The 72089-nt window shown below is 45.5% G+C and overlaps 1 protein-coding gene and 1 long non-coding RNA gene across 2 annotated transcripts; both read left to right on the top strand.

The window, feature by feature from the left end:
* Window positions 1-5412: 5412 nt before the first annotated feature.
* LOC144694559 (uncharacterized) lies at window positions 5413-11132 on the top strand. The gene is made up of 4 exons (XR_013579774.1): window positions 5413-5498; window positions 7196-7239; window positions 8627-8647; window positions 9820-11132. It is a non-coding gene; the product is annotated as an uncharacterized LOC144694559 (long non-coding RNA).
* An 8523-nt stretch (window positions 11133-19655) lies between these two features.
* Window positions 19656-64415, top strand: as3mt (arsenite methyltransferase). The gene is made up of 11 exons (XM_078565126.1): window positions 19656-19715; window positions 23882-23933; window positions 26984-27111; window positions 33365-33515; window positions 35177-35313; window positions 36968-37037; window positions 38106-38187; window positions 39298-39429; window positions 50156-50298; window positions 52697-52831; window positions 63506-64415. Exons 1-11 carry the CDS (start codon window positions 19687-19689, stop codon window positions 63605-63607), a joined length of 1161 nt encoding a protein of 386 aa, XP_078421252.1. The 5' UTR covers window positions 19656-19686; the 3' UTR covers window positions 63608-64415.
* Window positions 64416-72089: the final 7674 nt, after the last annotated feature.

The following is a 72089-nucleotide window of genomic DNA, read 5'->3' as shown; positions in this document are numbered from 1 at the left end:
GGGAGGGAGGGAGGGAGGGGGGGATTGAGTGGGAGGGAGGGAGGGAGGGGGGGATTGAGTGGGAGGGAGGGAGGGAGGGGGGGATTGAGTGGGAGGGAGGGAGGGAGGGGGGGATTGAGTGGGAGGGAGGGAGGGGGGATTGAGTGGGAGGGAGGGAGGGGGGATTGAGTGGGAGGGAGGGAGGGGGGATTGAGTGGGAGGGAGGGAGGGGGGATTGAGTGGGAGGGAGGGAGGGGGGGATTGAGTGGGAGGGAGGGGGGGAGGGAGGGGGGTAGGGAGGGGGGGGAGGGAGGGGGGTAGGGAGGGGGGGAGGGAGGGGGGTAGGGAGGGGGGAGGGAGGGGGGGGATTGAGTGGGAGGGAGGGAGGGGGGGATTGAGTGGGAGTGAGGGAGGGGGGGGATTGAGTGGGAGTGAGGGAGGGGGGGGATTGAGTGGGAGGGAGGGAGGGGGCGATTGAGTGGGAGGGAGGGAGGGGGGATTGAGTGGGAGGGAGGGAGGGAGGGGGGGATTGAGTGGGAGGGGGGGATTGAGTGGGAGGGAGGGAGGGAGGGGGGGATTGAGTGGGAGGCAGGGAGGGAGGGGGGGATTGAGTGGGAGGGAGGGAGGGAGGGGGGATTGAGTGGGAGGGAGGGAGGGGGGATTGAGTGGGAGGGAGGGAGGGGGGATTGAGTGGGAGGGAGGGAGGGGGGATTGAGTGGGAGGGAGGGAGGGAGGGAGGGGGGGATTGAGTGGGAGGGAGGGAGGGGGGATTGAGTGGGAGGGAGGGAGGGAGGGAGGGGGGGATTGAGTGGGAAGGAGGGAGGGGGGGATTGAGTGGGAGGGAGGGAGGGGGGGGGGAGGGAGGGGGGGGATTGAGTGGGAGGGAGGGAGGGGGGGGATTGAGTGGGAGTGAGGGAGGGGGGGATTGAGTGGGAGTGAGGGAGGGGGGGGATTGAGTGGGAGTGAGGGAGGGGGGGATTGAGTGGGAGGGAGGGAGGGAGGGGGGGATTGAGTGGGAGGGAGGGAGGGAGGGAGGGGGGGATTGAGTGGGAGGGAGGGAGGGAGGGGGGGATTGAGTGGGAGGGAGGGGGGGATTGAGTGGGAGGGAGGGAGGGAGGGGGGGATTGAGTGGGAGGGAGGGAGGGGGGGGATTGAGTGGGAGGGAGGGGGGGGATTGAGTGGGAGGGAGGGAGGGGGGGGATTGAGTGGGAGGGAGGGAGGGGGGGGATTGAGTGGGAGGGAGGGGGGGGGATTGAGTGGGAGGGAGGGAGGGGGGGGATTGAGTGGGAGGGAGGGAGGGGGGGGATTGAGTGGGAGGGAGGGAGGGAGGGGGGGGATTGAGTGGGAGGGAGGGAGGGGGGGGATTGAGTGGGAGGGAGGGAGGGGGGGGATTGAGTGGGAGGGAGGGAGGGGGGGGATTGAGTGGGAGGGAGGGAGGGGGGGATTGAGTGGGAGGGAGGGAGGGGGGGATTGAGTGGGAGGAAGGGAGGGGGGGGATTGAGTGGGAGGGAGGGAGGGGGGGATTGAGTGGGAGGGAGGGAGGGGGGGATTGAGTGGGAGGGAGGGGGGGGATTGAGTGGGCGGGAGGGGGGGATTGAGTGGGAGGGAGGGGGATTGAGAGGGGGGGAGGGGGAATGACGGGGGAGGGGATTGAGGGGGGGAGGGGGATGAGGGGAGGGGGGGAGGGGGAATGAGTGGGGGGGAGGGGCGGCTGTGGTGGGGGAGGGAGGGGGGGGTGTGGTGGGGTGGCGATGGTGGGGGAGGGGGGGTGGAAAGGGGTAGTTGGGGGAGGGGGATAGGGGTGGGGGGATGAAGAGGTGGGGTGGAGGGGGGGAGGGAGTGGATGGGGGGGAGGGTGAGGGACGGGAGGAAGGAGGGTGGTGGGGGGGCCTCGTGACTGACTCTTCAACTAAGGGGAACAGCTGCTCCCTATCCACCCTGTCCATACCCCTCATAATCTTGTACACCTCGATCAGGTCACTCCTCAGTCTTCTCTGCTCCAACGAAAACAACCCAAGTCTATCCAACCTCTCTTCATAACTTAAATGTTTCATCCCAGGCAACATCCTGGTGAATCTCCTCTGCACCCCCTCCAGTGCAATCACATCCTTCCTATAATGCGGCGACCAGAACTGCACACTGTACTCCAACTGTGGCCTCACCAAGATTCTATACAACTCTAACATGAATTCCCTACTTTTGTAATCTATGCCTCGATTGATAAAGGCAAGTGTCCCATATGCCTTTTTCACCACCCCACTAACATGCCCCTCCGCCTTCAGAGATCTATGGACACACACACCAAGGTTCCTTTGTCCCTCAGAACTTCCTAGTGTCATGCCGTTTATTGAATACTTCCTTGTCAAATTACTCCTTCCAAAGTGTATCACCTCACACTTTTCAGGGTTAAATTCCATCTGCCACTTATCTGCCCATTTGACCATCCCGTCTATATCTTCCTGTAGCCTAAGACACTCAACCTCACTGTTAACCACCCGGCCTATATTTGTGTCAACCGCAAACTTACTAATCCTACTCCCCACATAGTCATCGATGATTAAGGATGAGATTTCAGAATATTTGGAAGTGCATGGTAAAATAGGGTAAAGTCAGCATGGTTTCATCAAGAGGAGGTCATGCCTGACAAACTTGTTAGAATTCTTTGAGGAGGTAACGAGTAGGTTAGACAAAGGAGAGCCAATGGATGTTATCTACTTGGGCTTCCAGAAGGCCTTTGACAAGGTGCCGCACAGGAGGCTGCTCAGTAAGATAAGAGCCCATGGTGTTAGAGGCAAGGTACTAGCATGGATAGAAGATTGGCTGTCTGGCAGGAGGCAGAGAGTGGGGATAAGGGGGTCCTTCTCAGGATGGCGGTGACAAGTGGAGTTCCGCAGGGGTCAGTGTTGGGACCACAACTTTTCACTTTATACGTTAATGATCTAGATGAAGGAATTGAGGGCATCCTGGCTAAGTTTGTAGATGATACAAAGATAGGTGGAGGGACAGGTAGTATTGAGGAGGCGGGGAGGCTGCAGAAGGATTTGGACAGGTTAGGAGAATGGGCAAAGAAGTGGCAGATGGAATACAACGTGGGGAAGTGTGAGGTCATGCACTTTGGTAGGAAGAATAGAGGCATAGACTATTTTCTAAATGGGGAGAGAATTCAGAAATCGGGAGTGCAAAGGGACTTGGGAGTCCTAGTCCAGGAATCTCTTGCAGGTTGAGTAAGTAGTTAGGAAGGCAAATGCAATGTTGGCATTTATTTCGAGAGGACTAGAATATAAAAGCAGGGATGTGCTGCTGAGGCTTTATAAGGCTCTGGTCAGACCACATTTAGAATATTGTGAGCAATTTTGGGCCCCGTATCTCAGGAAGGATGTTCTGGCCCTGGAGAGGGTCCAGAGGAGGTTCACGAGAATGATCCCAGGAATGAAAGGCTTAACATATGAGGAACGTTTGAGGACTCTGGGTCTATACTCGATGGAGTTTAGAAGGGTGAGGGGGTATCTGATTGAAACTTACAGAATACTGAAAGGCTTGGATAAAGTGGACGTGGGGAAGATGTTTCCATTAGTAGGAGAGACTAGGACCTGAGGGCACAGCCTGAGAGTAAAGGGAAGACCTTTTAAAACAGAGATGAGGAGAAACTTCTTTAGCCAGAAAGTGGTGAATCTATGGAATTCATTGCCACAGAAGGCTGTGGAGGCCAGGTCATTGAGTGTATTTAAGACCGAGATAGATAGGTTCTTGATTGGTAAGGGGATCAAAGGTTACGGGGAGAAGGCGGGATAATGGGGTTGAGAAACTTATCAGCCATGATTGAATGGCATAGCAGACTCGATGGGCCGAATGGCCTAATATCTGCTCCTATGTCTTATGGTCATTTATATAAATGATGAATCATAGGGGACCCAGCACAGATCCCTGTGGTACGCCACTGGACACTGGCTTTCAGTCACTAAAGCATCCTTCTGTTATCACCCTCTGTCTCCTACAACTAAGCCAATTTTGAATCCACCTTATCAAATTACCCTGTATCCCATGTGCATTTGCCTTCTTTCTAAGTCTCCCATGTGGGACCTTGTCAAAGGCTTTGCTGAAATCCATATAAACTGCACCATCTGTACTACCCTCACCTACACACCTGCTCACCTCCTCAAAAAATTCAATCAAATTTGTTATGACCTCCCTCTGACAAAGCCATGCTGACGATCTCTGATCAAACCTTGCCTCTCCAAGAGGAGATAGATTCTCTTCTTCAGAATTTTCTCCAATAGTTACCCTACCACTGACATGAGACTCACTGGTCTATAGTTCCCTGGCTTATCTCTACAACCCATCCTAAGTAGCAGAACCACATTAGCTGTTCTCCAGTTCTCTGGCACCTCCCCCGTGGCCAGAGAGGAATTAAAATTTTGGGTCAGAGCCCCTGCGATCTCCTCCCTTGCTTCCCTCGCCTCCCTCAGCAGTCTGGGACATAAATCATCTGGACCTGGAGATTTGTCCACTTTTAAGCCTGCCAACAATTCCAATACCTTGTCACTCCCGAAATCAATTTGCTTACAAACCTCGCAGTCTCTCTCCCCGAGTTCCATACCTTCATCCTCATTCTCTTGGGTGAAGACGGATGTGAAGTATTCGTTCAACACTCTACCGTTGTCCCCCTTGGTCCCTTAAGGGCCCTACTCTTACCCTGGTTATCAACTTCCCACTGATATACTTATAGAATATCTTGGGATTTTTCCCTACTTTTACCAGCCAGAGCTTTCTCATATTCCCTCTTTGCTCTCCTAATTGCTTTCTTAATCTCCACCCTGCACTTTCTGTACTCCACTAATGCCTCTGCTGATTTGCTCACTGGGCTGTAGGCTCAAACTCCACTCCTGAACTTTGTGTACGTAACCTGGGCAGACGCTTCACTGCAGTCCTGAGGGAACGCTATGCAGCCTGAGTCATTTTCTTTCAGATAAGATGCTAAACTGTGGCCCCGTTTGCCCTCTGGGGTGGATGTAAAATTCCTGTGGCATTATTCAAAGGAAGGTTATGTGTCTTGGCCTGCTGTTATCCTTCATCCTTCACTAAAACAGATTATCTCGTCACTTACCTTGTTCCTGTCTGTGGAACCTTGATGTGGACAATTTAGCTGCCATGTTTGCCTTCATACTGGCAGTGACTGCACCCCATGTGTTCCACAGCTGCAGGATTGCTTTTCAAGATGTCCTGAAGGTGTGAAAAGGCACGTCTCTCAAAGCGATTTTATTTAGCCCCTCTCTCTCATGACACAGAGCTCCACTTGGAGTCTCTACTTTCAAATCAACACAGTTAAAGTCACCACAAGTGGAAAGCTGCTGTAATGAAAGTATTCCCATTTGGCAATGCATATATGTTTGCTGTTGAAAAATTTCCCCACCGTCCAATATTTTGAGAAGTAAATTTTGATTTTGTTTCCACTTCAGCTCCTTGGTCAGGCAGCTCGAAACATGGTGATGCAGGAGGACTCTATACTACACTCTGAGGATGTGAGTTCTTCATTTCTGATACTGCATGTACCAAAGCATGTACCATTTTCCTCTCTGAAATGCTCCTGTAATAATTAAGACTGTCATTGCTGTCTACCTCACAGCTGGTCCTCACAGCAGGTTCTGCCTACGTAGTTGTCTGAAACCACAGCAGAAATATGTTTTAAAAATATAAATGTTAGCCATGTCTCAGTTGCTAGCATGATCTTGAGTCAGCAGGTGGTCAATTTCAAGTTTCGCTCCAGAGACCTGAACGCAAAACCTAGGCTGACTCTCCAGTACAGTACTGAGGGAGTGCAGCACTGCCGGAGGTGCTGTCTTTTGAATGAGATTTTAAACTGCCTTCTTAAGTGGGCATAAGTGAAAACGTGGCATTATTTCGAAGAAGAGGGGCGGTGTTCTCCCCAGTATTCTGAACAATATTTATCCCTCAGCCAACATCAATAAAACAGATCAATGAAATAAAAACAAAATACTGCGGATGTTGGAAATCTGAAATAAAAACATAAAATGCTGGGAAAACTCAACAGGTCTGGCAGCATCTGTGGAGAGAGAGAAACAGAGTCAACGTTTTGAGTCCGTATGAAGCCATGTGAACTCAGAAGGTTAACCCTGTTTTTCTCCTCAGATGCTGCCAGACCTGCTGAGTTTTTCCAGCATTTTATGTTTTGCTATTTCAGTAAAACAGATCATCTGATCATTAGCAAGTTGCTGTTTATGGGAGTTGGCTGTGTGCAAATTGGCTGCCAACATGACAATGGTGGCTACACTTCATTGACTGTAAGGTGGTTTGGTATCTCCTGATTTGTTATATAAATGTTCAGATTGTTGTTCATGAGAATTCACAGAAAACTTTAGTCATTTTGGTCATCGATTAATACAGGGCATTGAGTCAAATGGATTCATTACGCCTGCTGTTTAGAAACTTCAAACCATCCACTTGAAAACAGGACAGGTGACAATATTGGATCTCCACCATCTTGCCTGATAGTCAGCTTTTGGGATGGCGAAGATGGCATAAGGAATGGTAGGAGAGCAGGTAGTCAATAGTTGATCGTGGCAAGTCACCTGACCACCCTCTAGGCCTCCAAATAGCATGGACCATCAGGTTTCAAAGTGGGATCCATAAACCGATCAGATTTTTGAGGGCTTGCTTACTATGCGCTTGCAGCACACTTATGTGAAATCAGCAACTGAAAGAGTCCTGAGAGAGGTTGTCCACAATCCCCAAAGACTGTCCATGTGTAGATGGAGCCCCTGGAAGTGTCAATATTTGTGCACATGTGTGAAGAGATACAAGGATTGGTGGGTCTAAAATATAAAATAAACCATCTTGCTTGTAAAAATGCACCTCAGAGCAAAGTGGAATTTTTTATATTGTAGCTTGGAAATTGTGCAAGAAATAAAGAACTGCGCTAATATAGCCCCTTTCATAGCCTCAGGATTTCTCAAAGCACTTCTAGCCAATAAAGTACTTTTTAAAGTGTTGCAATCTAGGAAGCACAGCAGCCAGCTCGCACCCAGCATGTTCTCACAGGCAACAGCATGCTAATGATCAGGTAATCTGTTTTTAATGATGTTGGTTAAAGGATAAATATTGGCCGGGAGAAATAGTGCTGTCATTGTAGGTTCTTTGTTGATCACCTCATTACTTCATAATATTAATGTGTTCATCATTTTCCCCTTGTCTTCAACAGAGCCTACGTAAAATGTCAATTATAACAACGCATTTGCAGTACCAGTAAGTGTTACTTCTCTATCATCTTTCCCCTATCCAATATTAAGAATTTCTTTAATTGTTCAGTGTCAGGAATCACAGTCCTGAGCTCTGTCTGGCAAAAATGTTCAGAGCAATGTTTTGTTCCCAGACCCTGGGAGCCTGCCAGTCTATTGTGTGGTTGCAATGAGTGCTTAGCTCAGGAACAGTGGAGAAAATATAAAAGGGAAATGTATCTTTGCAAGAGAAATGGAATGTAAAAATGCTAATGGTAATAGAGATTAGGGAAGATGAAATCATTTAATCTGGAAACAGTACATATATTATTAATTTAAAGATATGCAGTGTTCCAGCTCTGCTTACCTTCATTCAGGCTGTGCAAGTATTACCATCTAACATTGACATTATGTTCTGAGTTTTTGCCAAGCACGGGCTAGTTGAGTACGGTCAGTACTCTCCTTGATGTCCTGGTTAAGAAATCCGCTAATGGGTTCTCTACTATTGTCTACCCCAAGCCTACCTTCACTGGTTAATATGTGGATTGGGATTCCTGTAGCTCCACGTGCTATAAGATTGGCCAAGCCATTTGCTCACTGCGCAAGCTTGATGCTGAAATAGGGTGCATCAAAACTATCCTGTGAGATAACCCCCCTCACACCTATGTAATTGGCTCTGTTTAAGATTCTTGTCACTTTCAAACTTAACTTGGAATTCTGTGGCATAATGGTCACTATTGGATCCACCAGTGGATCTTTATCTGCAGCTTTACTAATTAACCCTGCTTCATCACACAATACTAGATCTAAGATAGCTTTATCCCTAGTTGGTTCCACAATATATTGCTCCAAGAATTTGTCACAAAAACATTCTACAAACTCCATCTTCTAAATCACCCTTGCCAGTTTAAGTAAGCCACATTGCAAACCTGACATGGCTGTTAGATGCAAATATGTGGTTAACATGTTCATGTCAGATTTCTTCACCTATTATTTTAAACTGTTAAAAAGAACCCAGTTATTGTTCTACAAAAAAGAGGACAAGGGGAAGTAACCAGTAGGGCTTTTTACATTCATCTTTTAATTTGAACTTTGGGGTCTGGGATCAGCGTTATGTTGTTAAATCAGTTTTCTATAAGCAGACAGCAGATCTGTACATTACAGTAAAACCATGTCTACAAATCTGCAGATGCTGGATTTAACAGCATGAACATTGGTCCCTGCAATACAAGTTAAAAAAGGCCAGTGTAAAAGTCGCTCGCTCTTATAAAGAAAAATGGTTCACTTTAAATTCAGTTGTTATTCTGAATACTCCAAAGAAAACGCTGCTTTGGTAAAATATCTTTGATCTGTTTTATGTCGGTAGTGAAATTGAGTTTCTTTAAGTAATTCTAAGCTTCTTCCTCTTTTGACAGACAGGAAGCTATACAGAAAAAGTGAGTATTTGCTGTGTGGTCAATTGCATATGCCTAAACTTAATTTTGATTAAAATATGTATATATCTGTGCTTATTTTGGACCTAAAGAATGTTTTGATCTCTCCATCTCTGAGTGTATCATCAGGCTAGGGTCATATGAATGAGGGATCCAGAAGCAGGTGAGCTGTGGCAGGGGTAGAGATGGGCAGTGTTACAGAGGTACAATTAGGCAGTCCTGGCGATGGAGAAAATAAGAGGTTGGAAGCTCAGTTCAGGGTCAAAGACATGGCTTCAAACAGTCTGGTGCAGCCTCAGGCCGTGGCTGATACAAATGCTGGAAATTTAAATGAAAGACATAAAATATTGGAAACACACAGGTCAGTCAAAATCAGAAAAGATAAGGTAATCACTGCCCATCTATAATATTAACCCATTTTTGTTCACTTTCCAAATGTTGTTGCTGATTATTTCCAGACTATAATTTGAAGGAGCAGCATGCTTTAATGCAGGTCTCACCTCAGCTGTTCAAAAACCTCCAGTCCCTTTTCAATGTCCTCCCCATACCTTTCCATATTCCTTCCTACTTAGTGCTGGTGTTTTCTCGTCTTCCCTGTAAAATTGAGATATTTTTCTATACAGTAATAATGTATTTGCATTCCTGAAAAGTGCAACTTCACGAGAAACAATGTTAAGTAAGTTAGGTTTTCCCATTACAACCAATGTAAAAGCTGCAGTTAGGTTCTGTAGGGCGTATTTCATCAGAAAAAAAACATTCAACCCTGTAAGTTGAAATACTCTACATTCCTCACGCACTCACCTTTTCCGGAACCGCTTTATCCAATTCAGGGTCGGGAGTCGGAACATATCCCAGCAGGCAATGGTGCACCCAATGCTGTGTGAGGCTGGGGAACGGGGTGGCAAGATAAGGAAGTGAGCGAGGGAGTGAGAGGAGCTGTGAGTGAGATGGTTGGGGAGGGAAGCAGCAAGTGGGAGAGAGGCAGCCAGCTGGAGGGTCAGGAGCTGGAGAGAAGCAGAGGGTGGGAGGGGGTTGGTGAGTGGTAGGAATTCAGTGAGCGGGAGTGAGGCCTTTGTTATTTGTAACATCATTAACAAATGGTTCATATAAAACCAGATTATCAGAACAAGCTAACCATTTTCTTTTTGTTCCTTTTAATTAAATATTTTTTTCAGTGTTGAACTTTCTACAAATCTTCAGGACCAGCTGAAGCATCTCTTAAAATGAGACAGAGGATGGCAGGGTGATGAATCCCAGGAGGTGTAGCTCTTTGGTGGAATTTGCGGGGGAAGGAAAATGTTGTCTTAGCATCCAACCAGAAGCATGAACTTAAGCAAACCTTTAATTCCATTCAGTTTCCATGTGCAACATTCAGAACCTTTCCAACTGCTGCTTAGACCCTGGTGCTGATGGTGAACAAATGGCAGCTTCTGTTTGTGAGGAATACATAGTGTGCTTATTGTCAATTGACAAGGTGGCTTTGTACATATGCAGGTTGTTACCATAGCAGCAAAATTGACTATGGTCCTTTACATTGCTGCGATACCTTGGCGGGGAGGGGGCAGGTTTAGGGGATTCTTAAAACAGTTCTGGCAATGTTATACTACAATGCAGCTTTTGGTAGTCATTATGTATGTAGTACTGATGAGTTTCTAGGTTTTCTTCAACACCTTAATGCATTGTTATAGGTAGAGAATTGACATGCTCCAGGACAACAGTCCAAACAGTTAACACTGCTGTATCTAATATTTGATGTTTCTTACAAGGCTGATGCTCTAATGTTACATTGGTTCACCTGACGATGTTAAAACGTAGTCTTGAATGATAGAATTGGCTTGTCGTTAATTGCATGTTTTGCAAGTCCTATCATTAGTTCCTTGTTTAAACGTCAGTGCCACACTGTCATCATACTTGGTTAAAATCACAGTCAGGGAGTTACATATTAAGAAGGCTTTGGGGTGTGATTTACAGGTGTCTATTTTAAACTGAAAAGTTAAAATGTATTTAATATTTAATTGAATAACTCTGATGTCAACATTGTAAAACAGGCTTTCAAAGCCTCACAAATTCATGTTGTATAACGCTCACTGTTACTAAGTTATATTTGTTGCTTCACTGGAAGCGGCACTAACATTTTGTTACATCCCCCAATGTAAGAGCGCTCCCAGCTCTTTGAGATTTATCAGCAGCTTCTCTTTGTGATAACTCTATCTTTGTCTGTGTTCCTCCATTCTCCAAAGTTAATTTGGGCTCTTGCAGCCCATTTATGTTTGCAAACTGTGCCTCATCCTGCATACTAGTCTTAAACTTGTCCAGAAGTGAGTACATGTAAGAAGCATATAGTTAACAACATGTGGGGCTTAATGTTCTACTGTAGTGGAACCTTCTGTATAAGAGGTGCATTCGTGCACTCTGGTGTTAAAATGCATATCTCTTTTTTTTTATTTGTTACAAAGCTAAGTTTAATAACTAAAATTGAATTGTTAAAGCAAGTGTGTAAAGTGGATACTTTTAAATTTTTCATCTCTTCCTGCTCCTGAATTTCTTTATCATCTACTGTTTTTAACTGATATCATTTAATCAAGACCTTTGCCTCTCAACTCCAGCATTAAATTCCCCACTGCTTGTAGCTGGCACAATGGTGTTAATTCAATTTGCCTGCTATACCTGGTAGACAGTAAATCCCAAAAAAGTCCATTTGAAAACCAAACAGTAAATCATCATTTAGCAACTGCCTCTCCTAACTGTTGACAGTTGCATCCAGAATCTTATCATAAAATAACCGCACTTTAATGAACAGCTGATTGAAGCTCTGCCTCTGCCTGAAATCAGCAGAGCTTTATAAATTGGTAAATACTAGTTGAACTGCATGTATAATAAATTAGGGGTGCTTTTTATGATTGACTCCTATGGAAATTGCTCGCATTATTTGCCTGAGGAAAACAACGGTCTGTGATATACATGGGCAGCGTAAGTGGGTAGGGACTGTGTGGCAGGAGACTCCCAGGCAGACATCGGAAATGCTTTAGGGATGTCGCCAAAGCATTCCTGAAGAGGTTAAACATTCCTGCCGACTCATGGGAGACCCCTGGCTTGTGACTGACCAAAATGGAGAAGGTTCGTTAGGGAAAGCAGTGAATACATTGGGGGACTCCGGCAGGAACATTTAGAAGCAAAGCCAAGATGTCGGAGAGAGTGCACAAACCTCCAAACAACTTCTCTACCCAACCCTTCAAACACCACCTGCCCCACTTGTGGCAGCATTTGCAAGTTGTGCATTGGACTTATCAATCATCTCAGAACCCATTGAACCAGAGGGACTGCCTAAGAGCAAACTATTAAGTCTTATGGCATTTCAGCAGTTGTTACTGATAATCTAATAAGCTTCACAGCTGTATAGGTCACTAGCTTCTACTAAAAGGATAAAAAATCTCTTCCTGCCACTTTTTCCCTCCCCACTCTTTTGCCAAAGGCGTTGTATTGTTCCACAGATTGAGTAGTTGTTCTTCACAGCTAGAGTACTGCATACAATTCTGCTCACTGCATTACAGGAAAGATGTGACTGCCCTAGTGTGTGTTTCGGAGAGGTCTGACTTAGCCTACAAATTACCTGAGATAGGCGTTATAGTTTTACCAGGCATCATAGTGAGCAAATGGTTTCAGTGGCAGACTGTTCTGCACCTACTTTCTTGGAGCTCCTTGGTCATCTGATCCCTGATGTCACTGTTACATTATTAATATCATCATGGTCTAATTAACATATCCATTAACTCAATACATTCAGAGGAGGTTTATAAAGATGTTGCCGGGAATGGAGAATTTTAGCTACGAGGATAGATTTGATACGGTTGGGTTGTTTTCTTTTGGAACAGATGAAGCTGAGGGGAGATTTAATTGAGGTGTATGAAATGATGAGGGGCCCAGATAGAATGGATAAGGAGGAACTATTTCTGTTAGCAGAGAGGCCAATAATGAGGGGGAATACAGATTTAAAGTAATTGGTAGAAGGACTGGGAGCAGTTGAGAAATCATTTCACCACTCTCTGGGTGGTGAAGGTTTGGAACTCACTGCCTGAAAAGGTTGGAGATGCAGAAGCCCTCCTCACGTTTAAGAAAACACTTGAATGTGCGCTTGCTGTGCTGTAACCTTCAAGGCTCTAGATCAAGAGCTGGAAAATGGAATTAGGCTAGATAACTGTTTTTGGCTGGTATAGACACGTTGGGCCAAATGGCCTTTTTCTGTGCCGGCATTTTCAGTACTCATATGCGTTAACTCAGACAGTTCATTTTCAGCAATCTTTTCCTATGGAGGATGTCTACACGGAGGTCAATTATGCCCTTGCTAGCCATCCCATCTTGAACACTTTCCATCAGTAGCCACTGGACTGAAATCGGGTAGGAATTCTGGTACCTATTCCTTCGCTGAAAGGAGGAGGTCAGGGGTGTGAGAGGGACTGAGGATAATGTCATATGAAATGAGCTAACCCAATGCAGACTTGAATAGCAAATATGGGATCCCAATACAAAATACTGGGCCAGTGGAGAAACTTTAAGATTAAAAGCTTTGATATGCTTTATGCAACAAAATTTCCAATAAATTTTATCCTAAGAATGCTTAATACAGCCACTAGCCAAAACTCCAGGCATTGAAGCAATTAGTAAACTTGTTAGCAGCTCTTGGAGCCTCACTACATCTGAATATATGGACTCATCTGCCACACAGGACTGTTCATGTCTAGAAGATGTCATTTGTCTTTTTCACATATTCTAGCGTTGGAAAAATGCCAGACGTCATTCTGTCTTTGTTGTGATGTGGCAGATGATGTGTGCCAGACAGATCAAATCTCATGAGGGAAACTTGATCATGCAGTCACAGCTATTTTGCAATTTGTATTTTATTTTGAAATGCACGCCCTGAATTCAGAAGTAATAAGACTACCATGACTTAAGTGGTTTTTAGAAAACTAAATTAAACATTTATTAACAAAAGAAAAGATTTCAAGCACATACATAGGTCTACAAATTACTATTATAATAACTCCTAAAGCCCCTAATTAGTCTGGCTCCCAGTTACACCTCTGTTAAGGCAACAGTAAAAAACCAAATAGATTTAAACAGATCCAGGCAAAGTTACACGATACCCTGGACAGTAGAACTCAAAGTGAGTTTTCTTAGCTTCGGTTCCTATAGACAGCAACTGATGCACAGAGGCTGGAGGCTTTTCACGTTTGTTAGATCTTAGAATGCCTTCTCCCTGACACACAGCTTCATCTCCTTTATGCATGTTTCTCCCTTTTTAATGCAAATTCCATTGTTCTGATATGTCTTTGGAACTTTACCTTTCTCATAATATAAATCTTTTCATAGTACTAATTTTATTGGTAACCTTTTGGAAAAATGAACGCACTGTTTGACTTAGCTTCTTCTGGCTAAGTGTAACATCTTACCATCTCTTTGAAATTCAAACTAACCTAATTTATCTATAAATGCAAATTTTCCCCTCACCTCACATTCTAAAACTATGTATTTAGCATTTCAAACCTAGCTTTTTGATTGATCAAAGCCTCCAGACCACAACTGAATCCCATACACGCACACACACACACACACAGGAACTATTTAGTGTAAACCCCATGATTAACCCACTTTTAAAATAAATCACAATAGTATGAAAATTATTATATTTCCTTGATACTTTCATACCTCTCAATTGCTTTCTCTAGCAAATATCTTTCCAGCTCTATCTTGAATGAGCAGCACTATCCATTTCACTCGCAGCATTGCACTCTCAAGTGCAAATCAATTTCTTAGATATGAGTTGCAAAAGGTTAGTATCCAAGTACAGCAAGTAATTAGGAAAGTTAATAGAATGTTATCATTTATTGCGAGGGGAATTGAATACAAAAGTTGGGAGGTTATGCTTAAGTTATACACAGTACTAGTGACACCACATCTGAGTACTGTGTACAGTATTGGTCACCTTATTTAAGGAAGGTTAGAACCATAGAACACTACAGCACAGAAAACAGGCCATTCGGCCCTTCTAGTCTGTGCCGAAATATTATTCCACTAATCCCATTGACCTGCACCCAGTCCATAACCCTCCAGACCTCTCCCATCCATGTATCTATCCAATTTATTCTTAAAACTTGAGAGTGAGCCCGCATTTACCACATCAGATGGCAGCTCGTTCCACACTCTCACCACTCTGAGTGAAGAAGTTCCACCTAATGTTTCCCCTAAACCTTTCCCCTTTCACCCTAAAGCCATGTCCTCTCGTGTTTATCTCTCCTAATCTAAGTGGAAAGAGCCTACTCGCATTTACTCTGTCTATACCCCTCATAATTTTGTAAACTTCTATCAAATCTCCCCTCATCCATCTACGCTCCAAGGAATAAAGTCCTAACCTGTTTAATCTTTCCCTGTAACTCAACTCCTTAAGACCCGGCAACATCCTAGTAAATCTTCTCTGCACTCTTTCAATCTTACTGATATCCTTCCTGTGGTTAGGCGACCAGAACTGCACACAATACTCCAAAGTTGGCCTCACCAATGTCTTATACAACCTCACCATAACATCCCAACTCCTATACTCAATACTTTGATTTATGAAGGCCAGTATGCCAAAAGCTTTCTTTACAACCCTGTCTACCTGTGATGCCACTTTGTAAATGGTTGTAAATGTGTTGGAAGCAGTTCAGAGAAGGTTTACCAGACTAATACCTGGAATGGGTGGTTTGTTTTATGAGGAAAGGTTGGACATGCTAGGCTTGTACCTGCTGGAGTTTAGGAGAGTAAGATTGAAACACATAAGATCCTGAGGGGGCTTGACAGGGTGGATATGGAGAGGATGTTTCCTCTTATAGGAGAATCTAGAACTAGGGGTCACCCATTTAAAACAGATGAGGTGAAATTTTTTCTCTGAAGTCCGTGAGCCTTTGGAACACTCTTCCTGAAAAGGCGTTGGAATTTTTGAATATCTTTGAACATTTTTAAGGCAGAGGTGGATAGGTTCTTGGTAAGCATAGGTTATCAGTGGTAGGTGGGATACAGATTTGAGGTTACTATCAGATCCGCCATGATCTTATTAAAAGGCGGAGCAGACTCGAGGGACCTACAGCTCCTTGTTCGTATGTACATCTAGAAAATAGCCTTTCTTGTGTTCCAAAGGTTCACTCTCATTTTGGAATTTAAAAAAAAATCATCATTGCAGTTTGGGAGGTGGTATTGCAACTGCAATTGGACTAGAAATGAAAATGTGTATCGAAAACAACAGCCAAGATTTGGTTTTGGTGTCCCAATAATCAAATAGCCAGCACACAGTGTCTCAATTTATAGAGGAAGAGGAGATAATGGTGAGTTTCCACAAAGTGTATTGCTAATGTTTAGGGATAAAATAAGACCAAATGTACTCTGTTTTAATTTGCAAAGTGAGAGAGCAGCAGCTGTCTGAAACCACATTGGCATGAGCTTGACTTTGTACTCCTTGAACTGTTGTTGTCTATACTTTATCTCCTTTCCTTGAAAATGTTCAATATTGTCTAACCTTGGCCAGTTATTGGTTTACAGCAGCTGCTCCTGGGAGTGATAAAAGTGCAGTGACCCTCACCTCATCACCTGTTCTGTTCTTGAAACTCAAAAAGTTCAGATAAAAATTCTAATGAATCGACAGTGCATTAACTTTTATACTAAATATTTTAGAGGGGCACATATTGCACATTTGTTCATGGGTCAGCTAAAATTCTTGCACTGGTGAATCACTTCAGAGCAAGTGGCTGTGTTGTTATTCCATTTCCACACATCTAAACATCTTTGCCCTGCTCCCAAATGGTAACTGAGAGAGTAGGTGTAATGCTGAGGAAAATGAGCGATGAATTTTTGCTTGTGTTATGCACCTAAACTTCCCCTATGTGCCTTTGTGCTGTGTCCACCTGATTGCCGGATTTAGTAAGACTGATCATCTACATTAACTCCGTTTTCCTGCCCTATACCAATACCCCTTGATTCTCCTGGCATCCAATAATTTTACCAATCTCTGCTTCCTTAAATCCAAGGGATGCAGACTTGAAAGGATATGGCGAACAACTGGTTTGGCCATCCACCTCTAGATCTGGCTGGATCACGTAGAGCACTGTCAGAGCCTGCTCTTGTCTGCCCAAACTTCTCATCATTCCTGGATCATCCTGGAATGCAAAGATAACCCATGATAATTTTGCTCGACATATTAAATCCCTCCCTGTCTCCTTCACTGTTGCCTCCAACAATTAAGTGCAAGGAGCTCATAGACTTCTTTGTCACTAAGATCGAGACCATCCAATCAGCTGCCTCTGCCACGTCCTTCCCTTCCAGTAGCCTACCTCTAAAGTCCAACTCTAATCTTCCTCTAAAGTGCCCCCCCACCCCCCCCTGCCCTAGCCCTGAGGTTACATCTTTCTCAAATTTCTCTCCTATTTCTCCTCAAATCCTGTCTGAGCTCATCCTGTCCATGAAACCCACCACCTCTTGCTCCCTCGACCTTATTCTCACTAAACTGCTGACCATACCCAACTTCCCCTCCTGGTCTCCATGTTAGCCAAAATTGTTAATGGTTCTCTCTTTTCAGGTGTTGCCCCTCTTCTTTGAATCTGCTGCCATCACTCCTCTCCTCAAAAAAACCAACCTTCCGACCTCCTGTCCTTGCAAACTACCATCCCATCTCCAATCTCTCTTACCTCTCCAAAGCCCTTGAAGGTGTTATCACCTCCTAAAGCCATGCCCATCTTTCCCAGAATTCCATGTTTGAATCCCCCTAGTCAGGCTCCTGCACCTCCACAACACCGAAATGATCCCGCATGATCCCTGTATTAGCCTTCTCACATGCACCTCTAATTTCCTGACTTATACTCTGCCTGACACTACACCTAATCTTGGGGGCTAGAAACAAGTCCCATCAGCCTTTTCTGCCTTTTTTTGCTTCTTATCTCTACCCAAACTGCTTCTACATCTTGATTTTCCAAGCTATTCAGCCTTCTCCCTTCTGTCTTCATCTCATGCTTTATTAACAGGGATAATATCTGTCCTTTTCTATTTTACCTTTCTTTTGTAAAAGGCAAGCATCCTGGAATCTTTAATTCCCAATCTCAGTCATTCTGCAAACCTTGCTTCCGTAGAGGTTCATAGATCAAAACCTTTTATTTCTACCTGTGCTATTAGTTCATTTGTTTTGTGGTGAGTGCTTCTTGCATTCAGATACTGTATCTTTAGTTTTAACTTTTTTCTATTTTCTCCTGACATCACCTTAGTCACTAATGCCCAATCAGCTCGGTTATCCTCTCTGTCCCTTTCTAACTCGTTCTGCCTATTTTTACCTGAATTGTTACACTGCAGCTTTCGCTTGTTTCTGTTTAGATATGTTTATGACTTCCTGTGTTTTGGTGCACCCTTCCACATTATTCACTATGCCCCATGCTCCCCCATACCTCCAAATCTTAAGTCCAAATCAATTAAATATAAGGTAAACAACAGAGGTCCCTGCATAGTTTCCTCCAGACAGCACACCTCAAACAACAGAGGTCCCTGCATAGTTTCCTCCAGACAGCACACCTCACTTTCAGCCACTGGGCAATCTTAGCTTAATTCCTAAACTTTGTTTCGTAACCATGTTTCAATTCATTCTGCTAAATGATGGTACGGGAAGTGTGTGCATATTACAAGAGTTTTAACATTATGCACAGAGAAATAAATGGTCACCACACTTTTAGGAAGGATGTGAGGTTTAGCCTTAAGAGGCAGGAGAGGGGATTTACCAGAATTGTTCCTGGGATGAGAGAATTGAAGCTATGAAATTAGGTTGGAAAAATGGGGATTTTTTTCTCCTTGGGGCAAAGGAGATTGGGTGGGGGGGGATCTGATATAGAGGTTTACAAGATTCTGACAGGTTTGGATAAGTTAGATAAAGAAAGGCTGTCCCCATTAGCTGACAGTAAGCACTAAGGGACACAGATTTAAAGTTTTGGGGTAAGAGATACAGAGGTGGGGGGGATACGAAGAACTTTTTTTTACACAGGTGCCGACGAGGATGGTGAAAGCGGAGATGATTGATGATTTCAAAAGGAAATTGGATGGACACTTTCATGGCCAGGGGGGAATAGAGTGGGGGGGAGTGGGAGGAAGTGGGATAGAGTGGGGGGAGTGGGATAGAATGGGGGGAGTGGGATAGAGTGGGGGGAGTGGGATAGAGTGGGGGGAGTGGGATAGAGTGGGGGGAGTGGGATAGAATGGGGGGAGTGAGATAGAGTGGGGGGAGTGGGATAGAGTGGGGGGAGTGGGATAGAGTGGGGGGAGTGGGATAGAGTGGGGGGAGTGGGATAGAGTGGGGGAGTGGGATAGAATGGGGGAGTGGGATAGAATGGGGGAGTGGGATAGAATGGGGGGAGTGGGGGGAGTGGGTTAGAGTGGGGGAGTGGGATAGAATGGGGGAGTGGGATAGAATGGGGGGAGTGGGATAGAATGGGGGGAGTGGGATAGAGTGGGGGGAGTGGGATAGAGTTGGGGGGGTGGGGAGTGGGACTGAGTGGATTGCTCTCAAGAGCTGGCATGAACTTGATGGGCCAAACGGCCTCCTTCTGATCCGTAGTTATACACTGATAGTTATAAAGAGTGAGTCTTGCATTACAAAATTGAAAAAAAAAACGATTTATGTACTTTTTAAAAAAAAAAATCAGAAGTGCTGGAAATGCAGAACAGTTTGGGACAGGATTTAGCCAGGGACAGGACTGGCAGAGTCACCCAGTTTTTGGGAGCCTTTGGCCACATTAGTTTTCCCCCCCATTGCAGCTTTTCAGCAATGGTGCTTCCCCTCTTTGCAATCCACACACGGTCAGGGCCAGGGATTCGCTTTCTAAACGAGCCCCTAAACTCTGCCCTTCAGAGGTCTCCTTGGTTCCGGTATCGAACCCTGCGACAGGTGATTGACAGCCCGTTGCCGGGTTACGCGGTGACGTATGGGGGGCTGCTGACACCCGCTGGACTCTGGAGACTGGCGCGATTGCCGGAAGGCGGAGATGGCGCAGTGGGGCTGTTGTGGGAAAAGGTATTTGAGTTTGTGTAGTTAACACGAAGTGAAGGTGTGTGACGGTCAGTGCAGTTAGAGAGTGGGAGGTGCACTCAGTGTTGGTAAACTGACACAAACTGGACCTGCTGACAGTGCAAGATGCTGCAGAATAAATGACCCTTGTCTCTCCTGTGGGAAAGACATCATGTTGGTTTAATACCCCTTGCTTCAATTAAATTTGCTAAGTAACACTGTACCAGATGCACTGCTGCAACTCCCCAAGGCTTCTTGGACAGCACCTCTACTACATAGGGCAAGGGCGGCAGATGCATGGGAACACCACCACCCACAAGTTCCTCCCCAAGCCACACACCACCCTGACTTGGAACTAGGTCGGTGTTCCTTCACTCTCTGAACTCCCTCCCTAGGAAGCACTTTGGGCTTCCTACGCCACATGGATGGCAGCGGTTCAAGAAGGTGACTCACCACCGCCTTATCGAGGGCAATTAAGGGATGGGCAATAAATGCTGGCCCAGCCAGCAATGCCCGCATCCCGTGAATGAATTTAAAAAAAAAATCTGGAACGTGTGTGCAATTGGAGTTGTGAATTTTTACAAGATGTTAGGCAGTAGTTGATGTACAGCGTAGTGTGTTCGATTACAGGAAGGCAGTCAAAAAGCCATGGGGAGGAAGTCCAATGTAGATTCACTGGGCTCTTGTGAAGTTAACTATTTTGTTTAAACTGTAGCTGTTTACATTGTGACCTGAGAGAAATCCCCAAGATTTGGAAGAGTTAGGTTAAGGTGAATAGTAATCAGACTGTTTCCACTGATAGCTGAGGCAGTAAAACAATGGATTTAAGATAAGCATGAAACCAATTAAAGGGAGGACAGAAAAACATGTCACCCAGAGGGCGGATAGAATGTGGAATTCTTTGCCACAGTTAAAGCAGAGTCTGTTAATACCTCACAAACCAATCAGATATTTGGTTAAAAAGGAAATCTGCCGGCCTACATGTGACTCCAGTCCCAATCCAATTTGAAGAACTCTGAAGTGGCTGAACAAGACACTTAGCTGTACCAGACCACAATGGAAAAGTCACTTTGGGGTATCTTCACCACAAGAGCTGCAGGAGTTCACCGTCACCTTCTCAATGGCGATTAGGGATGGGCAATGTTTGCTGATCTTACCAGCAATGTCCACACCCTTTGAATAAAATTTTTTTAAAAAAGACACATTATGATTTAAAATTGTCAGGAAAGTTGGATGTTTCTGTACACGATGAGATAAATGTCAAAACGTCAGGATGTCACCGATAAAAGATACGTTAAATTATGTTTTTCCCCCAGAAGAAATTTTATATTAAAACACTGAATTTTTGACAAAAGGGCTCCAAGCTGGTTGATCCAACCTCCTCCTAGGATCAGCTGAGGGGACAGGGTGCTGATCGAAATGTGTGCTTTTGCGAAATGAGGTTGCATTTCAAGCAGTTGAAAGCCATGCTATATTATGACAAGGCAACAAGACCGCTCCTTTAGATTAAGTTAAACTTTCCTGCTCCCTTAATATTTTGAAGGTGCTAAATTATCGGTAGAATTCGAACCATGGTGATGGTGTTGCCAGTGGAACCTCAAAATCTAATGAGTAGCAAATGCATGAGAGGGGCAGCTGCAAAAACCAGTAACTATCAATGGTGATTCACTGGAGATAGAGGGACTGGACGAAGAGATTGCTGCTGAAGAATAGGCGAATCACCCAGTGAAGGTTGGCCATTCCACAGCTTGAAACGCCACGTTTGAATTTTCCTTATTTTTGAATGGTTGAGGAATGACTGCACGAGTAACTCAATGTCTACAAAGTGCTTTAGGCTGACCTGAGGATGTGAAAGGTGCTGCCTCAGTCTAGGACGGAGTAGCCCTGTGAGCGTGGGACTGGATAAGCAACGTGGAGATGGTGATTTGAAATTCCACCATAGCAAGATGTGAAAATTATTCTGGTGATTCGTGGGCTAACACTTGAAAAATAACCATGAATGCTGCAGGATTATGGTGAAAAACTGACAAAGGAACCCTACCTAATCTGGCCTACATATGTTCAGTCCCATTTTAGGTCCCTTAATGCCTTTGAGGCAACTAGGAATAATTATAGTGGTATCATTCACAACCTAGTCCTTGATCTTTGCATTGAACTCTGAGTAGGAGCTGTCCCCTGCCTAACCCAAACTGCTGTAAGTGTTTTAGATATATTTTCTGTCATTTTGTGCATTAATACTGTGGATACAAGAGCAGGTCAGAGGATGGGAATTCTGTGGCTAGTGACTCCTCAAAGCCTGTTCACCACCTCCAAGACACAATTAAGGAATGTGAGGGAATACTCTCCACTTGCCTGGATGAGTGCAGCTCCAACAACACTCAAGAAGCTTGACACCATGCAGGACAAAGCAGCCAGCTTGATTGGCACCCCATCCACTACCTTAAACATACACTCCTTCCACCACCAATGCACAGTGGCAGCAGTGTGCACCATGAACAGATGCACCCCGCAACTCACCAAGCCTCCTTCAATAACACCTTCCAAATCTGCAACCTCTACCACCTGGAAGGACAAGGGCAGCAGATGTGTGAGAACACCACCACCTGCAAGTTCCCCACCAAAGCTCAAACCATCCTGACTTGGAACTATATCTTCATTCCTTCACTGTCACTGGGTCAAATTCCTGGAATTCCCTTCCTAACAGCACTGTGGATGTACCAACACCACATGCACTGCAGCGGTTCAAGAGGGCAGCTCACCACCATCTTTAAAGACAATTAGGGATGGGCAATAAATGCTGGCCTAATCAGCAACACCCACATCCCGTGAATAAAAAAAAGAACAATGATTTAAGCACAATTTTGAATATTCTCTCAGGTTTTTGACTGATTTCAGGGCTATATGCCCTCTTGTTTTTAAGGGCTTGTTTGGTAGGCTGAGCTCTCTGTCCCTGTGGTTTTGCAATCAGTCAGGTTCCTGGTTGTCTGTCCTTCACATTGTTTTATTAATTGTATGAAATGAATCCAGCCTAGCTGTGGATTTTGGAACAGAAGGAATTGCTGGAAAGCCTTGTCTTTTATTTCCCATCGAGTCAAATTATTCCATTGATCCTCTCTTCACTCGAAGGTGGTAAACCCTGGTCTGCTCACCCTGCGACAGGAGTGACTGTTCATGTGAATTACTGCATTTATATAGCCCTTTTCATGACTTATGGATGTCCCAAAGCACTTTACAACCAATGAAGTACTTTTTGAAGTGTAGCCATTGTTATGATGTAGGAAATGCAGCAGCTAATTGACACACAGCAAGATCCCAGAAGCAACAATGTGATAATGACCAGATAATTTTTTTTTCTGTGATTTTGATTGAGGAATAAATATTGACCAGGATCCTTGGAAGAACTCCGCTGCTCTTCTTCCAAATAGTGCCATGGGATCTTTTCTATCCACCTGAGGGACCAGGCGGGGCCTTGGTTTAATGTCGCATCTCAAAGACAGCACCTCCAACATGCAGCATTCCCTCAGTACTGCACTGGAGTGCCAGCTGAGAGGACAGGAAAGGGCCATCTGCTCTATCAAGCCTACCCCATCAATACATGATGCATCATCTCTGGACCATTGATCCCATCCCCCAGTCATGAATATCCCTGGAGAGGTGCAATAGTTGAAACAAAACCTTAGCCGAATTTAGAAAAAAACTCTAAAATTCTTCTCTACCCCTAAAGGCAATAAAACAAACTCCAACAGACCATGGTGACTCTTATCTATAATCCTAACTGCCCCACTTCGAACTTCTATAACATGTGGTGTCCTCCACCCTCAGAAACTCACCCTGCTCCCTTCAATGAGGCTATATTATCACATGATTTGGTCAAAGAACTACTTTCTGTTCCCTATAACCTCCTCCAGCCCCCACAACCCTAGATGCTCAAGAGGCCAGAACTGGAGATGTGCAGAGACCTCCGAGGTCCTCAAGGGGCAATTAAGAATGGGCAATAAATGCTGGCCTTGCCAGCGATATTCACATCCTGCCGACAAAATGGAAGAGGTAAATGGATCTTCCATAAATGTATTTCTTGTTACCATGTCAATGCACGCGTTCCTAAATGAATTTTTTTTAAGAGAAACATATAGCTAGTATTTGATCATTAGTTTTAAATTTTTTTTTTCTAGTTTCTCTTCCTCTGGATGTTCGCAAGATTTGGGAATTCATGAAGATGTGAAGGTAATGTACTTCTGATGGAAATTTTATCTTTCTGTTGATGTTATTTATTTTTAATTGTCAAAGCACCAATCTTTTAAGTTATTGGATCTAGTGAATCGACATTGGCGTTTCTCACAGTGAGTTGTACACACGAATGTTGAGGGGCAGTGGTGGGTGGGGTGGCAATGACAAGCTATAAATCTCCCGTTCCTCAGCTTTTGAGCTATGACATGATGAATGGTTAATGTTACAACTTGAACTATTTGGTTTTTTGACACTTCTCGAGGTGAGCAATGTCAGGGCTAGGACTTTGACTGTCATTTTGGTACTCAATGTCACCATGGAAGAACTTACAGAACAAATCTGGGTTAGGATACATGCAGAGTAAAGGCCTATCTGAATGACCAGAGAGCACTCCTTCACCTCAGCATCAGGATTGTGTAACTTACCAATCGTTTCCTGTATCAGCCTCTTGTGCCTTAGAGTTGGTCAGTGCACTACCCTACACGAAACAGAATTGTACAGATAAGGTGGGTCACTGATTCCGTTTTTGGTTTGGACTGAGTTAGTGGTAGCTGTAGGGGTTTATAGAATCATAGCATGGTCACAGCACAGAAGGAGGCCATTTGGCCCATTGTATCTGTGCCAGCTCTCTGCAAGATCAATTCACCTAGAACAACTCCCCCCTACTCTTTTTCCCAGTATTCCTGCAGATTTTTCCTCTTCAGATAATGATTGGGCTCAGTGCACATGGGAGAGAAAAATTAGCCCAGAATTCTCTTCAGTTGAGGTTGTTGTGTAAGTACGGGATCAGGTCCATCAGTCCTGACTGCCTCCATCATTGAAGAATGGTTACTAAGGAGAGCTACTGCACTGCAGTCATTATCCAACAGTGTTCTAAGCCTGAGGTCAAGGTCTCGGAGAGAGAAAGAGAGAAATATTTATTTTTAATTCAGTACAGGGTTTCAAATTTCATCCAGTGCAGTAAAGTTCTCCCAGTCTGTCCCCCACATGTTAGAGACATCTGGGATGATGTCCGCTTTCCAAGGTAGCTGAGTGTGATAGCTCCCTCATTTCTGAGGCAGAAGGTCATCGGTTCAAGTCTCACTCCAGAGACTTGAGGGCATAATCGAGGCTGACACTTCAGTGTAGTACTGAAGGAGCATTGCCTGACTTCTGGATGAGACATTAAGCCAACGCCCCAGATACCTTCTCAGGTGGATGTAAAAGATCCCACAGCGCTATTTGAAGAAAGGCACTGGTCTCCTGGCCATCATTGAGCAATAATGCCAGTCTGGTCATTTTTCATTGCTGTTTGTGGATGCTTGCTGTGTGCAAGGTGGCTGTTGTATTTCTTGAATTACAACAGTGACTACACTTAAAAAAGATATTTGGTTGGCCCGTAAGGAGCCTCTGGGTGTCCTGAGACCCAGAAAGGTGCTGAATGAATGAATGAAAAGGTGCTGGTGTTTCTCCTCCTTCCTGCAGAAGCTCAACAGGGTCAAATTCCCAAATCCTGAAACGCTCTGTGCTTGATATCAGCTTGTTAAAGCCTGCCTCAGCTGTCATCAGCCATCGAGAGAGAGAGAAAAAAAACAAAATTTCCATTTCTTCAGCACCTCCTCAGCTTCTCAATGAAGCGATTGTTCTAGAGACAAGCAAAATTTTCACACCACAGATTTCAAAAATAAATCAGATCATTTGTCTTTTTCCGCTGGCTTGGGGGGTGAAGGAGATTGTTGGACAAGACAGAAGGAGAACTCCCTGCTATCGAAAGGAGGGAGCAGTTACTTCTGCTGGAGTGGGCAGATGGGGGCTACAGTTTAAAATCTGATTGAACAGCCTGATGGTGCAGCACTTGCTCAGTGTTACAATAAAGCGCCAGCCTCGATGATGTGCGGAAGCGCTCAGAGTGGGGGTCGAGCCCAAGCCCTTCTGACCCAGAGGCGGGTACGCCACTAACGAGCCACACCTTGGCCTATAGCGTATTTGTAACCTAGAGTGTGGGGTCCTAACCTGGAATAGGGACTTCAGCATTTGGGCTCCGAGCTGACACAAACTTCACTAGCAAACACCTGCCACGGTGACTGTGGAATCATTGTGCTCTTTATACCACAGTGATTCGGAGCTGCCTTAACGTCCCTCACCCAGTGCCAGCTGAATACATAGCAAACACTTTATTGCAGGATTTCCCTGAACAGGAGTGTCCAGAAAATGTGGAACTCCGTCCCACATGAAGTAGTTGAGGTCCGTAGCGTAGCTCGGTGCTTCCCACTGTGACCTCGTAATCTCAAAGCCTGAAAATTGCCGGGAGCCCTGAGTGAGAGAGTGGGGGGGGGGGGGGGGGGGGGGTGGGTGTGGAGGTCTGGCAAAAACTGAGGTCCCCGTCTGACTGAGGCTGTGCACCAGAAACGGCCCTCCCTCACTCTGAGTGATACGCCAATCCATTTACGTATTAGAATTAGGAATGACAAACAGGGTGACTTCAAAAATCTGCATTTTGATACCTGAGCGTTATCCTCACTGTGACGATATGAGCAGTGCCATGATTCATACTGGCAGCTGCCTGCTGTCACTGGCATCAACGGAAAATGCTACCTCTCCGCATGCGTGCCAAGTGCCCCCACCCAGCGTGGCGCTGGCACCAAACGCGTCATTTTAAAAAAGCTATCCTTTCGCCGGCTTTTTTTTTTGGAGCAGGAATCAGGCCTCAAAGATCGGTCAGTTAGCCACGCCCACCATTTTAAAAAAAAGTGAGTGTTAAAGGGGCCTCGCCGCTGTTGGCGTCCAGTCGGAGTTCCACGGCAGCCATTACTGCTTCGGAGCTCACGACCCCAGGATCTCGTCTCACGACCCCCTCCCCCACCCCCCGCTGAGGGTCACGACCCACGATTTGGGAAGCCCTGGCGCACAGGCCTTTAAGGGAAAGCTCGATAAGCACATGAGGGAGAAGGGAATAGAAGGATATTTTCATGGGGCTGGATGAAGTAAGGGTGGGAGAGGCTCATGTGGACCAATAGATCTGTTGGATCGAACGCCTGGTTTTGTGATTGTAAATACTTTGTCAATAGGATTATTATGGAAAAAGGCTCCACAAGACGGAAGATCTGGTACTGAATGTGTGTGTCACTCCTGCTAAAGCTCTCCCTAAGTATTTGCAGGATGCATTGACAGCTGTTCATGAAGAAGTGAGTTCCAGGTCTGTAATCAATCTAAATTATTGTTTTCATAGGGTGATGTTATCAATATGTTTTTTTCTCTTAGTATTTTACTATTCAAAACACTGATGCTTCCCTGTCCTGCCAAGTAGTTTAGTTTATATAAATACAGATTGCTATTGTATTGGTACTTTCAGAATTAATGGGGGTCTCATATTAAGTCAGATAACTAATTGTTTTATAATGACTGAAGCTTTGTGCAGTGTAATGCTTGGTGTATCATTTTGCTGCTGTGATGGAGTTGGGCTTAAATAAAAACAGAAAGTGCTGGAAATACTCCTCAGGTCTGGCTGCATCTGTGGAGAAAGAAACAGTTAACATTTCGAGTTGATGATGACTCTTCCTCAGAACTCAGAAACCTGTGCTTAATTTCACCTTTGTTAAGGTCGCAGTCTGTAAGTAATCACAGCTCAAGGCCATTCAGAGTTTAATCAGTTCTCGATGAAGGAAGTTTACAGATTTCATGTGATTGCTTTCAGACTGGGGAAAAGGGCAGGATGAATTCATTGCCTTTATCTTGATACTTTGAAGACACTTAACATGCAGAGGGAAATAAGCAGCTGAAATGATCGTGTATTTTTCAAATAAGTGTCGGCCTTGGTTCACTGATAGCAATCTAGGGACTTGAGACCACAATCTAGGCTGATACTTCAGTGCGGTACTGTGGGAGTGCAGCATTACTCATCGAATGAGATCTTAAACTGCGATTCCCTCTGCTCTCTCATAAGTAGTCAAAAATTCCATAGCATTATTCAAGAAAGAATAGCAACTAGGAACCAACATGTATCTCACAACCAAGACCACCAGAGTGTTTTAGTCATTATCTCATTGCTGTTTGTGGGATTTTGCAGCACATAAATTGACTGTGAGAGCTGGAGGGAGTTGATGTTTAAGCTGGTGAATTGGGCGCTGATCATGTGGACTGTTTCGTCCTGGGCGGGGTGTTGAACTTCCTGAGTGTTGTATCACCTGCTCTAGTAACTTATGGTCCAGTTGTATTTCTGGTTAATGGTGACAGCAAGGATGCTGATGGTGGGAGACTCAGCAATGTTAATGTTGGATGTCAAGGGAAGGTGGTTAGATTTCTTCTTTGGGAGATGGTGATTCCCTGACACTTCTGTGGCTTGAACGTTACTTGTCACTTATCAGCCCAAGTCTGGTTGTTGTCTGGATGTTGCTGCATGTGCGAATGGACTGCTTCAATAGCTGAGGAGTGCGAGTGCTGTACATTGCAGCCACCAGTGATCAGTCCCGCTTCTGACCTTATGACGGAGGGAAGGTCATTGATGAAGCAACTGAAGATGGTTGGGCCTAGGACACTACCCCGAGGAACTCCTGCAGATGATTGACCTCCAACAACCACAACTCTCTTCCTTTGTGCTAATCATGACTCCAATCAGTGGAGACTTTTCCCCCTCCCTCGGTTTTATGAGGCCTGTTTGAAGCTAGACTAGGTGGGTGCTGCCTTGATGTCAAGCACAGTCATGCCTGACTTGCTTCTAGAATTCAGATCCTTTGTCCGTGTCTGGACCAACGCTGTAATGAGGCTTGGGACCAGGTGGTTGCTGCGGAACCCGATTTCTGTGTCATTCTGATGCATTTTGAATGCTGTAGAATTCTGGGTGAGAACCCAACAAGGATGGCATTGGTGTAAACTATTTATGAGCCTTTGTAAAGAGAGGCCAGAGTTAATTGTAACAATTCTTTTTCAGGTAAATTTTCTCTCAGTTTGTTGACTCGTGATGCAGTGCTGCTCCGGGGATCACTTTTATTTTATCCGGGAGAGCACTCTTATTCTGTGAGCCAGTGATTGTTGGCAAGGTGCCTGACTACAAGGCAGCAGGTCAGGTGGATTGTGCCCTCCCCCCATGGTTGGCACAAAGTGCGCTGTCTCTGTTGTTGGTGGCAATCAGGAGAAGAAACATGTCGGATTATCCTCTCCGGGAGAACACTAAGACTGCTTGTGCAGCCACCCTGGCTAATGCAGCAGAGCTAACTAATAACCTTACAATCTGGGTGCAGCCACCTTGTCTTCAATCAACTGAGCTGTTAGACAGCAGATGCCAAATGGTGGTGCTGTATTACAGATCACTCACAAAGCTGAGTTGCCATGCCAACGTGCTCTTTTACACTCTTTTACATGCATGCTGTAGTCTGGAGTTGTGGATCCTGATGGTAGAGGCCCTGACTTTCTTTCCATGACATGGATTGGCAGGAATGGGGAGGCGACCGCGATGGGTGCAGTGGTATTGTTGCTGGTCTAGTAGTCCAGAGACCCAGGATGATGCTATGGGGGATCCAGGTTCGAATCCCGCCACGGCAGATGGTGGAATTTGAATTCGATAAGAATCTGGAATTAAAAGTCTGACGATGGCCGTGAAACCATTACTGATGGTTAAAAACCCAACTGGTTCACTAATGTCCTTTAGGGAAGGAAATCTGCTGTCCTCACCTGGTCTGGCCTACATGTGACTCCATACCCACAGCAATGTGGTTGACTCTTAAGTGCCCTCTGAACAAGGGCAATTAGGGATGGACAAGCCTAGCCAGTGACGCCCACATCTCATGAATGAATTTTTAAAAATCCCTCCTGCTCTTACCGCCTGCCTTTGGCAGTTGGCGATTTTGGCCGTGTTATAAATGCTCCTTCCTTGACCTGGGGTGGGGCTTGAACCCAGAGTTTCTGGATCAGAGGCAGGGACGCTACCCACTGTCCCACGAGATCTCTGTGAGATGTCAAGTAACCTCTTAGATTTAAAGAAGAAGTTGTGGGTTTAAAGTTCAGGCTCCGATTGACTGTGTGAGCAACCCCTTTATGCGTTGGCGTATGTATGTTAAAGTCGTTATCATGATCACTCTCCCCTTACAGCTAACAGATTAGAATGTTTCACTTGGACTGCGAGATTCAAAGTCGCCGACAAAGAGAGGGCAAATGTTAAAAGATATTTCCCCTGCCCTCAGCAGAGGTGGCATGGAACAAACTCCCAGCAAAAAGCCATTGAAGTTGAGATGAAGAATTGGATGGCAATGAGATCTGTCAGGGATGGCTAATATCCTGTCTTACTAGACTGCATCATGGTGTGGAATCTCAGGAGTGCTACATGTAAAATTTAAATCCATCCCTTTATTCTGCAAACACAGTAAAATGAGTCAAATCCCAGGGGAGACGCCTCCAAACTTGTGTTGAAAGGAGCTTTGTATTGGCCGAGAGGGCCCCGTTCCCAGGTGGAGGCACCTCTGTGTCACCCTACATGCCTAAAATGCAGTCAATGTCAAAAACAACAGATTCAAATGCCAAATTTACAAGTAGTAAATGTGTTAAAAAGTCTCTCTTCAACTTGTTCACACCTTACAATGACCCGACCTTGTAAAAGGCCAGGAGTTAGCTCCAGAGAAGCTCTGCAACCTTTTGTTGCTTAGCCTGCTGTCTTCAGACAGTTGCGAGACAGTCCACCATGTCATCAGCGCAGTCAAACGTGTTCTCGTGCTGCAGTTCAAAATCCCGGAGCATCTGTATGACCTTTGTGTCAAAGGCTAAGGAAGCAGGTGGGCGAATGGGTGGGCATTCATCAGACTCTTCAGGTCATCGGGCTCCTCGGTTGAAGAATGCATCATTTGTCAGCTCTGTCCTGCAGCGTACAGCACTGTCCACCTCTCTGTAAGTTTCCATGGTTGTCTTTGCTGGAATTTCCATGCTGGTCTCCTGCAGCTAAGTGAAAAGTGCCTCGTCATTGAGTTGGTTGGCATCACCCTGCTCCTCCTCATTTTTGATGCTTTGTGCAGTCGTAACCTGTTTGAACCCAGTGTGGTGGAAGCAGTTGGTAATTGTGGCTTCCGTCATCATCTTCCACACCTTCTTCATCATGAACATGGCCTCTGGAACAGTTGGATTGTATTCCTTCTTATTGATGACCTTGATAACCTGAGACACCAGCTGCTGATGGTCGTGTCTTTTCAGGTTCCGATTCCTAATCGCCCCCTGATCCATTGGCTGGAACTTGGCTGTGGTGTTGGGAGGCAAGAACGTCAGCTTGATGCACTTAAGGTCAGCGATGTTGGGGGTTTGTGGGGCAGTTGTCTGTAATGATGACAATTTTCCTCTTCTTTTGTTCTGATTTGTCCACTTTCTTGATCCACCCGTTAAAAATGCTGGCGGTCATCCAGGTGGTTTTGTTAGCCTCGTGCTGCATGTATAGTGTCTTGACATTCACGAGAAACATAGCTTCTTGGACTTTCCTATCACAAGAAGTGGCAGCTTTTTGGTGCATTCCATGTTGGCACAGAACATAACAATGACACGTTCCTTGCCCTGATTTCCACTGTTCCATGTTTCACCCTTAAATGTCAAAGACAAGAGATGGTAAAACAGTCCGGCTTCATCCATTACGTTAAAAACGTCTCTTGCTGCATACTCACTCAAGACGTGGGCGAGACCATTTTAGAGCCAATCATCTGTCATTGCTGTGTAACTGCTGCACCCTTGCAGCTTACTGTGTGTAAGGTGATGCTGTGCCTTGTCTTGAATGGGTCCATCTGTCCGTCACTGCAGGGGAACTCCATGTGGCCCAGCCCCTTTGACAGGGCGACTCCCCTTTCCTGCAGGATTGGACCGGAGATAGGCACACTCTCTGCTCGGACGGCTGTGAACCACGTTAGCAGAGCTTCTTCAATGTTAGAATAGGCAGCCGTACTCACCCTCTTCCTTGCTGGGGAGAATGCCTGCTAGTCGAACTGTTCCCAGACGTGTGTTTCATGATGGTGGACAATCGTGATGAGGGAATCTCCCACCCCTTTGCTTTCAGCTTCGCCACTATTTTCCACTTCCTGTGTCAACTTCACCTTCTCTCCGGTCGACAACGCTTTTAACTTTCTCACAGGTTTAGCCAAACTCGCAGGTTTTGCGCATGCTTTCACAGGGAGATCTCGACGTCAAGTGATGGCTTGTCCAGTGTGCCATGACTCTACGTTCTTGTATGCTCTACCTCCACTCTGCTCGGTATGATCATGTGACAAATTTAGACAGTTCGGCTAATTCAGAGTCACCAGTGCGGAATTTTGGCTTATCACGGGCACCTTTCGATGGGATTTGCTGTTCTGCCGGTGGGAATGGTTGGCGACTTCAACATAGCCGGAATTTGACTCATTCACTGGATCTCAATTTGCTGATAATAACAGATTTCCTGTTTGGACTTTATCCACCAAAGGGGCACAATATTCAGAACAACACTTTCCAAAACTCAAACAGACCAACCAAGCACAAATAAGATCAAGTTGCCTGGGCTAGCAGCTCGATGGTGAGGGGTTCAGATTTGATACTTCTGCTCTTTGCGATCATTCAGGAATGGGCAGAGGTGGTGGGGTGGGGGGGTGGTGGGGGGTAGTTGGATGGGCAGTGGGGTATGGATAATGGATCGGGTGGGTCTAGTGGGGCAGGCAGCGGGGCGGGGGTTAGTGGGATGGGCAGGGGTAGTGGAGTGGGTGGGATTAGTTGGGTGGATGAGGAGGCGGGGGTTAGTGGGGTGGGCAGGGGTTAGTGGGATGGGCAAGGGTAGTGGAGTGGGTGGGATTAGTTGGGTGGATGAGGGGGCGGGGGTTAGTGGGGTGGGCAGGGTTAGTGGGGTGGGTGCCTGTGAAAGCATTAAGCCCGGACTGAATAGTGGTGATTCTAAAATGTTCAGGATTAAGCTCCAGTTCCGGTGATTTTGCATTGAACTTTGCCTCAAGAGGGCAATGGGGGTGAAATTGGACATGGGGAGCAATTCAAAGTGGGCAGTATCACAAGTCGCCCATTGTATCTCCTGCTTGATAGGTCAGTTCCAATGTCCTTTATAGACCTGACTATCAGTTGTAAAACCCAAGCACTGTGGATGGCACATGGTTGATGGAAGGAGTGGGCTTGACGGGCTGGTTGACTCTTTTTTTCTCATATCCTGAACTGTAACAATAAATGGAATGTAGGGTCTGAAAGGGCAGTGGAATCTGGTTCAATAAGGAATTGGACTTTATCTTGAAAAGGAAAATTTTGCAGGAATGTGGGGAAAGAGCAGGGGGGTGGGTCTAATTTTACAGCTGTTTTAAAGAGCTGGCATAAGCACTATGGGCTGAATGGCCTCCTGTACTGTGTGCACTTCTGATTCTCTAAATGACTCCATATTGTGCTTGTGTAGTGTTTGTTTGTTTGTTTTTGTCTTTGAAAAGCTTTTCATTTGAATTTTATTTTATGTCCTTTGACAGGTACTACGGATGTGGGCTTGTGGTTCCTGAATGTTTGGAGAGCTGTTGGATTCTGGATCTGGGAAGTGGCAGTGGGCGGGATTGTTACATGCTCAGCAAGCTGGTTGGAGAGAAAGGTCACGTGACTGGGATTGACATGACCAGTGAGCAGGTATTGTTTCATGCCGGGAGTGCACAGCAAGCAGCCAGCTCCTGAAAGAGGAAGGTGGCCTCTTGCCCTGGGTGGGACCCTGCAGCAGAAACCCAACTCTGCCTCTGGGATCCCTGCTGTGTCTGAATCCAGGCTGGCAGGGGATGATTGTTGCTACAGGTTCTCCTTAAAAATTGAAATTAAGACCAGGAGCTGAGCTGCTGGACATTGATAGAATGGCCTCACCTCGTTCTACCTCCTATCTCAATTTGCCACCTCACCCTCTTCCAGCTCTAGATCATCACCTGTGCCCTTCGACCCTGCGACAGTATCTCTTCCCCCTTCACCTACCTGCTCCTTCATTGGTGCAAGTATTGGAGGTGATGGCGTAGTGGTATTGTTGCTGGACCTAGTAATCCAGAGACCCAGGGTAATGCTCTGGGGACTGGGGTTTGAATCCCACCATGGCAATGTGATTGACTCTTAAATACCCTCTGAAAAGGCCTAGCAAGCCACTCAGTTGTATCAAACCGCTATAAAGTCACAAAAAAGGAATGAAACCGGATGGACCACCTGGCATTGACCTAGGCACCGGAAATGTCAATGGCAACCTCAGCCCTGTTGACCCTGCAAAGTCCTCCTTATTAACATTTGGGGGCTAGTGCCAAAATTAAGAGAGCTGTCTCACAGACTAGTCAAGCCTGACATAGTCATACTCATGGAATCATATCTTACAAATAATGTCCCAAACATCACCATCACCATCCCTGCCAGTGTCCTGAGCAGAGGTGGTGGCACAGTGATATACAGTCAGGAGGGAGTTGCCCTGGGAGTCCTCAACATCGACTCTGGACCCCATGAAGTCTCATAGCATCAGGTCAAACATGGGCAAGGAAACCTCCTGCTGATTACCATGTACTGCCCTCCCTCAGCTGATGAATCAGTGCTCCTCCATGTTGAACATGGGCCCATTATCTGGATGCAGGCAGAGAGCAGTCTTTTCATTCTGTGGACTCCTCTAAAGTCTTCCCATGGAACCCTTAAGAGTGCATTAAAAGTTGGAATTCGATCTTTATAAAATAACACATCAACCCACAGGGATCTGCTGAAGTGCTTTTAATTTTTTATGTGGGCCTTGGCCATGGCTCACTCAGTGACACTCAGCTCTGAGCCAGAAGGTTGTGGCCTCAAGTCCCATCCCAGAGGCTTGAGTACAAGATCTGGGTTGAAGCTCTAATGCAGTACTGAAGGAGTGCTGCATTGTAGGAGGTGCCATCATTCAGATGAGACACGAAACCAAGGCTCCATCTTTCTCTTCAGGTGGATATAAAATTGCACTATTTTGAAGGAGGTCGGGGTTTCATTCCCAGTCTTCGGGCCAATATTTGTCCCTCAATCAACATCACTAAAAATAGATTATTTGATCATTATCATATTGCTGTTTGTGGGAGCTTGCAGTGTGCAAATTGGTTGCCATGTTACCTACATTAAAACAGTGATGACCATTTCATATGTACTTCATAGGCTTTGGGAAATCCTATGGACATGGAAGACGCTACATAAATGCAAGTCTTTCCAGACTTTGTTGGTGCTGTTGGCTGATGAGAAGAGCTGTTGTTTTAATGCCCTGATGGTCCTCACACATGTTCTTTCTTCTTGTCTCCATTGCCATTATCCTGCAGGTGCAAGTAGCTCAGAAGTTTATTGACTATCACACTCAGGAATTTGGCTTCAGTAAACCCAATGTGGATTTCCTTCAAGGCTACGTTGAAAAACTTGGCGATGTTGGATTGAAGGACAACAGCTTTGATATCATTATGTATGTAAAAAGTAGGGTCAATTTTATTTTATTTTCGTCATCAGGCAGTAGCAATGAAAGTATTTTGTCCAAAACTTAATCTGGTCAGGAGAGCAAAAGACTTAGTTTCTGGAGAGGTATCTTTTATGGTCAAGTCAGTGGTATCACCAGCTGGTGCCAGCATTGAGTGGTGGATTATTCCCATTCACGGCAAGGCTGTGTTTTCTTTTATTCTTTCATGGGATGTGGGCACCACTGGCAAGACCAGCATTTTGTTGCTTATCTCTAAGTGCTCTTGGTGAACTGCCGCCTTGAACCGCTGCAGTCCATGTGGTGTAGGTACACCCACAGTGCTGTTAGGAAGGGAGTTCCAGGATTTTGACCCAGCGACAGTGAAGGAACAGCGATATATTTCCAAGTCAGGATGGTGTGTGACTTGGAGGGGACCTTGTGGGTGGTGGTGTTCCCATGCATCTGCTGCCCTTGTCCTTCTAGGTGGTAAAGGTCGAAGGTTTGGAAGGTGCTGTTGAAGGAGCCTTGGTGAGTTTCTGCAGTGCATCTTGTAAATGGTACACACTGCTGCTACTGTGCGTCGGTGGTGGAGGCAGTGAATGTTTAAGGTGGTGGATGAGATGCCAATCAAGCGGGTTGCTGTCTTGGATGGTGTCAAACTTCTTGTGTTGTTGGAGGTTCACACTCCTGACTTGTGCTTTTTAGATGGTTTGTAGTGTACTGTTGTGTGAATGGGAGAGCCAGAGAGTGGTCTTCCCTGGGAGCCTTGCCTACCGACTGTTATTTGGATGTAGAGCACCATTGCCAGAACCACAAAGAACATCTTGCCAACCGCTTTTGCCATTACATGGCCGATAGCTGGGCAGACACAACAACTGGGGAAAAGGGAGAGGGTGGGAACCTTAAAACAAAATTGAACACAGTAGCCTATATTGGGTCAAAATCCTGGAACTCCCTCCCATGTGGGTATACCTACACCATATACACTGCAGCAGTTCAAGAAGGCAGCTCACCACCACCATCTCTACTGCCCTTCTGGATGGTAGTGGTCGGGGGTTTGGAAGGTGCTGTTGAAGGAGCCTTGGTGAATTCCTGCAGTGCATCTTGTAGACGATACACACTGCCGCTACTGTGCATCGGTGCTGGAGGGAGTGAATGTTTGTGGACCAGGCTGCTTTGTCCTGCACGAAATACTAATGCAGCAAAGAGTGACCCAGCCCCTTCTCCAGGTGAGGCAGTGTGGGTCTGTCTGGTGCTGGATAGACAATGTTAAGTGGAGAGAGGAACAATCTGGTGCACTGTAATTATACTCTTCTTTCTACATAACATGTGAATGTGAGTGCATTTACACTATAGCTGTGCATTGATGCAAAGCCTAAATCTGCAGTCAGGGTCTGACCAGAGTGAAATAGAGTGAGGCAGGAGTCTCGCTTTGCTGTCAGGCTGGAGGGATTTAGGCTCCATTACTATCTGGACCTTTGGTGCTGCTGCCATTTGAATGCACCGTGATATAATGTGAATGATTGGACCTCTCTTTGTGCTGGTGAAGCCACTTTTGGGGACATGCCATCAGCTATCAATCATTAGGCTTCATTAAAACAGCCTTACAGTGAGGACCAGTGCTCTTTTATGTACTTGTTTAGAAGAGTTTGCTTTCTTTCAGATCCAACTGTGTGATAAACCTGTCACCTGATAAAAAGGCTGTGTTAAAAGAAGCTTATCGAGTGTTAAAGGTATGTACACCGTGCTTTCCCAGATATTTGAAAAGGTGCAGATTCCTGTACCGAGGGGAGACTGTTGTCTTTAGCTGACCAGCTGTTATGTTACTGACTGTATCACTGCCCTGCTTTTATTAACAACAATGGTATCATTCTGGGCATCCGATGGCTCAGCATATAAATGCACTGCATAATGTGGCACTGTGCCATTCTGAATAGAAGGACCCAAGCTTAAAGGTTGGTTGAGTTTGGCAGGAAGGTAGGAGTAGATCTTCATCTTCCTGGGACGGTACCGGACTTGGCTGGGGAGTAAGGATGTCAGCCGAGGTTCCTGCTCCTGCTCACTGCAGTGAGACCCGCTGGAAGGTGGATGTGTGGGTGATGAGTGAGGGTGGGATCAAGGTCTTTGGTTATGTCCTTAGTGACGGAACGGCCCGACACTTTGGGCGAGCTGTTGGAGGCCGATTGGCATCATCGGCGCTGTACCCACAGCAAGAACTAGTGGCCTCAGGAGAGGGGCTGTGATCTGTAGCTTCAATTTGGGGTGTGGGTGGGGTGCGCCACAACCAGTAGCTCAACCCTCCAAAGGAAGTTTTTTAGTTTTTTTGGATGAAAGGGGCAGAGGCGCAGAGACCTGGGGCCATTGCATTGGTCAGCTAGGTGGTTTCAGACAGTAGGGTTACCCCAACATGAACAGCAGGGCTTGACCAACAAATCCAATCATTCCTGCCTCAATAGGCACCTGGTGACTTCTACAGCAACAGCCGTGTGCCAGTTAGAGCTGGAGTCAAGCATCAGTCCTCCGCTGTACTCTTCCTACTCTGCACACGCTCATTGCACGGACAGCTGGATAGCCTGCTGGTGCTCACCCTCAAGGCTTGTGTATAAAGGGTGAACATTTCGCGCAGGTACTGTGCGTAGAATCATCCCCCAGAAAGAGCGGGACTGCAGGAGAAATATTTAACGTGTCCATGAAACGTCCTATTGCACAGTCCCAGGAGCCATTTTATTGCATTTATGAAAGGAGTAATGGCAGTGTTTGGCTGACCGATGCTGATTTTAAAATGGTTTGTCCATTATTAGGATGGCGGTGAAATGTACTTCAGTGATGTCTACGCTGACTGTGATCTTCCAGACACCATAAGAACACACAAGGTTTTGTGGGGTATGTGGAAAAAAAGCCTGATGGCTTTGTCACAGTTTGTAATGTTCTAGAGAAATTGGATCACATTCAGTGTTGTTGCGTTACGCACACAAGGACGATATTAATATTTTTCTTCTTCTTGGGAGCTATCAAGTGAAGGGCCCGAGATCCAGAGTGAAGGATACCACCAAGTTTGAAGAGATTTCAGAAATTTCCCCAGAAAACAGTGGAGGCTGGGTCATTTAATTTTTTCAAGGCTGAGTTAGACAGGTTTTCGATAGACAGGGGACAAGGGTTATGGGGTGGGGGTGGGGGTGGGGAGGGCGCAGACAGGAAATTGGAGTTGAGACCACAACCAGATCATCCATGATCTTATTGAATGGCAGTGCAGGCTGGAAGGGCTGAATGGCCTACTGCTGCTCCCAAGTCCTATGTTCCTAAGGAAGTGGATGGCAGAAATCAGGAAAGCAGAGGGAGTAGATGGGAGGAAAGGGGGGGGGGATGAACAAAATATCTTGGGATATTGGAACATCTTTGTGGTACTTAACAGAATCTATGGGGTCTGTATCTGAGAGCGTATTCTGAAGATATTGGTGTTGCGTAAACTGAAGAAACGAGTTGTCTGCTACATATAGAAACTCCTGATTTCCATTTCCAAAAAGTGCAAGAGGGAAATTACTCCCCCCCCCTCCGCCCTGTCTCCCTGCCACCCCCGTGCCATAGCATTGATTTTCTGGTTTAAAGTTGAGATTAAAAAAAAGGAAAATATAAGCTTAGATGAAACTGTCACATTTAACTTATGTATGTAATGTGCCAAGTCTTGCTAGGATGTGTGTTTCCAATCTCAATGCGCCCCTGTATAAGGTTGCCAACCTTGCCCATGCTTTCAAGGGGTGATGCTGAGCAAATGCCAGCCACTGCTCCATTGCTGGGCCCAATAGGAGGGTGAAAACCCCTTTGCAAGATCTTAGATCCATCTAGGCCAAGAGTGGGTTTGGACAGAGATTTGAGAATGGGTTGTCTGGCTGCGCTGTTTGTTGGGAACTCAGTAACCTTGTGGTCATCTGCTCTGGCAATTAAGTAACGTGACCTGTTCTGTATATTCAACCTGGTGTGATGCTGTCTCTTCAGGGGAGTGTCTGGGAGGAGCTCTGTGGTGGAAAGATCTCTTCAAACTTACAAAGGAAGTGGGCTTCAGTGCTCCACGACTGACCGCTGCCCATAGAATTCCCGTGACAAATAAGGAGCTCAAGGACATTGTTGGTAAGAAATCGAAGAGACAGAAATGATCGCTTGCATTAATATATATATATGCCCCCTTTAATCTAGAGAAATGTCACAAGGCACTTATGCAGCATTGAGGAACATGGATACTGAGCCAAAGGCGGAGAGATTAGGAAGGCTAAGCTTGGTCCAAAGGGGCGGAGGACTTTGGAGGAGGAGAGGGAGAGACAGTCTTAAAGGTTGAGGAATTTGGGGGTGGGGGTTGGAATTTCAGACTGTGAGTTTTAGCTAGCTGAAGGCATGGCCAGCACAGGGCCTGTACAGGAGGCAAACTTCAGACGATCACAGCAATTTATGAAATTTGGCATTCTTGCATTTGTCCTGATGAGTTCAAGATGAAAAGCTTCAGGAATATGTCTCACTTTTCAGCAATATTCAAGTTCTGTACTACCAAGCGCCTGTTTAGCGTTAGAGTAACAGGGCCATAAAGTGCTGGAGGAATGTATGAAGAGTTGAACGACAGATGGGTTGAGTTAGGGGCAGAGGCAGACAACGTTCCAGATGTGGAGGTAATGCAGAGAAAGGGAATGCACTTAGTGGCCGGGGTTGATAACCACACCTTTCACTGGCATATTAATGCGGATTAAAGTTTGAAGAAACTAAGCCACCTCGGATTGTAGCTTTTACAGGACAGAAGTTGATATTAGTTTAAACTATTGCTTAGAGCTGAAGTGCTTCACCTGATTCTATACATCATGTCTATGACTGTGCAAGTCGGTGACCACTCCAGGACTTGAGCACATAATTGGGGCTGATACTTGAGTACAGTAATGAGGGAGCCTTGCACTGTCAGAAATGTTATCTTTCAGATTAAACGATCATTTGAAAACCAGAGATGAGGGATTACAGGCATGTGGGCAGACTGGAGAAGCTGGAATTGTCCTCCTTGGAGCAGAGAATACTAAGAGGGGGCTTGATAGAGGTGTCTAAAATCATGAAGGGTTTAGGTAGAGTAAATAAAGAGAAACTGATTCCAATGGCTGAAGAGTAGATAACCAGAGGGCACAGATTTAAGGTGATTGGCCAAAGAACCAGAGGTGACATGAGGAAAAGCTTCTATTCCACAATGAGTGGTTAGGATTTGGAATGTGCTGCCTGGGAGGGTGGATACTATATTTCAAAACTGAATTGGATAAACAATTAAAGGAGGAAAAATGACAGGGATATGGGGAAGAGTAAGCGAGTGAGACTAAGTGGATTGGTCTTCAAAAGAGCTGGTGCAGACTCAGTGGGCCGAATGGCATCCTTCTGTGTTGTACAATCCTATCTGGCCATTTAAGTAGGTTCCGATAGTCAATGAAGATACTATTCAAAGAAGCATTGGGAGGTATTCATGTTCTTGGAAAACATTTGTCCCCAATTACAACCGGGATCGGAGGAGTGTGCAGTTTCTCTAGCCCCACTGCTCCTCAGATCACACCATAAGTGTAAATGTTTTAGTCGCGCACCAAGTTGGCCAATTGTTTACTTTCGCTGTTGTTAGAGCCAGAATAAAAGAGACTTTAACTTGGCTTCTTTTAATAAACTCACAACAATTGATTTATTATGAAAAGAAACTTGTTTTTAAAAGCAAGTTGCAAAATCTGGTTCACATACAATGTGCGATCTGGAAGTATAACTATATACCCCTTTCTATCCCAACACACACACACATACACATACACACAAAGGACCAAACCAAATGCAGAGGTTGGCGTTTCAGGGATAAAACATCTTTTGGCCAATGGCTAAACGTTATGAAAAAGGATAAAGTTCGAAGGTTTTGACACTGTCAACCTGGTGTTCCTGTGTATGGGGACAGGTCGCTAGTCACAGTAGTTGTCAGGAAGTTCTTTCCTAAGGAGTTTTGGTGAGGAGGAGAATAGAGTGCGATCAATGTCCTTGGGATCTCTCTCTTGCCTCAGCTTCTCAGGTTTCCAAAGACAGATGAGTTATATTGAGATGAGGTTTTCTAGCTGGATACTGGTAAGTACACTGAATTTCAGACAAGGCAGGGAGACACATGAGTTGGGCAACCCTCTCCTTTTTGGTTTATTCCCAAACTGAGTCCAAAAAACAAGTTCAAAACAGAAACTCATCTCAGTCAGATGCTTTCCAGAAATCACCAAAAAAGCCTCACACCCCCTGAAAACAGTCGGTTTTTCCTCCAGCAATTAAAGTTCACATATGCAAATAGTTCCTATCTCCTCGGGTGCCTTGCTGGTCATTTAGCTGAAGCCATGTGACTTCTTGGAAAAGGCAGTTTGATCACAGTCCAAAGTGAACTTATAACCTTATTTTAAAAAAAGCTTAGGTCAGTTCCTAAGAAAGTGTCCAAATAATTTGATTTCCTTCCAATTTAAAAAAAACATATAGTTCTTGGAGATATGTATTCGTAACAGCCCCCTAACCGAACCCATGAACAAAATAATTTGCTGACCGTCTACCGGTTATGATTTGTAGGACTTTGCCTAATGAATAGTCAATGTTCTTCAAAGTAATAGCTTGTGTGAGAGGCATTTTAAGATAGGAGATGTGATGAGGCATCTTCTATCATTCTAAAATGGATGCCAGGATGATAGAGAGAGAGAGAGAGCCAGAGCGAGCACCATTTTGAAGCCAGTTAAAACATTCTGAATGACACTTGATTCAATTCCTGCTTTGACCTCAGCTCTAACATCTCCCCTCCCACAGCCCTCTTCCAAATACCTCCCTGTAGTGTCAGCCCTCATTTCCTTCCTTGACCACTGCACTGAGCGATTCCTCACCCTCGGTCATTTCAATCTCTCATCTCAATTCGGCCTGTCCCCTCTCTTTAAATATGAAATACCATCATAGCTTCTGTAGCAGCAACGCTAGGACCGGGGATGAAGAAACAGCTACAGTGGCCAGTGTTAAATGAATGTCATTACAGACTGCAAACCCATATAATGACAGGGCAGAGCGTTGTACAAACTGGCATGAAGAAGGGTGAAAATTCCCGTCAATCTTTCTTTACCTAATCCACTGAATTTTTGTTTTATTATTTGGTAACCAGCCAAAGATTATGGGGCCCTTTGAGGAATTGTTTTGCTATTGTGGGCGTTTGGGTCCAGCTTCTTTCAAAATGAATCCTGCGGCTTTTATGGGTTTTCGCACTTGGACACAGCCAAAATAAATGTTTTTTTGCCTCTTGGAGTTGAACTTTGAACATGATGCAGGTTGGCCATAGCAGCCATAACATGAAAAAATGGATTGGCACTTTTTTAGAATCAGCCCTGTGTATTTTTTCATCTCCGAGACCTAACATGCTTTGGAGATAATGGGATGAGTGACTGCGAACTGAGTGAGTAGGAGACAGGTTTTATGTAGCTATCCAGGATTGCTAGTGTTAGATGAGACTTGTTTTGTCTTCTGTATGGCAGCTATTTAGTGATGTACATATGGGTATTGTGTTATCCTGATTACAAGGAGAGAGCTTGTATTTATACAGTGCCTTTCATGACCTTAGGACAACCCCCAAATCACTTTACAAGCAGTGAACTACTTTTGAAAGTGTAGTCACTGTTGTGACGTAGGAAATGTGGCAGCCAATTTTGCACGCAGCAAACTCCCTCAAACAGCAATGTGATAACGACCAGGCAATCTGCTTTTGTGACATTGATTGAGAAATAATTATTGGCCAGGACACTAAGGATAACTCCCCTGATCTTCTTCGAAATAGAGCTGTGGCATCTTTTACATCCCTCTGACAGGGCAGCTTAATGCCTCATTCAGAAGGCAGCACCTCCAACAGTGCAGCATTCGCTCAGTACTGCACTGGAGTATCAGCCTAGATTTTTGTGCTCAAGTTCTGGCGTGGGACTTGAATCTACAACCTTGTGACTCCAAGGTGAGAGTGCAATCCACTGCCACTGAGCTGTAGCTGACAGCTTAGTCCTAAGGGTGCTCTCCCATTGTCTCACTTGTTCCTGTAAGGTAGAACTCTGTAACAGTCGAGGCCAAGAGAGAGAGGTACACAAATCTAGATGCAGCTATTGGCAAAGCTCTGACCCCTTCTCTTCCCAACAATTCAGAAACTTAAATGTTTAGAAGGTGGAGAGGGTAGAACTCCTGCTCTCAAAAGTTTTATTTTGTTCTTTAATGGGATGTGGGCAACGTGGGCAAGGCCAGCATTGGTTGCCCATTCCTAAGTGCCCTTGAACTCACTGGCTTGTTAGACCATTTCAGAGATCAGTTAAGAGTCAACCACGTTGCTGTGGATCTGTATCACATGTCGACCAGACCAGGTAAGGACAGCGGATTTCCTTTCCTAAAAGACATTAGTGAACCAATTTACGCCAAGCAACGGTAGTTGCCATGGTCACCCATTACTGAGACTAGCTTTATATTCCAGATTTATTAATCAAGTTTAAATTCCACCAGGTGCTATTTGAACCCATGTTGCCAGAGCAATTAACCTGGGCCTCTGGATTACTAGTCCAGAGATGTTACAGTTACGCAGACCGATCGTGTCAGCCTGTTCCTGCCCCACGGAACTCATTTCTTGCAATCTTGACTCCCTTCTCTCTCCCCTTGTCCAGTCCCTTCCCACCTACATCCGTGATTCCTCTGACACCTTACATCATATCAACAATTTCCAGTTCCCTGGCCCCAACCGCCTCCTCTTCACCATGGACGTCCAATCCCTCTACACCTCCATCCCCCACCGGGATGGTCTGAGGGCTCTCCGCTTCTTTCTCGAACAGAGGCCTGAACAATCCCCATCCACCACTACTCTCCTCCGTCTGGCTGAACTTGTTCTCTCACTGAACAATTTCTCCTTAAACCCCTCTCACTCCCTCCAAATAAAAGGTGTGGCTATGGGTACCCGCATGGGCCCCAGCTATGCCTGTCTCTTTATGGGGTATGTGGAACATTCCTTGTTCCAGTCCTACTCCGGCCCCCTCCCACAACTCTTTCTCCGGTACATTGATGATTACTTCGGTGCTGCTTCATGCCCTCACCCCTTTTTCTCCCTCCCAGAAACATGATAGGGTCCCCCTTGTCCTCACTTATCACCGCACCAGCCTCCGCATTCAAAGGATCATCCTCCGCCATTTCCGCCAACTCCAGCATGATGCCACCATCAAACACATCTTCCCTTCAACCCCCCCCCAGCGGCATTCTGCAGGGATCATTCCCTCCAGGACACCCTGGTCCACTCCTCCATCATCCCCTACACCTCAACCCCCTCCCATGGCACCTTCCTATGCAACCGCAGAAGATGCAACACCTGCCCCTTTACTTCCCCTCCCCTCACCGTCCAAGGGCCCAAACGCTCCTTGCAAGTGAAGCAGCATTTCACTTGTACTTCCCTCAATTTAGTCTACTGCATTCGCTGCTCCCAATGCGGTTTCCTCTACATTGGAGAGACCAAACGCAGACTGGGTGACCGCTTTGCAGAACACCTTCGGTCTGTCCACAACCATGACCCAGACCTCCCTGTCGCTTGCCATTTTAACACTCCACCCTGCTCTCATGCCCACATGTCTGTCCTTGGCCTGCTGCAATGTTCCAGTGAAGCTCAACGCAAACTGGAGGAACAGCACCTCATCTTCCGACTAGGCACTTTACAGCCTTCTGGACTGAATATTGAGTTCAACAATTTTAGATCATGAACTCTCTCCTCCATCCCCACCCCCTTTCCGATCCCCCCCCTTTTTTCTCCAATAATTTATATAGATTTTTCTTTTCCCACCTATTTCCATTATTTTTAAATGTATTTCCATCCATTGTTTTATCTCTACCTTTTAGCCTTTTTCGATCCCTTCCCTCCACCCACCCCACCCCCACTGGGGCTATCTGTACCTTGCTTGTCCTGCTTTCTACCCTTAATTAGCACATTCCTTAGATAATATCACCACCTTCAACACCTCTTTGGCCTTTTGTCTGTGACATCTTTTGGTTATTTCCACCTATCACTGGCCCTCTATCCAGCTCTAACACCACCCCCCCACAACCTTAAACCAGCTTATATTTCACCTCTTTTCTATTTTTACTTAATTCTGTTGAAGAGTCATACGGACTCGAAACATTAACTGTGTTCCTCTCCGCAGATGCTGCCAGACCTGCTGAGTTTTTCCAGGTATTTTTATTTTTGTTTTGGATTTCCAGCATCCGCAGTTTTCTGTTTTTAGGCCAGTTAGTTTACCTTGATGGTCTCAGCTGAGAGATAAATATTAATCTAGACACTAGGAAAACTGCACTCATCTAATTTTGAACAAAGACCTGGAATCAAGCAGATCCGAAGCGATTGAATAGAATGGACGTGGGGAAGATGTTTCCATTAGTAGGAGAGACTAGGACCTGAGGGCACAGCCTCAGGGTAAAGGGAAGACCTTTTAGAACAGAGATGAGGAGGAACCTCTTTAGCCAGAGAGTGGTGAATCTATGGAATTCATTGCCACAGAAGGCTGTGGAGGCCAGGTCATTGAGTGTATTTAAGACCGAGATAGATAGGTTCTTGATTGGTAAGGGGATCAAAGGTTACGGGGAGAAGGCGGGAGAATGGGGCTGAGAAACTTATCAGCCATGATTGAATGGTGGAGCAGACTCGATGGGCCGAATGGCCTAATTTCTGCTCCTATGTCTTATGGTCTTATGGATTTCTAAGCTCTCAGTTTTCATGCTTATCATAGTGAAAAGTACAAGTGCAATGAATAAACATTTTATTCAGAAGGAGAAATCTTCCAGAGGTTTTTTGTTAATATTTGAAAGTTGAGCCCACACACCGAGTTAGTTGATCCACTTTCTGTTTTCTGAATGAGATTTCTTTCACACAAACTGTTTATTTAGTTGAGATTTTAAGGAGACTGATATCCAACGGCCATACCTCTCAACCTGTACACATTCCAACCTGTTGTGCCTTCACTTAGTGCTTTCCAAAATCAGAACCATTCACTCTCATTGAAATTCCATGGGTCTAGAATTCTGCCCTCTGGGCATCCTTAGGTTCAGATGAAATTTCTTCAGCCTGAAACGTTAACTCTGTTTCTCTCTCCACAGATACTGTTTGACTGGCTGAGTTTTCCCGGAATTTTCTGTTTTAATTTGAGTTCATTGAGCCTGTCATTCCATCTTCCAGTGTCTTTGGTCTTCATTACTCTGTGCTGAGAGAAAGGTTGCATGTTGAATTTTGGCACTGAACTCATTTCAGCAAAGATATGTTTTTTTAAAATTCATTCATGGGAGGTGGACGTCGCTGGCTAGGCCAGCGTTTATTGCCCATCCCTAATTGCCCTTGAGAAGGCGATGGTGAGCTGCCTCTCCTTTAATGGAAAGTAGGAAAGTATGTTGTGAAGAGGACATGAGGAGGTTGCAGATGGATATGGATAGGTTGAGTGAGTGGGCAAAGATCTGGCAAATGGAGTTTAATGTGGGAATATGTGAAACTGTTCACTTTGGCAGGAAATACAAAAAAAAATCAGAGTATTACTTAAATGGAGAACGGCTGCAATATTCTGAGGTGCAGAGGGATCTAGCTGTTGTAGTACATGAGTCACAAAAAGTTAGTATGCAGGTACAGCAAGTAATTAAGAAGGCTAATGGGACGCTATCCTGTATTATGAGAGGGATTGAACATAAAAGTAAGGAAGTTGAGCTTCAGTTATACAAGGCAGCACCTCGAATACTGTGTCCAGTTTTGGTCTCCATATTTAAGGAAGGATGTAAATGCATTGGAGGCGGTTCAGAGGACGTTTACTAGATTGATACCTGGAATGAGCGGGTTGTCTTATTAGGAAAGGTTGGACAGACTGGGCTTGTTTCCACTGGAGTTTAGAAGAGTGAGGGGTGATTTGATTGAAGTATACAAGATCCTGAACGGCCTTGACAAGGTGGACATGGAAAGGATGTTTCCTTTTGTGGGTGAGTCCAGAACTAGGGGGCACTGGTTTAAAATTAGGGGTCACCCTTTTAGGGCAGAGATGAGGAGAATTTTTTTCTCTCAGAGGGTTGAGCGACTTTGGAATTCTCTGCCTCAGAAGGTGGTGGAGGCGGGGTCATTGAATATTTTTAAGGCAGGGGTAGATAGATTCTTGTTAGGCAAGGGAATCAAAGGTTATCGGGGTTAGATGGGAATGTGGAAATCGAAACAAAAGAAGATCAGCCATGATCTTATTGAATGGTGGAGCAGGCTCGAGGGGCCGAATGGACTACTCCTGTTCCTATTTCTTATGTTTTTATGTTAAAACACTGCAAGGTGCTTCACAGGAGCGATTATCAAATAAAATTTGACACAGCCACATAGGCATTGGGACAGATGATTGGGTATAGAAGTAAGTTTTAAGGGCTGTCCTAAACAAATAGAGAGAGGCGGAGAGGGTTAGGGAGGGAATTCCAGAGCCTAGGCAACTAAAGGCACAGCCACCAATAGAAAAGTGATTAAAATCAGGGATGCATGAAAGACCAGAGATTTTATTTCGTTTGTTCGTGCATCATGGGTGTTGCAGTTAAGGCCAGCATTTATTGCCCTTCCCTAATTGCCCTTGAGAAGGTGGTGGTGAGCCGCCCTCTTGAACTGCTACAGTCCATATGGTGCAGGTACACCCAGAATGCTGTTAGGGAGGGAATTCCAGGATTTTGACCCAGCGACAGTGCAGGAACAGTGATATATTTCCAATCAGGATGGTGTGTGTCTTGGCGTGGTGTTGAGATGGATAGAAAACTGGTTGGCAGACAGGAAACAAAGAGTAAACGGGTCTTTTTCGGAATGGCAGGCAGTGACTAGTGGGCTACTGCAGGGATCGGTGCTGGGACCCCAGCTATTCAAAATATATATTAATGATTTTGATGAGGGAACTAAATGTAATATCTCCAAATTTGCAGATGACACAAAGCTGGGTGGGAGGGTGAACTGTGAGGAGGATGCAGAGATGCTTCAGAGTGATTTAGACAAGCTGAGTGAGTGGGCAAATGCATGGCAGATGCAGTATAATGTGGATAAATGTGAGGTTATCCACTTTGGTAGCAAAAACAGGAAGGCAGATTATTATCTGAATGGCTATGAATTGAGAGAGGGGAATGTACAACGAGACCTGGGTGTCCTCCTACACCAGTCGCTGAAGGTAAGCATGCAGGTGCAGCAGGCGGTAAAGAAGGCAAATGGTATGTTGGCCTTCATAGCCAGAGGATTCGAGTACAGGAGCAGGGATGTCTTGCTGTAATTATACAGGGCCTTGGTGAGACCACCCCTGGAATATTGTGTGCAGTTTTGGTCTCTTTATCTGAGGAAGGATGTTCTTGCTATGGAGGGAGTGCAGCGAAGGTTTACCAGACTGATTCCTGGGATGGTGGGACATATGAGGAGAGATTGAGTCGGTTAGGATTATATTTGCTGGGGTTTGGGAGAATGTTGGGGGGATCTCTTAGACACCTATAAAATTCTAACAGGACTAGACAGGGTAGATGCAGGAAGGATGTTCCCGATGGTGGGGGAGTCCAGAACCAGAGGTCACAGCCTGAAGATACGAGGTGGACCATTTAGGACTGAGATGAGGAGAAATTTCTTCACCCAGAGAGTGGTGAGCCTGTGGAATTCGCTACCACAGAAAGTAGTTGAGGCCAAAACATTGTATGTTTTCAAGAAGGAGTTAGATAGAGCTCTTGGGGCGAAAGGGATCAAAGGATATGGGGAGAAAGCGGGAGCAGGCTATTGAGTTGGATGAACAGCCATGATCATGATGAATGGCGGAGCAGGCTCGAAGGGCCGAATGGCCTGCTCCTGCTCCTAGTTTCTATGTTTCTATGTTCCATGCATCTGCTGCCCTTGTCCCCCTAGGTGGTAGAGGTTGTGGGTTTGTGGCTGTCGAAGGAGCCTTGGTGAGTTGCTGCAGTGCATCAATAGTGGAGGGAATGCATGTTTAAGGTGATGCACTACAGCCGGGATGTTGTTAGGATCCATCGCCTTTGCTCTATCCAGTGTGCTCAACTGTTTCTTGATATGATGTGAAGCGAATCAAATTGGCTGAAGGCTGGAATCTATGGTAGTGGGGGCCGCGGAAGGAGGCTGAGATGTATCGTCCGCTCGGTACTTCTGACTGGAAACGGCTACAGGGGCATCAACCTTGTCTTTTGCACTGAAATGCTGTCTCCACCGTCATTCAGTCGGGGGATGTTCATGGAACCCACTCCTCCAGTTGTTTCGTTGCCCACCACCATTCATGACTGGGTGTGGTGGGACTGCAGAGCTTTGATCTGACCTGCTGGTTGTGGGATCACTTGGCTCTGTCTATGGCATGCACGTAGTCCTGTGTTGTAGCTTGGCCAGGTTGACACCTCATTTTTAGGTATGCCTGGTGCTGCTCCTGGCATGCCCTCCTGCACTCTTCATTGAACCAGGGTTCATGGTACCAGATGGTAATGGTAGAGTGGGGGATATGAGGAAAGAGCAGGGGAAAGAGACTAATTGGATATCTCTTACATAGACATGTATAGACAGTGTGCTCCCCCTGTGCTGTATCATTCCATGATTCTATGACAATATTATGAAGATCTGGCTCTTCCATACCCTGTAAAACAGTGAAGTCTCACGGTTGACTTCTGTTTCTGTATCCCCATCACCTCCTGAAGCCACCAGCCTGTCACCATTTGCGCATTGTTAGAATTTAAGTAAACATCAGGTGGCAGAAAGTTTTGATTTACATTGAGTTGAGGGGATTGTTGTAATTTTTGTTACAGACCATCTTCATTTTTTTTCTCCTTTTAGGTGACTGCAAGTTTGTTTCTGCCACATATCGATTATTTAAAATCCCGACCAGCTGTCCAAAAGAAAAATGCTGGGTTACTTACAACGGCTCGATCACAGGCTTTAAAGAACTGTTGGAGTTTGATGTCAACTACACATTTAAGGTAAAGGTCAGATTTCAAGTGCTAATCTACTCAAGAAAATCGAGATCTACAACTGTAAACAATTTTGACTTCCATAGTGGGCACGGTAGCATAGTTATGTTACTGGACTAGTAAACCTAAAGGGCCCTGGATTACTAATCCTGAGACACGAGTAGAAATCCCACCACGGCAGCCGGGGAATTTAAATTTAAATTGTTGTTTGGTAGCGCAGAACTTGAGTATTGCTGAAAAAAGAGCCAGGCTGTTGAAGTTTTTCATCTTGTACTCATCAGGACAAATGCAAAGATGCCAAATTTCAAAGGGAACAACAATTTCTACTGCTTTGGGAAAGGGGTGCTGATTGGTTGGCAAGTCGGCTCTGATTGGTAGAGACATTTTCCTGGCAAATACACCAGGGAGCAATTGTCCCCCATGCTTTTGCTTATTCCAAAAAGGTGTGTAATGTCTGAACATATTCCTTTTGCCCGCATATGCAGGGACCCGAACAACAAGGGAATTGTTGCTCCATGTCATGAAGGTATAATAATGTTGTTGGAAATGATTTTAAAATAGAGTTCTGGTGGGGCCTGTGTCCATGTGTGTGTGTCTTAATTGGATTAAAGCCAGCTAGTCTGGGTGTTTTGATGATTAGTAGTTTTGAGATGTTAATTAGGTAAACGTAAGGAGGGTAGAAGGTAAAGTGTAAATTTGCATTTGTTAAAAGAAACCATTCAAGACTGCGGGTGAAATCTTACACCCAGCTAGAAGATGCCAAGCAATGTGTTTATTTTTTTTCAGCTGACTAATAAAATTGGTGGAATAAAAGGATGTTATTGTTAGAAGAGGTAAAGTTAAAAGCCTAGTGATACAATGGAAAATTTACATTCAAAGAGAAAGATATATATAAAGGCAAAAGGAGATTGTCTGTAAGGTAGAGACATTTTAAGATCCAACAAGTGAGAGAAGCCTCCGACCTGTAAGCCTCAAGCTGCTGTCTGCAAGGACCCAGAGCTGAAAGAAACTCATTTTGAAGGCGACTGCCCAGGGTGTCCTTTGCCAGGTGTCTATTTAAATCTGTGAGATTTACTGTTGCCTTAATGGGGGTGTAACTGAGAGTCAGATTAATTAGGGGATTTCTGCAGTTATTATACTAGTAATTTTGTAGACGTATGTATGTGTTGACAATCTTTCTTGTATTAATGAATGTTTAATTTAGTTTAATAAAAAAACCTCTTGCGACTCGGTGGTCTTTATTGCCAACTGAATTTAAAGCCTGCATTTCGAAACATACAAATTGCAAAAATGGGTTATGACAGTTGTTTCAAGCTTCCCTCTGGGATTTGAACAACTCGGCCTTTACCATCAGCTGCGTCATAATACTCCCTTTGAAATTTGGCATTCTTGCATTCAAAATGAGTTTCTTTCAGCTCTGGGTCCTTGCATCTATCATTCTCGCGTCTATCCTGATGAGTGCAAGATGAAAAGTTTGAACAGCATGTCTCTTTTCTTAGCAATTTAAATTCAATTAAATTAATAAACTCTGGTATAAAATAGTGCTCGTATCAGTAATGGTGATCATGAAACTACCAGATTTTCATTAAAAACCTGTCTGGTTAACAGATGTCCTTTAGGGAAGGAAATCTGCCATACTTAACCCAGTCTGGCCTCTATGTGACTCCAGACCCACAGCAGTGTGGTCGTCTTTTAACTCTAAAGTGGCCCAACGAGCTAATCTGTTCTATTCAAGAAGGTGGCTCCCACCACCAGCTTCTCCAGGGAAATCAGGCATGGGAAATAAATGCTGGCCTTGAGCACATCCTGTGAATGAATTAAAAAAAAACAACAACCTATTCAGGCTTAAAAGAGCTCAAAACCAATAAATCTCCCACCCAAAGAGGTGCTTATTACTTATAACATGTGGACAGAAACAGGCCGTCTGGACCAACTAAATAAAAACAAAAAACTACTGCGGATGCTGGAAATCCAAAACAAAAACAGAATTACCTGGAAAAACTCAGCAGGTCTGGCAGCATCGGCGGAGAAGAAAAGAGTTGACGTTCGGCAGAAGGGTCATGAGGACTCGAAACGTCGACTCTTTTCTTCTCCGCCGATGCTGCCAGACCTGCTGAGTTTTTCCAGGTAATTCTGTTTTCGTTTGGACCAACTAGTCTGTGCAGCTGAGCCTTCTCTCATTCCATCCACCTCATCTTAGCCTTTCAGCGTATCTTTCTACTCCCTTTCCCCTCGTGTACTCGCCTCCTTTCCTTTTGGACGCATCTGAGCTTATTCATCACAACTACTTCCTGCGGTCAGGAGTTTGACCTTTAGAGAGGGTCAGTGATAGCGCTCTCGCCTCGGGGGCTGATGGCCACGTTTCAGGTCCACCTGAACTGAAATTGTTTTTCACTCCGTTGCTCAGGAAGGAGAGGCCGTAACTGTGGATGAAGAGGTGGCAGCAATTCTCAAGAGCTCCCGATTCGCCAGTGCGTTCACCGTTAAGCCGGTTGGGATGATGGGTCCCTGCTCCACTGAAGGTCCGCCCACAAAATCAAAGGTAAAAGCAATATGAATTTTTTTTTAAAAGGGGGGCCGATTAGGCTTTTAAAAAGCCCAGTGTCCAAAAGTTCTGCAATTTTGAAATCATAAGAGAAAAATGAATTCAGCAGGAGATGGCACGATGAATATTACGTAGAATTTACAGCACAGAAACAGACCATTCAACCCATCTGCCTCTGCTAGTATTTATGTCCTACACAAGCCTCCTCCAGCCCCGCTTCATCATGTTCTTTCAGCATATGCAATACTTCTTTGTCCCTTGTGCACTTAAGGAGCTCCCTTTAAATGTATCTGTGCTGTTCACCACAACTACTCAGAGAGCGGAGATATGTCGGACAGCTGAATGAAAGCCTGGCAGGAACAAGAGAGGAAGGGGCAGCGGGTTGGTGGTAATAACAATATCCATTAGACAGGTAGAAGGAAGGAAACAACAGAGACACATAGATAGAGGTACCTCCCAAAACGATGACCTCTATGACCTAGAAGGACAAGGGCAGCAGACGAATGTGAATGCCACCACCTGTAAGTTCTCCTTCAAGCCACTTGCCATCCTGACTAGGAACTATATCACTGCGACGTCCAAGTCCTGGAACTCCCTCCCTAACAGCACTGTGGGTGTACCTACACCACATTGGACTGCAGCGGTTCAAGAAGGTGACTTAACCCACACCTTCTCAAGGGCGATTAGGGATGAGCAATAAATACTGGCCTTGTCAGCGATGGATGCCCACACCCCATGATCGAATACATCTTGAAAGGTTGGGAGGTAAAGGGCAGTGTTTTTTTCTTGGAGAACACAACTTTTCTCCCTCTGCACCTCCGGCCCTTTGCCCCCAGTGCCCCCCAACCCCCCAGCACGAGGAGGACAAAAAATGGAAAAAACTTTCCAAAATTAAAAAAAAACTAAAGTTTGGATTAAAGGCAATTCTTGGAGTTTGCTTCTCCAGATTCACATCATTCGATTGTTACATTTGTCTTTTTTCAGCCTAAAATGAACTTCAATTCCACGAGAGGTAGACTGTATATTTTTGAATATTTTTTGGAAACCTAACTGGAAGTTAAAACATTTACTGAGATAATTTACAAGGGCAATTTTCAGTTGCTCAAAATGATGTAGGAAAGACACTGAGCAATGGAAAAATCTAGAATAGAATTAGTCTAGGGTATTTAAAACGAATACAAAAACTTTTGTGTTTCTTTATCTGCTTAAAACTGAAAGGACACCCAGAACCATAAGACAAAGATAGTGGGACTCGCAGATATTTATTGACATGAGTGTATTTTGCTGTGGACATTATTGATTACAGAATGCACCATGCATTGTGCAGACAGACCCAACTTCCATTCAAGACTAAACATGAAATATTACTTCAGATGGTTATGATTAAATACTAATTAGGAACTCAACCTCATGCTGCGTTTTTTGATCTTGTTAACCGTTAAACAGCCAAAGCTGCCGAGTTTTATTATATCTAATTGGAACAGGACAGCACTGATAAATGACAGAAGTAGGTTGTTTCTCAGTTCCAGAATGACTTGGCTGCGCCGACCCGGCGTTATCCATCGGTGAGCTTCTTAACACTGGGAGTGCAGGGACCGGGGTGAGGAGGGTGCGGAGTAGGGGTGGGTGATGGGATGGGTGGGGAGAGGCAACGCCACAGCTGAACTCACTCCTAACCCCCTTTAATTGGCACAGGCCCGCACTTTCAACCAGTGGGCACAGGGCAGGGATCAGGAGCAGAAACCCTGCCTGGCCCAGAGACTAAGTGTGCTGTCTCCACCACTCTGCCAGCTGCAGAGTTTGATGACTGAATCATAGATTTTACTGGTCTGCTTGGCTCAGTCTAACAACAACAACAACAACTTATATTTGAATAGCACCTTTTAACATAAAACGTTCCAAGATACTTGACAGGAGTGTTGTAAAGCTAAGTGTGACACTGAGCCACATAAGGAGATATCAGATCAGATGACTGAAAGCTTGATCAAAGAGGTAGGTTTTAAGGAGTGCCTTAAAGGGGGAAGAGAGAGGGAGCGAGAGGGAGAGAGGTGTAGTGGGGGAGTTCCAGAGCTTAGGGCTGAGGTCATTGAAGGCACGGCAACCAATGGTGAAGCAGTGAAGATTGGGGGGGTGCTCAAGAGGCCAGAATTAGAGGAGCCGCAGATATCTCAGAGGGTTGTGGGGCTGGAGGAGACTGCAGAGATAGGGAGGGGTGAGGCCATGGAGGGGTCAAGGAGGAATATTTTAAAATCAAGACATTGCTTGACTGGGAGCCAATATAAACCAGGGAGAACAAGGGTGATAGGTGAATGGGACCTTGTGTGAGTAAGGCACGCACAGGGCAGTGCTGTCTAAACTCGAGTATTGGACAATCTACGCTTTAATTTGCTACTTGAATGTCAACCTGCAGGGCTGCAACAGCCCTTTAACTAAAGGCCTCCTGAATCCATCCCTCGCCCCATATGGGCACAGAGTTCTTGGATTTCTTTGTTTGAAGGTCTAAGATCCCAATCATTTTAATCACCTCTTGTCTCTCCAGTTTTATTACAAATTGTGTGAATTCACTTTGCTTTAAAAGCGTAACATTTTGAAAGAACTCATTTTCCAAATGCTTCCTGTCACAGTGACCAAAAAGGCTGCCCAAAACGATGTTTAGTCTTGTCTGCCTCTGTGCGTCAGTGAGAGATGGTGGATATTAACATGTCATAAGGAGCACATCGATTATAGACTTTCTTTGATCATTCAGTGTTGCTCTCTGTGAACTGACTGAAGAAAAAGATTGATTCAATAATCTGAACTGAATTCTGGAAATAACATGCTAGAATCAGAATTAAGCGCTTAAATAAGTTGAATTGGCAGCTGATATGAAGGCTGTGTTTAGTGACTTGACCAGTTTAACCAGCTTACAGATTCCGGAGAATCTAATGGGCTGGTGCCATTGTTGAAAAAGCTGTGTGTCGGTGAGAATGTGGCATCAACGCAATTTGAAAACTTCACTCAGTTTATGCAAGGCAGCCTTTTTTTTTAGCATTTAACCTTTATTCTTCCTGGTGTGTTTCCCATCAATGAAATGCTGCTTTTTTTGGTTGTGATTTGAAAGGGAACCTTTAGAGATCTGATATTTTCACTGCTGAGCGCTTTGTGACTGTTTCATTGAACACTCCCGACGAGAGGGAGACACTGTGGTGTTAGGAATCGAGTACAGGATGTGTTTGGAACTTCTCCTCTTTCAAGATCTTCTCAACCTTTTCATTTTTCTGCAATGATTTTATTTGTAGTCGCTGAAATTTTAATTGTTCTTTCCCCCCTCTCTTGCCCCCTTCCCAGATTCTATCCTTGCATTTATTGCCTGTCCCAAGTTGCCCTGAGTAAATAATGAGTTTGATGCAACTGAGTGTTTCAAAGGGGACCGGGTGTGGGGAACAAGTAAGGACAACAGGTTTCCTTCCTTAAAGGGTGTTAGTTTTTTACAGCTTCCTGGTCACTTTTAAGGAGACCCATTTTTTTGTTTCCAGGTTTTAAAATTAGAATCCAAATTCTCAAACTGTCATGGGTGGGATTTAACCAGCGTCCTCTCTTAATAGTACAGATTTCTGGGTTACTAGTCCAGTAATGTCCCCATCACACACTTCACAGACGTACTGCCATATTGTCCAGCTAGTTATTTGGCTGGTTGGTTAACCAGTCCACCATAAACTAGCTGCAGGTTTTACTGTCCCTTTTTCTTGAACTGATAATTACTTTTTAATCTGTGGTTGCCACTGATTTGCAGTTGTTCCAGACTACATGCAAGGTCAAACTGATTGAGAAGATAGTGTACTAAATTAGGCTGAGCAAGATCGAGATAAACAAGCGCAGGCAATTGATATACTTGTTAGTCAGGGCACCTTTGGAACAAAATGTTCCCGTCAGACTTTCGTATTTCCCCGATGGAATGTTGCTTACAATGTTGCAATGTTTAAGGCACTGACGCACCTATTGAACTATTGGATCACATACTGGGCTTTGAGGCAGCATAAGGGTTGAGAACGGTTTGACAGAGACGATTGCGGACTTGCCCTAAAGCTCCACAATTCGTCCAGTTTAGCAGTGGCTTTGGTCAGTGGTGATGACCCACATGCTGTTTGGTTTGCATCATCGTGCAGACTAGACTGGGCGTTGGGGCCCAGCAAGCAAATAGCAAAGCAAATGGTATGTTAGCTGTTATCATTTATTAAGCTGTAACAGGAAAAAGGTCTTACTACAGTTACAAAGGACCTGGATGAGACCACCAAATCTGTACAGCACCTGTGTACAGGTTTCTCTCACAAGGAAGGATGCCCTTGTCTTACAGGGAGTGTGACAAAGGTTCACTAGACTGATTCCTGGGATGAGGAAACTGCTCTGTGAGGAGAGTGACTAGCCGTAGGTCTAAATTCTCCAAAGTTTAGAGGAATGAGAGATCATTTGATTGAAACATATTAATTAATAAACTTAAGGGGAGATGCTGAGAAATTATTTTCCCTGGCTGGGAAATCTAGAATACGGGGTCGCAGTCTCAGAATAGATGCTGCCAGACCTGCTGAGTTTTTCCAGCTATTTCTGTTTTTGTTTTGGATTTCCAGCATCCGCAGTTTTTTGTTTTTATCAGAATAAGACAGTTGTTTAGGACTGGGCTGAGAAATTTAATCTCGGAGTTAAGGTTGGAGTTAAGTAGTGAACTGTGTGTTCTGATAAGTAATATTAGGGACCTTGTACCTATCAACAATTGTTAGCAGCCCTCAATACAGTAAATCAAAGACTTCCCAAGAAGCTGCTTATTAAGGATGATAGCACATTATCACTTCTCCGCTCTCTGACCTTGTCAGATATTTATGATGGAGGAATTCTCTGGCTGCAAGAACTGGGATCTCCCATTGGAAGGTTAACAGATATTCACAAATGGCTATATTATTAGTGAATAATGGTTTCACAGAAATCAGAATATTTTGGGCCAAATTTTCCAGTCTCCTGATCGTCAGGAGGGACCTTGCGCGTCAGGCCCCTGCAGAGGGCCTGACCCATGGATCTATGTGGGAATTGCCCAGGATCTTTAAACCTCCCATGGACAATTCACCTGCTCCCCAGGACCCACTGCGAATGTCTCTGACTCTTCAGTTAGAGTCAGAGACTTCGGACAGTTCCAGTGAACTTACCTGGATTGTTCCCCAGGAAGTGTTAGACAGATTTAAACCTACACCTGGTTAACTCCGCAACTGATCCCCTATCACCCCCTCCCCGGCCAGACCTGACCTCTTTACACCCTGACCCGACCTGACTACCCCCTGACCTGAATACACCCCAACAAACCCCCAGCCACCCCTCCAACACAACAACCTCTGACAGCTGACCTACTACACGTCTAACCCCGATCCAACCTGACTACCCTTCGACCCTCCCCAGCAACCCTCCCAATCCAACCCGACTGCCCGCTCACCCACCTGCCTACCTCACCTACCCTGACCACCCTAACCACCTTCCCCACCCACGTCACCTGCCCTACCCACCCATATCTACTCACAGACCTACCCATTCACTCACTCACTCACCCACTCCTCTATTCATTCACTCATCCATTCACTAACCTTCAAAGACTGGACATTTAAACTGACCAGACGGCAGCTAGTGCCATAAAAAAGGCATGTGCCCAGTCTTACCCTGACTCTGCTCCCCCTCGACGGAGTTCCCTGAGGGATGCTGTGCTGCGCTTCTCTGTAAAAGCAAAGACCAGAAGACCCCGGGTGGAAGAAGCAGTGGAGTCGAGTCAGAGGGTTTTCAATCGCAGCGACAGCTGAATTACCATCACTGCTGCTCAGGAGACACAGGGGGCCTTTATACATTGTAATCTCGTGCTCAGGATGTTCCTCCATCCAAATGTCTGTCTTCCCCTGCTAAAGGCACCCACTCCTGGGGTGAGGGGAGAGCTTCCATGAGTGTTGAAGGTGGCCCCTTCATCCTTGTCCACTCTCTATGGATGAGCCTAGATTTTGATTGTCACCACACTGTGCAATATGTGTGCATGCACTTTTTATCCGTTAGGGATAACTCCTGCTTTGATTGTGTCGCCATCACAGACTAACATCCGTATTCCGCCAACACGTATGAATGTGGTTAACAATGTGGTAATGATCAGATAATCCGTTTTTGTGATGTTGATTGGGGACCAAATATTGACCAGGGGGAGAACCCCCCACTGCTCTTCTTTGAATAGCGCCCTGGGGTCTATTTATATCCACCTGAATAGGCAGATGAGACCTCAGTTTAACATCTCATCCCAAAACTCCTAGTCCCAACAGGGCTGCACTCCCTCAGTGCTGCAGTGGAATGTCAGCCATGATTCTGAAGCCCTGGAGTGTGGGACTAGAAACTGGAAAAGTGTGATTCAGAGGCTCGAGTGCTACCACTGAGCCACAGGCTGCTGACAATGAGAAGTGAGACCAATGATGATTGTTGATATAATTCACCGGCAGAATTATCTAACAAGTAAGGCCAACCCTGGCTTATTTGCAATGGCCTATTTGTGTCTGACTAGACACAGTTGGTATTTTGCTAGCTGTTTTGTCAAGGGTGCCAGAGCCAATTGTAGCTTTCAGCTGCGACAGCTCTGACCAAATACAGAACCTCAGTAAGAGTCGGAGCAGAAATTGTTGTGGAACAATCAGGTTAAGTTGAAATTTCAGCCACTGTTCATGTGCCAAATATTGATTTTTCATCAGTCCCACCGCCGCACACCGCCCCCTCACCCCAAGTCAAAATGGATCTCTGTCTAAAATACTACCCCCTCACTTTGTGTTATGTTTATCTTTGGTTTTGGAGCAAAGGTTTATTTTCAGACTGTGTGCGCACACATGCGTGCAGTTTGTATGCTGGTGTCGCTTGGCTCAGCGTTTGGTTCTTGGCCTTCATCACTTTTCTGATGATCATGAGTAGATTGATTGGGCGGTAATTGGCTGGGTTGAATTTGTCCTGCTTTTTGTGTACAGGACATACCTGGGCAATTTTCCACATAGTCTGACAGATGCCAGTGTTGTAGCTGTACTGGAACAGCTTGGCTAGGGGCGTGGCAAGTTCTGGAGCACAAGTCTTCAGTACTATTGCCAGAATATTGTCAGGGCCCATAGCCTTTGCACTATCCAGCGCCTGCAGCCATTTCTTGATATCATGTGGAGTGAATCGAATTGGCTGAAGACTGGCATCTGTGATGCTGGGAACGTCCGGAGGAGTCTGTGATGGATCATCCACTCGGCACTTCTGGCTGAAGATTGTTGCAAATGCTTCAGCCTTATCTTTAACACTGATGTGCTGGGCTCCTCCATCATTGAGAATGGGGATATTTGTGGAGCCTCCTCCTCCAGTGAGTTGTTTAATTGCCCACCACCATTCACGACTGGATGTAGCAGGACTGCAGAACTTAGATCTGATCCGTTGGTTGTGGGATCGCTTAGCTCTGTCTATCACTTGCTGCTTATGCTGTTTGGCACGCAAGTAGTCCTGTGTTATAGCTTTACTAGGTTGACACCTCATTTTTAGGTATGCCTGGTGCTGCTCCTGGCATGCCCTCCTGCACTCTTCATTGAACCAGGGTTGATCCCCTGGCTTGATGGTAATGGTAGAGTGGGGGATATGCCGGGCCATGAGGTTACAGATTGTGTTCGAGTGCAATTGTGCAGCTGCTGATGGCCCACAGTGCCTCATGGATGCCCAGTCTTGAGTTGCTAGATCTGTTCAAAATATACCCCATTTAGCATGGTGGTAGTGCCACACAACACGATGGAGGATATCCTCAATGTGAAGGTGCTACTTGGTCTCCACAATGACTGTGCGGTGGTCACTCCTACTGATACTGTCATGGACAGAGGTATCTGCATTAGGGAGGTTGGTGAGGATGAGGTTGGTGAGTATGTTTTTCGCTCTTGTTGGGTCCCTCACCACCAGCCTATCAGCTGTGTGATTTAGGACTCGGCCAGCTTATTGGTGCCTCCGAGCCACTCTTGGTGATGGACATTGAAGTCCCCCACCCCGAGTATATTCTGCGCCCTTGTCAGCCTCAGTGCTTCCTCCAAGTGGTGTTCAAGATGGGGGAGCATTACCCTGAGACTCTGAATTACTGGTCCAGCGATAACACCTCCATGCCATCACCTCCCCGGTCCTGAACATTGTGCAATCATCAACGAACATCCCCATTTCTGACCTTATGATGGAAGGAAGGTCATTGATGAAGCAACTGAAGATGGTTGGGCCTAGGCACTACCCTGAGGAACTCCTGCAATGTCCTGGAGCTGAGATGATTTACCTCCAACAACCACAACCATCTTCCTTTGTGCCAGGTATGACTCCGACCCGTGAAGAGTTTTTCCATTGACTTCAGTTTTGCTAGGGCTCCTTCAGGCCGGACTTGGTCAAATGCTGCCTTGATGTCAAGGGCAGTCACTCTCACTTCATCTCCTGAGTTGAGCCTTTTTGTCCACATTTGGATCAAGGCTGTAATGAGGTCAGGGGCTGAGTGTCTGAGGCAAAGCCGAAGCTGAATGTCCGTAAGCAGGTTAAGTGCTCTGTAAGTGCCACCTGATAACACTGTCAATGACACCTTCCATCACTTTGCTGGTGATCAAGAGTAGACTGATGGGCGGTAATTGGCTGAATTGGATTTTGTCCTGCTTTTTGTGGATAGGACATACCTAAACAATTTCCCACGTAGCCGGGTAGATGCCAGTGTTGTATCTGTACTGGAACAGCTTGGCTAGGGCTGCAGCTAGCTTTGGAGCACAAGTCTTCAGTTCTATTGCTGGAATATTGTCAGGGCCCATAGCCTTTGCAGTATCCAGTGCCTTCAGCTATTTCTTGATATCATGTGGAGTGAATCGAATTGGCTGAAGACTGGCATCTGTGATGCTGGGGACCTCCGGAAGAGTCTGAGATGGATCATCCACTCGGCACTTCTGGCTGAAGATGGTTGCAAATGCTTCAGCCTCCTTACCACCCGCCACAGACCCAGTCCAGCAGTTATACCATTTAGAATTCATCCAGCTCGGTCAGTAGTAATGCTACAAGCCACTCTTGCTGATGGACATTGAAGTTGCCCACCCAGTATACATTCTTTGCCCTTGCCACCTTCAGTGCTTTTTTCCAATTGATGTTCAGCATGGAGGAGTACTGATTCATCAGTTGAGGGGTCGGGGAATGGGAACAGTATGTGGTAATCAGCAGGAGTTTCCTTGCCCATGTTTGACTTGGTGCCATGAGATTGGATGTTGAGGACTCCCAGGAAAACCCTCCTGACTGAATATCACTGTGGCAACCCCTCTGGTGGGTCTGTCCCGTCTTTGGGACAGGAAATACCCAGGGATGGTGATGGTGGTGTCTGGGACATTATCTGTCAGGTATGATTCTGTGAGGATGACTATGTCAGGCTGTTGCTTGACTAGTCTGTGAGACAACTCTCCTAGTTTTGGCACAAGCCCCCAGATGCTAGAAAGGAGGACTTTGCCATTTCCATTGCCTAGGTCAATGCTGGGTGATCTGTCCAGTTTCATTCCTTTTAGGCTTCGTAACAGTTTGATTCGGGTGAGTGGCTTGCTAGGCCATTTCAGAGGGCATTTAAGAGTCAACCACATTGCTGTGGGCCTAGAATCACATATAGGCCAGACCAGCAGATTCCCTTCCCTAAAGGGTATTAGTGAAGCAGGTGGGTTTTTACAATTATTGCCAATGGTTTCCTGGTCACCATTACTGAGTCCAGCTTTTAATTTCAGATTTATTAATTAAATGTTAAATTCCACCAACTGCCATGGTGGGATTTGAACCCCTGGCCCCAGAGCATTAACCTGGGCCCCTGGATTGCTAGTCTAGTGATATTACCACTATGCCACCATCTCCCTGCAAAATTTGATGAACCACCCAGGTACCAGCCTGATAACCAAAAACTTGGTCAAAGATATAGGTTTTCAGGAACATCTCAAAGGAGGAGAGAGAAATGCAGGGATTCAGGGAGGGAATTCCAGAGCTTAGGACCTTGACAGACGAAGGCACAGCCAACAATGGTGGAGTGATTAAAGCCTGAGATGCTCAAGAGGCCAGACCTGGGGGAGGGCCGGAGGAGATTACAGAGATAGAGAGAAACAAGGCCATTGAGGGATTTAAAAACCGATGAGAATTTTAAAATCAGTGCTTTAAAATATTGTTTTATCAGGAGCCAGGGAGCACAGGGGTGATGGGTGAATGGAATTTGGTGTGAGTTAAGACGCAGACAGCAGTGTTTTGGATGATCTGACGTTTACAGGAGGTAGGACCTGGTGCATTGGGATGATCTTGTGCGAGGCTGACACAGTCTCAGTGCTTGGCGAGCGTTGCATTGTTGGGGGCCGTTGTTCTTTGAATTAAGGACCAATCTGTCTATTCAGATGGATATAACAGATTATGTGGTAGCTCTTCTTTGAAAAGTACATTGGAATCTTTTACATCCATCTTAATCACCATTAACCTGGCCAAAAAAAAACCCCACGATAGATAACACACGTAGAAAAAAACAAAGTGTAATCAGACAAAACAAATGTAATCGACTGCATCTGAAATGTTCTTTTCAATGGTTGGTGGAGGTGCCATTTTATTACTGAGGTTTGAATGTTTTTTTTTAATTGGCCTCTCTTTCTTTAGGATCCTGTCGTTGACCCTTTCAAGTTGACCGAAGGGCCCGAGGTCACAGGGACTCCATCCTGTGCCAGAACATGCTCCGTGCAAAGCAAAGGATGTTGTTGAAGCAACTCCATTGGTGGAAGAATAATCTCCGCTAAGCCCAATAATCAGTGAACTCAATGTCAAGAAATGATTAGAAGTGCGAATGAAGCTGTGGTTCTCCCTCTGTGGCCTGAGCTGTGCAGAAATGAATGTTGAATCTGCCCAGCTCTCAGCCCAGCTAGTTCCTGCTAACGCCATGACTTGGTCTAAAGGCCCCTTTGCCATGACCCATGTTTTTCTGCCGCTTCAGGAACCATGTCATGTCCTTGGCTTGTCCACGTTTTAGCCTCAAGTTTCGCCTGAGTTTGATACTTTCCTGAAAACCCTTTGCTTTTCTGTCCTTCCCAAAATCTGACTTGAGTTGAACTAAGGTCTGTCAGCTCCATTACACCTTATAACCTCTAAACTGAATGTAATTCCACACAGAATCCAGGGTGAGTGGGTTACCTCCCCAAAGCGTCTATGCTGAAAATTGTTCACATGCAACAACTTGCATTTATATAGCACCTTTAATGTCCCTAGGCGCTTCACAGCCGCGTAACTTTTAGAAGGTGATTTTTTTTTGCTTTTTAAAACCGGCTGGAAGAGGGCAGCTGAGAAAGGCTCGGGTCCTGAGGTCAGTTAACGGTTGACGCCGAGCACCTTTCAAGTCACGGGGAGTGGTGAGTACCGGGGACGATCGAGACCCACCCACGTTTCCAAACGTGCCCGTTGCTTGAGATGTCAGCCCTGATTTCAGGCCATGTTCGATTCGCATGAAATTTTCACTGTTCAAATCTTTTGCTCTGTCACAAATGCTTTACCGCCCAATAAAGAACAACTTTGCAATAATCAGTGGCGTCTGTGTACTTCACTAGGGAATCTCATCGCAGACGACCCCTTCGGTTAACTGGGCTGCAGCCTGGTTTTGATGGGAGCCACCTCGCAGAATGATCAGATTTAATGAGGCAGCTCAGGGGTAATCTGCTCGCAGAACTGCAGATGAAGCTTGAAAATGGAAATTTGTTGTAAATGTTTAATGGACTTGTGGGGGCAACACCTGTTAAAATGTAAGAGCTGGCTACCTTATTTTCCCTCTTTTATTTTTTTTCCCTCCGCCAGTTTTACCTGCAGTTCTGTGGATAGCCCCTTTGCCTCTGATGGGTGCAAGTCCTGCTCTGGACACTTGAGCACAGAATGCAGGCTGACACATCAGTGCGGTGCGGTGCAGTACTGAGAGAGAGCTGCATTGCTTGAGGTGCTGTCTCTGAGAGAGCTATCCAATTGGAGCCACACCCCTCATCTTTCCTCATAGCCCTGCAAATCTTTCCTTTTCAAGCATTTATCCAATTCCCCTTTTGAAAGTTCGACTGCATCAAAATGCCGAGGGGTCACTACTTAAAAACCAGGGGTCGCTCCTTTAAGACAGAGATGAGGAGAATTTTTTTTCTCTGAGGGTCGTGAGCCTTTGGAACTCTCTACCTGAAAAGGTGGTGGAAGCAGAGTTTTTGAATATTTTTAAGGCAGAGGTAGATTCTTGATAAGCAAGGGGGGTGAAAGTTTATCAGGGATAGGTGGGAATGTGGAGTTGAAGTTACAATCAGATCCAGCCATGATCTTATTGAATGGCGGAACAGGCTCGAGGGGCCGAGTGGCCTACTCCTCCTCAGCCAGGCCTGTGCCCCACTTTTCTCCTGCATGTGACCTGATTGTTGCTGGCATCTCCTGTCAGGAAAGTTTCTTCATGAGCATTACTGACAGCATTTCAGTTTCTATCGCCACACATTTAAGTGTCACACACACTCTGACATGGCCAAAGACTTACTGAGGAGCATGCCAATCACAAATAGGGTTGATCATTTGAGCAGAGTAGGGCAGATGAGAAGGCCGAGGCCCTCAAGGTGGTTTATATATTTTAAAGAAACGTGTTGGTGTTGATTTAACATATAATAATGAACCACATTTCCTGCTCCTTATTGCTACCCCTGACTCTCCGCAGGCAATGCCAGCTAGCGTGATGTGGTAAAGCAGTTACAATGCCACGTGCTGACTGGCTGTGCCATGTGGCCTTCTGGACAGGCGCAGCGTCCGAAGCTGCAGATGAATTTTTAAGAAAGAGGTTGCTCAACTGTGGATTAGGTAGGTCAGGTGTTTGTCACGTGTCACGTGTCGGTGCAGACTCGGTGGGCCAAAGGGCCTCTTCTGCACTGTGTGTGATTCTGTGATTCTCTGAACATCTACCTCCTGATGCCCCTGCAGGAGGTTGAGGGGAGTGTGGGGGGGTCTGAGTTCGGGAGACTATTCAGAATGACTATTTGTGGGGAGCAATAATGATTGCCCTCCCACCACATACAATCCTCAGCACAGACACAGACCACTCAGCCCAAAAAAGTTTGTGTCAGTGTTTCTGTTCCACACAAGGTTCATTCCGTTGTTGTCAATTCCCTCTTCCCACCCGGCTCCCACATCGCACTGTTCCCTTCCCCCTCAGGTGTGCATCAAGCTACTCCTTAAATGCATAAATGTTCTCTCTGTTTCAACAACTCCCTGTGGCAGCAAGTTGCACATCCTCACCACACTCTCTACTTACAGAAATTCCTCCTCAATTCTATATTTGATGTGTCAGCAGCTTGTCTGATGTTATAACAACATAAGAACTAGGAACAGAAGTAGATCTTACAGCCACTCGAGTCTACTCCAACATTCAACATGATCGTGGCTGGTCTTCTGCCTCAACTGCACTTGTCTGCCCCTTCCCCATGTCCCTTGCTTCTCTGAGACCAAAACCTGTCTACCCCAGCCTTAAATGGACTCAATGATGGAGCATTCGCAGCTCTCCGGTCTGGAGAATTCCAACGATTCACATCCCTCTGAGTGAAGAAATTTCTCCTCATCTCAGTCCTAAATGATCGACCCTTTATCCTGAGATTATTGCCCCATGTTCTAGATTCCCCAGCCAGGGGAAACAACCTTCAGTGTCTACCCTGTAAAGCTCCTTCCAAATCTTGTATATTTTATGTGTGTATGTCCCCTTATTCCGCTCTAGCCCACAACAGGGAAGTTTATCCATACCCACACTCATTATTTTGAAGACATTTGTCATATCTCCTCCAAGACTTGCCTTCCCAAGAATACTCCTGATGGTTGGATCTTCTCAATGCTGGTAACATCCTTGTAAATCTTTCCTATACTTTCTCCAGTGTTTCAATATCCTTTTTGTTATAGAGAGCAGAATTGCGCACTGGACTTGGCATGTGGTCTCGCCAATGTTCTATATAAATGTAACACCATCTCTCTGGTTTGCAATGCTATTTCTCAGAAATGAATGAATGAATGGTATTACTGTGCACTCTTTATGACCTTAACTTCCATTACTACAATTGTTACCTGGGGAGTATGTTAACATCGGATGGAAAGTGCAACCAAGAAATAAGACAAAGGATTGGAATGGCCAAAGTTGCATTTCAAAAAGAAAATGATTACAATCAACTCAAAATTAGCCATGTAAACAAATCCTGGAATGCTACATTGCACCAATTTTGAGGTATGGAAGCTAGTGTCGGGCGATCAGGGAAACAATGCAGAGAAGAATTGAGGCTGCAGACTTGTGGTTTTTGAGGTGAATAATGAAGATATCTTGGACAAGTCATATTACCAATGAAGAGGCTAATAAAATCTGAGACCAAAAGAACTCTGCTGACCAAGATCAGGAAGAGACAGTTGGAATTTCTTGGGCACGTAATAAGGAATCATGGCTTAGAAAGTCTGATGCTGATGGGAATGGTCGATGGTAAAAGAGATTGAGGTAGACAAAGAAGGATCTTTCTAAAGAGCCTTGCAAACTGGACGAATGCACCACGAGCGTAGATGATCCATGCCTCCAGAGTAAGATTAACATGGAGGTCAATGGTCGCCAACGCCCCCTTAAGGCATGGTACCTGAAGAGAGAGAGAGAATAATTACCTCATTGTCACAGTGTGTAAACCTTCAGCTGCCTGGGCCCTAAGATCTAGAATTCCCTCCCTAAGTCCCTCTGCCTCTCTATTTAATAGGACATGGTACCTGAAGAGACAGAGACTACATTTAGCGAATTGTGTATCTGTATTCCCAGCTCTCTGGGTTCAGGGAACAGGGTGAGGAGAATTTTGGAGCAGTGATGGAGTATGCCCCATTTCCAATAGCACATTCTGCTGTTTGTAGGACATTGATAATACCACAACAAAAACAGCAACAGAAATATCTGGAAAAACTCAGCAGGTCTGGCAGCATCGGCGGAGAAGAGCACAGTTGACAGTTCAACAGAAGGGTCATGAGGACTCGAAACGTCAACTGTGCTCTTCTCCGCCAATGCTGCCAGACCTGCTGAGTTTTTCCAGGTATTTCTGTTTCTGTTTTTGTTTTGGATTTCCAGCATCCGCAGTTTTTTGCTTTTATCTATTGATAATACCACTGCTGAATCTGCAAACGTCTTTTGCAGTAACATTTTAACATTTAACATTTAACTACTTTATGGTAAGTAGTTGGTTTAATGTTACAATTAATGTTACAACCTGAATGAGCAAACTTTTCCCAGCCAACATGTCATGTTTCTGCATGTTTCAATATCGTGACTGTAACAGCTACTCTGTAGCAGCAGTGTGGTCCAGCTTGCTTACACTTCAGCATTGCTGCTTGTTAACTTGCAATCTTCTCTGTCTACGCAGAAAGGTGACAGCCCAGCATCCAGGAGCTCGAGTGTTGCCCCCGCCCCCTTATCAACACTTAACTGGCAGTTTGCAATCGTTTTAGTTTCAATTTGGAGTGAATTTTTTGCATTGGTGCCGCTAGGCTTTGGGGAATGAAGACTTGTCCTGCTTTGGGCTCAGTGTTGGTATTGACCGGTTCTGGGTCACATTGTACAAGTGTTAACCTACCCTGTTCTGGTGGCAGTGGAGACTCTGCTTTTTGCCCACGCTTTGCGAACCACTGGCGATTCACTGCCTGCAGGTGGCACCGGGAGGGATCATGAATGGGAGAGTGTGTGGCACCAGCAAGAAATGCCAGCGGGAAAGAGTGGCACCAGCAGGGAAAGCCAGCAAGAGTAGGTGGGACCTGCAGTGAATGTGAATGGCAGAGAGAGTGGGACCAAAAAGGAATGCCAACTGGGAGATTGGTCTGATCAGACCTCACCCACCGTCTCATTAACACTGAACGGGTTGAGCTGCCAATGTTAAGCCCATTCTTAGTTGGCCACTGGGTGGCACCACCTGCCTGGATGCACCTTTAAAGGAAGGGGACCGGAACCGATTGAACCCAGATTTTTGGACCGTTGATGGATGAACCCAGTCAGAGGCTGAGGTGAGACCTCGGGTTAAAAGGTGAAAAGGTCTCACTGGAGTTGAATTCCAGCTGTCAGGGCTTGGATATATAGGAGGGAATTGTGTAAACCAAGCTACCCACCCAAACCCCCCCCACACTCAGATACTTCCCCAGCCTGTCTCCAAAGAACATACTTTGAGGGCCACCCAATAAAAGGTTCACAAAGCGGTGAAGAGCCGTCTTGTCGATGTCCATGTAGAGAGAGGAATGGTAGCAAAATGAGAATTAACCCCGCAGAGTCTGAACATGTTGGGTTTGATAGAAACCAGGGGGGTAATGACTGTCTAGCTAATAAGAGCAAAATACCACAGATGCTAGAAACCTAAAATTGAAAACAGAAAATGCTGGAAATACTCAGCAGGTCTGGCAGCAGCATCTGTGGAGAGAAAGACAGAGTTAACGTTTCGAGTCCGTATGACTCTTCTTCAGAACGGAGACAGTCACTGAGGAAGGAAATATGGCTGTGAAAGCGGGTTTTAGTAAACACCTTGTCAAACACCAGGAGAGAAATGGAAAGCAATGAAGGTGAACAGGGCAAAAGAGACAAGTGGAAATCCTGTCGGAGAGAAGAGCAGAACTCCTTCTCCAGAACTGGAAATGACTGCTTGTAGCTCCCTCTGCTGACGTACTGAGATTCTGGCTGAAAATATCTACAGAATTAGGAAACCTCTGCTCAGAAACCAGCAAATTCATGGGATTTCACACTGGGCTCAAGCCTCCACTCCAGAGACTGACAGATGCTGGTAAAGACTAATTGGTCCATCGAGTTTGTCCTGTTTGTAACTTGGGGGAGACGTGTAACCAGAGCCATGGTGACGTAGTGGTAATGTTGCTGCACTAATAATCTAGAGGCCCGGGCTAATCCAGATCCCACTGGTGGAATTTAAATTCAATTAATAAATATAGAATATAATCTCATCTCAGTACTGGTGACCAACTGCCATTGATTGTCTTAAAACCCATCTGGTTCACTAATGCCCTTTAGGGAAGGAAATCAGCCATCCTTACCTGGTCTGACCTACATGTGACTCCAGGCTCCACAAATATCCCCATCCTCAATGATGGGGGAGCCCAGCACATCAGTGCAAAAGATAAGGCTGAAGCATTTGCTACAATCTTAGGCCAGAAGGGCCGAGTGGATGATCCATCTCGGCCTCCTCCGGAGGTCCCCAGCATCACAGATGTCAGTCTTCAGCCAATTCGATTCACTCATTAGAAAGGCTTATTAGAAAGCACCTTCCATACCCACAACCACTACCATCTAGAAGGACAAGGACAGCAGATAGATGGGAACACCACCATCTGGAAGTTCCCCTCCAAGCCACTCACCGCCCTGACTTGGAAATATATCGCCGTTCCTTCACTGTCGCTGGGTCAAAATCCTCCTCCCTAACAGCACTGTGGGTGTGCCCACACCACAGGGACTGCAGCAGTTTGAGAAGGCAGCTCACCACCACCTTATCAGGGGCAACTAGGGAAGGGCAATAAATGTTGGCCCAGCCAGCGACACCCACATCCCATAAATGAATTTTAAAAATGACCCATAGCACTGTGGTTGACTTAACTGCCCTCTGAAATGGCCGAGCAAGCCACTCAGTTCCCGGGGGCAATTAGGGATGGACAATAAATGCTGGCCTTGCCAGTGACGCCCACATCCCATGAAAGAATAATAAAAAAATAAACTTCTGCAAACCTTGAGGCCCATCCCCGCCCCCGTCATCAGCTGGGCCCGGGAGGTGCAATCTGGAAATAATCCTGGGAAACTCTATCACCATCACCCTTGAATGTGATCGAACAAGCTCTGGAAATCATGGCGATTGGGCGACACATTCCCCCACCCCCTGCTCACCAACATCAGACACTGAATAACACATCCAACTCTCCTTTTAAATCTCTACACAAATCTACACTCAAAGGACCAGCCAGAAACCTGTTCTAGTCACGAGTTTCTGTAAAAAGAAATACCTTCTGCTGTCTAATCTCGTTCTTGCTTTATATTAATGCGTTTCCTGCTCCTCCCTACCCTAACTCAAATAACCTATCCACAGAATGAACATAATCCTCCCCTTATTCAACATCAGATCCCTTTGTAGCCTAGGTATAGAATCACAGAAATTTACAACCCAGAAAAAGGCCATTTGACCCATCATGTTCACAAGAGCCACTTGCCAGATCTTGGTCCATAGCCCTGTGGGCTACAGCACTTCAAATGCATAACCAAGCACTTTTTAAATGTAATGAGGGTTTCTGCCTCTACCATCCTTTCAGACAGAGAGATCCACCATCCTCTGGGTGAAAATATTTCCTCTCGAATGCCCTCTCAACCTTCCATCTCTTTCCCTAAATCTATGTCAACCACCCCCCCCCACCCCCAAGTTATGGACCCCTAAACCAAGGGGAATGGGTCCTTCCTATCCATTCTATCAAGACTCCTCATAATTTTATATAACACTTCAACTCAGTCTCCCCTCTGTCTCCCCTGTTGCAAAGAAAGCAATCCATCCAAACATTCCTCAGAAGTAAAACTCCCCAGTCCAGGCAACATCCTCATAAATACAAACAGAAAGTGCTGGAAAAACTCAGCAGGCTTGACAGCATCTGGAGAGAAAGAAACTGCGTTAACATTTCGAGTCCAATATGACTTCTTTGGAACCGAAGATATCCTCGTAAATCTCCTCAGTACCGTCTCCAGTACAGTCACATCTTTACTATTGTGCGGTGACCAGAGCTGCTCAAGTACTCCAGCTGTGTTCCAACTAGTGTTTTATCCAGTTCCAACATAACCTCCCAGCTCTTACTTTTATTAGCCAAGGTATAGAATATAAGCATCCTCTGTGCCTTCTTGCCCACCTTATCTAGCAATCCAGCCACCTTCAGGAACCTATGGACATGCATCTCAAGGTCCCTTTGTTCCTCTACACTTGTCACTATCCTACCATTTATTGTGTATCCCCTGGCCTTGTTAACCTTCCCCAAATGCAGTACTTCATGCCTCTCTTCACTCCATTCACCACTGTTCCACCCACCTGAACTAGTCCATTGATATCTTCCTGAAGTCTACAGCTTTCTCCTTCAGTGTCAACCACATGGTCAATTTTGTATCGTTTGCAAACTTTTTAATCATACCTCCTACATTCAAGTTCAAATCATTGATTTCTATCGCAAA

The sequence above is a fragment of the Cetorhinus maximus genome, chromosome 20 (genome assembly GCF_964194155.1).
Source record: "Cetorhinus maximus chromosome 20, sCetMax3.hap1.1, whole genome shotgun sequence".
Lineage (NCBI taxonomy): Eukaryota > Metazoa > Chordata > Chondrichthyes > Lamniformes > Cetorhinidae > Cetorhinus > Cetorhinus maximus.
This window is presented reverse-complemented; position numbering and strand designations above follow the sequence as displayed.

What these genes read in the sequence shown, in the direction of transcription:
- as3mt (XM_078565126.1), top strand. Translation starts at nt 19,687, where the DNA reads ATGGCGCAGTGGGGCTGTTGTGGGAAAAG. An exon ending in AAGCTTATCGAGTGTTAAAG is followed by an intron (nt 37,038 to 38,105) that starts GTATGTACACCG and finishes GTCCATTATTAG; the next exon opens with GATGGCGGTGAAATGTACTT. An exon ending in ATGTCAACTACACATTTAAG is followed by an intron (nt 50,299 to 52,696) that starts GTAAAGGTCAGA and finishes TCCGTTGCTCAG; the next exon opens with GAAGGAGAGGCCGTAACTGT.